Here is a 72,089-nt window from a genome sequence, read left to right on the forward strand (position 1 = left end):
TAGCGCTGACAGGTGTTTGTCACTGTTGCACTCCTGGCACAGCAGAGGCCTGTTACAATCTTTAGCAACATGAGTGGATGAAGCACAGCACTTGAAACAGATGCGTTTTTCTTTCAGATATGCTTTCCTTTCCTCAAGAGTTTTGTTTCTGAAGCCACGACATTTTCTCAATGGATGAGGCTTGTTATGTAGTGGGCACTGTTTGTCAGGATCCTCTTGTTTCTTAACTATTGTTGTAGTATCTCTGTCGCTGCCACTTGTTGAGATTTCAGTCCTCCTCACAGCAACTGATGTTCTCACGTGATGACTGGTTGGCTGATAAACACTCTTTTCTGTCTTTGATGCACACCATGCTCCTGTAATGTAGGCAAAGCTAGGATCGTTGAGTATTTTTGCCTGTTCACAAACAAAGTTGACAAAGACTCCAAAGGGAGGATATGTTACCCTGTGTTGATCTTTGTAACGTGATCCTACAGTAATCCACCTCTCTTGTAGGCTGGGAGGGAGTTTCTGGACTATTGGGCTTACTCCACGGGAGGTGTTGAGATATGAGAGACCAGGTAAGTATCCATCTGCTCGGGCTGCTTCAAGTTCCATGAGAATATCTCCCAATTCTCTTAACTTGTGGTTTTCTTTGATTGAGATCTTAGGAAATTCCTCAACTTTTCTTAGAAGAGCATTTTCAATCACCTCAGGTGAGCCATAAACATCCTCCAGTCTTTGCCATAACATCCTGAGGCCTGTGGGTGCATTGTGAATGTGTACCGCTCTGATCCTTCTAGCTTGCTCAGATGACGAGGGCCCGAGCCATTTGCACAGCAAATCAAGTTCCTCTCTAGCAGAGAGTTTCAGGTCATTAGTAGAGCTGATAAAAGATGTCTTCCAGGCCCAGTAATTCTCCGGCTTATCGTCGAACTTCAGTAGGCCAGAGCTCACTAGCTCTCGTCGCATCAGGTACTTCCCTAGGTCTGTTGCAGCACTGGGTGGGCTTGTGTTGTACGTAGGGAGTGGCTGTGTGTAGTAAAACTGGGGAGGCTTGAAATCGTCACTGGTTTGTTTCACATTGTGGGAGAGCTCACTGTATGGTTGTCTCTGTGCAGTGCTGGATATCTGATTTGGTGTCCAGATTGGTTCTCTTTTGTACGAGTGATGTTGAGTTTGCTCAAGAAACTTGTGTTCACTGATTTTACTTGGTGACGCGTTGACCTGGTTGTCCACTTCACTGCTGTCCATGAAAAGCTGGCGCACTGGTGAAGTCGCCTGTGGTCTTGTATCTGATTGTGAAACTGCAACTAAATTTACTGTATTGGCTGCTTGTGTACTCTGATAAGGTTGGTGACCTGGATGTATGATAGGAATCTGCATTGCAGCATTTCCACAATGAATTTCGACTGGAGTTAGAGGCATTGTGTTTTTTTCTATTTGCTGAAGTGGATTTAACAGTTCATATTCCTCCTCAGCAGCTGCTTCAAGGCTTTCGGCTTCAGCGTTAGCAGCAGCCGCCGCCCGTTCTAATTTCAGTTCATACAAACTAGCGTTTAGAATGGCTTGTTGTTTTATTAGCTCTGCCTCTTTCCTAGCAAATGCAAGCTCAGCACGTGCGGCTTCTGCTTTAGCCCGTGCTTTCAATGCCATAGAATTAGCCACAGATTGTCTGCTGGTTCTTGAGCAGTTAGATTGTCTGCTGGTTCTTGAGCAGTTAGATATTTGTGATCTGGTTTCTAATCCATCCAAATCTTCTTCTTCTATTCTGTGAGTCATGATGATTGCTTTGAGTGATTTTCTACTTACAGATCGACAAAACGCTGGCCGTTAGAAGAGTTATGCCTTTTTACTGTTCTGCCCCCGCTTCTGTGTGTGTATGGTGCAGTCTAGCCTTTTACATCAGCTCGGCAGATAGTTAACAGTTTCCCCAAGACAAAGAATGAAGCTCGTTTATCCTTTCCAAACTTTACTCAGGAAGCACTGTAAAACTGCAAAGAACAATACGTTTCAGTATTCCATTCAAATACAGAAGTTGTTTATGAAAAATATTGAAATTGAATCTGAAAAACATATACAAATAAATATGCCAACTTAATGCTAACTTCTATGGGAATTTACATTACGAAGCTAACATTTAGCATATGCGATCAAAATACACATTTTAAAGGAACTAAACTTAATTAACAAAGGATCTCATTACTATTATTCTCAGTGCTAGATGATGAGATAACTATATGACTTCGTACTTACAGGCAAACGTGTTTTCTGGCCAAAATAAATCAAGAGTGAAAAACATGAGATCGCCCTTCACCGAGAGACATTGAACTGACGCGAGACTGCTTGTAAATGTAAACAACATGCTAGGTTAGAAATTACCACAAGAGGTCTCTCTTTGACCAGAAAAACGTCAGAACATAACACGCGGACTGAAAGCAAGATGGCCAGAGCTGAAGGGACGAGTCCACAGATGCTTGAACTCTCTGCCGGGAGAGGCTCATCAGCCGCGCGAGTCAAACGCTGTGTCTGTGTGAATCATTCTCTGCTGCATATTTTACTAACGTTACATGCTCTAATCATGCAGGCGCCCTCGCGGCCACTCGCATTGCTCGTGAACTGGAGCGCATCTCATCCTAATTTAACGAAACTCAGCGTACGCCTCGCAGACATGAAATAGATCTTAAGAAACTTGAAATGTCTTTTAACAATTTAAAACGAAAAGAAATAGGCTACTCTCTGATTATGTAATCCATGATGTGCATTTCTCTATATAGGCGCGTTCACTACGGAGATGGCGGTCGTCAAATTAATAAGCTAAAAATAACCCCGACGCACACTATGGTTAACCGAGTATTAACCGCTAAGGGCCTCGGTTAACGGTTAATGAAAAACTTGAAAACGTGCAGCCCTACTCACCATAGCTCCGTTTAAATGAGTGCCTGCAGCTGAGCTGAGTACTCTGAGTGTGATCTCCCATCCCCCATGCGTGGGTTCAAAACATGCAGAAATGGCTCCCTCTGCTGGCTGTAGCCTTTAGCCTTTGGCCAAACATTCCTCCTATGATGCAAATATCATCAATTTGCATCATAGGAGGAATTGTTCCAGAAATAAAATGCATAAATCTCTTGTCTCAGGGGGATATGAGGGGAGAAAGCACAATCATTTGAATATACTCCAGGGTTTCTACTGATACAGAGCCATATGCTAATCGCTGAAGTAACCCTTTAAGTAAAAGTAACGCGTTACTAAGTAATAAGTTAGGCTACTTTGTTTTTTTCCAGTTGTTGACTGACAGCTCTCCTGTCCCCATTTTGAGAGAAATTGTGAGTTGTGTGCGATGTGTAAAAATGATGGTTATTTTTGTTCTAAGACTAAATGTGAGCACTCATCTCACTTGCACAAAAAAAGATTTAGTATTCCTCGAATTTAATAAAAACAGTGAACCGCAAACCTGCAATGTTTAACTTCATCAACCAATGTCTTTGCTGCAGACCTTTGATGATCAATTCAACCACGAATGAATAAGCAAAAAGGACTTTAGTTCATTTGTTTCATTTTGTTTTCAACAATTATATCCTATATTTATCCTGATCTAATGTTGACAAATCATATATCATTCGAAAGCTTACGAACTCAAGATTCATTCTGTGAAAACGGATTTTGAAATGTTGAAATCGGACCTTGCGTTACCATAGAAATGGTGCTCAAAATGCTTTTAGCGGGGTTCTCCCCTATAGTGGCGTCATCATGTTTCATATTACAACATTTAACTACTTTATAATAAAAACATTTTCTAATCTGGACAAAACATATCGTCAGAAAGGTCTGAATCTCACGGTTCTATATCTTCAGCTAACAGGTATTAGAAATCCATAAAATAGTGGTTGAGCTGATCCGTTTTGAATGGTTCGTATTTAGCAAACCATGAAATAAAATTTCATGAAAGACAAATAATTTCAGCCAATTCATGTTGAAGCCAGAGTTTATGAGTGATCAGTTAGTTCACTGACCCAGAGTTGAATTTCACCCTGAAATTTGGCTAGGAAACTGGCTGTTCCTGCTGTGTCCATAACTCCAGAGATTTTTTTTAAAACTGTGGGCCAAAGAAGCTGTAGGGTATCTCGAAAAGTTTCTAAATGCTCAAAATAAAGAACATTTTGGTTTTTAGGAAAAGGTGTCAACCTCATAAACAGGCTTCCCAGCATGCATTACTTTCTAAATCTTTTATTTATTTATTTTCTACCATCAAAACTAAATGACTTTTTGGTTCTCCTTGTATTGGATTCCTGCTGTCCATTTTCAGTGTATGCCACACTCTTAAAAATATAGAGTATTTATTGGCAGACCATGAAACATATCAGGACCCATTTGAATTCTACACAGAATGTGAGATTTTAAAGCGATATGGAGGATAAATGGTTAGAGATTAGGAGGAAACTGTGGCTTTGCCAAGCTCAATGGCTCTGGCCAAGCTATAAACAGGAAGACAGCTCCTCCCCCTTTTTAAAATAGCCAATAGCATTTCGTTAATATCTGTCACAAACTGTTGAAGATCCAGTGTGGCTTTATTGAAGGCAATCCATAACCGTAATCTATAAGGTGAAAACCACAGGCAAACCCTTACGAAACAAAAATATATTGCAATATATTTGAAAATATCATGCAATATATTCACATATATGGGATTTAATATTTATATTTTCCAATATATTGCAATATATTGAAAGCGGCAATCATTTGTATATTTTGCAATATATTGCATGAATATAAAATATATTTTACAATACCATCAATATATTATTCCATATATTAAAATATATTTCAAGAAAAGATATTGGTAAATATATTTTCCTTTCGTAAGGGAACAGTCCAAACATAAAACAAAGTCCAAGACACAGGCAAACTGAGAAATGCAGGGACACAAGGAACCAGGATAACACTCAGAAATGCAGTGTGACACTTAACAGGACTTTGCAATGAAGTGTGCAGGATTTAAATAGGCAAACATAAATGAGATAATGACAAACAGGTGGCAGTAATCAGAATATGAGTCCAGGCAGTGGGTTATGGGAAGTGTAGTTCGTTAATCTTACTGTATTTCTGTGAAATTCGACTTCTCACCTCGTAAATACGAACATCCCAGGAGGACATGAACACACCATAACAATAACACAGATCGGCCGCAGCCGTTAAGCTTGATAAAACCGCATTTGGACAGCTTATGACACATTTGGATTCAATATGGAACTGTTAAAAATGTAGTAAGTGATTTTTGAAAAACTCTGCTTAAAAGTTAGGTGGACAAACACAACCAGACACAACAACAAAAGTGTAGCCAATCAGCATTAGGGGGCGTATGACGGTGGAGGAGAGAGAATGGGCAAGAGGGGGATTTGAAGAAAGACTGTAGAAAGAGCTGGATGAGAGACATTACAAAAGAGAGACTCTTAAGAATATCACTGGGAAATGAAGGGTTATGATCAGGAAAGAGCTTTAGGACCTGCGTTAATAAGTAACGAGTAACACTGGTTTTGAATGTTGTTTGCCTGGAGCTGCTGTGCTGATGGCAAACAACAAACTCTTGTTTGTATTTACTCTTGTATGGTTCATTTTTTGAGCTTCCTCGTCGTTCGTTTACTTTTCGCTTTATTTTTCATGAAGCATTATTTTGTTGTGTTTCTGCTACGATAAATAGACATCCACTTTTGCATTGCATGTGTAACGGAGGACAGCTAGTGAGAGTTGTGCAGGCTGATGACTGATAAATGCAGTGTTTACTGTTTAGTCCATTTTAGTGCACCTTGCATGCCAGCGATTGGGTTTCAAGATTGACTTTGAGCAGGACGGTTAGGATTGGAGTGTGAGCTTTGAAGGCGGAGCAATTCATCTCCTCCATATCACTTTAAAACAGCTTTCTGCACAGAATTCAAAAAGTTACGATATGTTTTGTGGAGGTTCACATAACACTAACGTGAAACAATAACAGATTTCATTCACCGCAATGGAAAACATGTTTCCACTGTCTGAATTGTTCCCTATCCCCTATATAGTGCATTATGTGCCATTCACCACCATATTGATTATGTAGAGCATTTGATTGAACAGAAAATGTGATGAGAAGCTAAAGTGCAGAGTGATGTCATCAAAATCGTTTTTCTGGTGGAAGTGAGAGACTGTGTAAATTTTGAATGCTTACATCTTCAAAATGCAAAGTTTGTTTTGGAGCACATTATAGATAACCTTAAGGGTAACATATACATACTAAAAGCTAAAAAAAACTAAAATGTTGTTCTCATTGGGGAATTTTAAGAGTGTAGGGTCTAAACAGGAAGGAGTCCTGCCCCCCCCCCCCCCCCCCCCCACACACACACACACACACACACTCTGAACATATTCATCTTCACCAGAGTGCGTGGGCTAGATTCTTGCAATGCCAAGGCCCTAATTAAAAGAGATGAAGGCCAATCTTTTGTTTGTAATAGCAGGTTGAAAATGGAGCTTACACTATTGACCCTGAGGTCAAACATTTTTAATTAAAGATAATTATACAAGCAATGTACTGAATATTCTATCACTTTGTGCACATCATCAGTATTATAACAAATTTGAAGTTCAAACCATGCTTATTGTTAATGATAAAAGCTAAAAGGCAACAATAAAAGATTGCAAATGACTTATAAACCTAAAACCATTAACACTTGAAATAACATAAACATAAACTGACATTAAATATAGAAAACGTATACTTACTAAAACATCGAAAAGTAAAATAACACAAAAATAATAAAATAAAATAAAAATATATATCAGTGATACTAAAACAATAATTTATTATTGCTGCATTATTGAACATTTCATTAATTTATAATTACAAAGTTTATTTGCATATAGCTTACAGACTCAAAAACATGTCTCATAAAACAGATCTGCAATAATTCATTGCATAACTACATAAAGGTGTTTCTTCAACTTCACTGACTTTATTAAATTAAAACTTATTTATTAAAACTGTTATATTGTGGTCATATTAAAACTTAACTTAAATGTCTTTTTTGATGAATATTTATATATTTTATTGACTTACCTTTCCCAGGCCAAAACTTTCAATTTTAAAATAGGAAATGTTTTGTAATATAATTTAAATGTAATGTTCACATTAAAATATCTAATATAAATTAATAGTATAATACAATAATATAAATTATTTTAAATATATAACATTAACATATTTTTAAAACTCTAATTAAAGGGTGAGATAAACTACATCATTATTGTGTGATAATGGACTGTATTCCAGTTTTAGATGTGATGTAAAATATATATATAATAAATATCACTTGTCAGCATATTATAATATTGTGTATCATTACCAACCAAGCTGTATTATTGTCAAAATTAAGCAAGGTAAAAACTAAAAATAGTATATACACTCCTAGGAACACCTGTTCAATTTCTCATTACTGCAATTGTATAATCAACCAATCACATGGCAGTTGCTACAATGTATTTAGGGGTGTGGTCCTGGGCAAGACAATCTCCAAACTGAATGTCAGAATGGGAAAGAAAGGTGATTTAAGCAATTTTGAGCGTGGCATGGTTGTTGGTGCCAGATGGGCCGGTCTGAGTATTTCACAATCTGCTCAGTTACTGGGATTTTCACGCACAACCATTTCTAGGGTTTACAAAGAATGGTGTAAAAAGGGAAAAACATCCAGTATGCGGCAGTCCTGTGGGTGAAAATGCCTTGTTGATGCTAGAGGTCAGAGGAGATAAAGGCAGACTGATTCAAGCTGATAGAAGAGCAACTTTGACTGAAATAACCACTCGTTACAACCGAGGTATGCAGCAACGCATTTGTGAAGCCACAACAAGCTCAACCTTTAGGTGGATGGGCTACAACAGCAGAAGACCCCACCGGGTACCACTCATCTCCACTACAAACAGGAAAAAGAGGCTACACTTTGCTCGATTTTTCTGTTTAGACATTCAGATGGTAGAGCCATAATTTGGCGTAAACAAAATGAGAACATGGATCCATCATGCCTTGTTACCACTGTGCAGGCTGCTGGTGGTGGTGTAATGGTGTGGGGGAAGTTTTCTTGGCACACTTTAGGCTCCTTAGTGCCAACTGGGCATTGTTTAAATGCCACAGCCTACCTGAGCATTGTCTCTGACCATGTCCATCCCTTTATGACCACCATGTACCCATCCTCTGATGGCTACTTCCAACAGGAAAATGCACCATGTCACAAAGCTTGAATCATTTCAAATTGGTTTATTGAACATGGCAATAGGTTCACTGTGTCTGCATCAACTGCAAGATGCTATCCAACAATATGGGCCAACATTTCTAAAGAATGCTTTCAGCACTTTGTTGAATCAATGCCACGTAGAATTAAGGCAGTTCTGAAGGCGAAAGGGGGTCAAACACAGTATTAGTAGGTCCAATCCATTAGGTGAGTGTATATAATTCAAAAAATTGCACTAATTATTGTACAGGCATGTACAAACCTGCATATAAATACTTTGGGACATTTATAGTTAAATGAGTGATAATGTTAAAAATGTGTCTATGTAGTTAGCAGATATGGGAAGAAGGAGGTGAGAACCGGCAAACATTTAAAAGACTTCAATCCAAAATAAATAAACAAACGAAAACAGAGGCTGCCACGCACACCCATAATAAAACATAAATAAAACACAACGTAAATCCAGGCCTGGTCCTCGTTTGTCCTTTACTGGTGTCGCTTGTCCTTATACACCTCCGAGCTCCCTCATGAGAGGACTCGAGACTCGCTCCTCCCGCGTCTCTTGTTGGACAACCTCGCCACAATGTGTTTTTGTGGAATTGTCTGCATCTCATAATTCCTTGTGGACATTTTTGAAACAGTTACACCACCACCAACACCTCTATGCTGGTACCATTTTTTTCTGCTGCAAAATGTTCACAGACCATAAAACCTTAATTTACTTCAACTGTGACACACAAACCGGTTCAAAGCTTAGGTTCCTCATTTGGTCATTAGTATGAAAATTAACCTCTATGTTTGTTTGCAAAGCCCTCCAGTGGCTATCAGGGAAGTATCTTAGTACTGTGTGTGTGTGTGTGTGTGTGTGTGTGTGTGTGTGTGTGTGTGTGTGTGTGTGTGTGTGTGTGTGTGTGTGTGTGTGTGTGTGTGTGTGTGTGTGTGTGTGTGTGTGTGTGTGTACTCATCATTTCCATAGGTGAGGCTCTACGCTGCCCCCTGAAGGGTGCATTGAAACACCCTTTCTTCTCCATGAGTACCAACCACTTGTAATTCAAGTAGAGCGGGCAGCTTTGTCCCTCGGTTCACCGATTGTTCCCGGTCGACACGGATGCCCCCTAAATCAGTCTGAACGGAGCGCCCCCACCAACCCATGGGCAGAGACGTGAGAAAGAAAGGAAGGGAAAAGAAGATCCAGGAGAAGAAAGGAAAATACAGTCTCTATGTCTTGGCCTTGACATCCTGGTAGGAGAGAGGAATTCAAGGCCTTGAATGGCTGCCAAGCTTTGGGGTTGCCGTCTCAGTCTACATGGGGGGCCCTTCGGTTCATTCTGGCTGTTAAATCAAACACGGTTTACTTTCAGGGAGGGAAGTGGTCCCGGATAATGAATGTTGTTGTGGATGCGTGTCGCACCTGAGATGACACGGAGGTACCGCGGCGGAACGCAGCGCTGAAAGGAGTTCAAGTGAATGATGACGGATTAAAGAGTTATATCTCAGCACGACACACACTGTACTCACAAGGCCTCGCCGGTTAATGCAAATCTACCACAATGGCTTCCCCCGCGGAAGGGGCTTTGACCGACAGTAGTTTGGCAGGGAGCCACAAGCGAGGCAGCACCCCTGCCAACCGTCATTATCCTTGAGGTGAATTCCCCACCAGTGGGCCGCCCAACCGACCCAATGCTCTGAGCTCTCCTGGAGGAGGTAAGCTCCATCCAGAAGCACTCAGCACTCGTATTTGTTTTTCAATAGGAATGCCGACCACATGGGGAAAGCAGTCAAAGAGCTTTAGAAAGGACAGACATTTGGGAGTATTCGTACTGTTTAGAAACTCTACCAAAGAAAGGGTGTTTTCTATTCAATTAAGAGCAAGTGGAAACCACATAATCCTTTTCCTCTCCAACTCATTTTCACTTAATTGAGTTTGAATCGAGAAGTAGACACATTTTTTGTAGATTTTTTTTTTCAAGAACAACTGATTTGGTGTCATGGGAGGAGCTTTTTCATTATTAACATAAACAAACCAAACAGAAATATATGTGGTATTAAACTAAACTATGGGAGCACATGTGGTGACGTCCACATATATGTTGTAGTGTTATTTTAAATAATTATTAATATATAAATATATACTATTTATATCTATATTGGGCTATATACTGTTATATTATAACAACACAAATAGATAAGTAAAATAAAATCAAAGTAAATACATATATTTAACACACACACACACACACACACACACACACACACACCATTGTCATGTTGAAGAAACCAATTTGAAATGATTTGAGCTTTGTGACATGGTGCATTATCCTGCTGGAAGTAGCCATCAGAGGATGGGTACATGGTGGTCATAAAAGGATGGACATGGTCAGAAACAATGCTCAAGTAGGCCGTGGCATTTAAAATTCAGACGAAACCCAAATGGCACTAAGGGGCCTAAAGTGTGCAAAGAAAACATCCCCCACACCATTACACCACCACCACCAGCCTGCACAGTGGTAACAAGGCATGATGGATAAATGTTTTCATTCTGTTTACGCCAAATAATGATTCTACCATCTGAATGTCTCAACAGAAATCGAGACTCATCAGACCAGGCAAAAAATTTCCAGTCTTCAACTGGATTATTTTTAAGAATTGACAACCTTTATTCAAATATTATTAAAAGATATTGCAAGTATATTGGGTAATTATGTGTGCTTTATTTGTGAAGACACAGTGAAACAGTGAAAATTTTGCTATTTTCATTATTTATCAAATTTCTTATGTGGTTCAGATACAATAATATTTTGAGTTTCTATTTATTAAACCAATTTTCTTCATTGTATCAACTAAAAATTTTAAGGCAACCAGGTTACTTACTTTACTTACTTTATATAATTAGTATGTATATATAAATACACGCATATATATATATATATATATATATATATATATATATATATATATATATATATATATATATATATATATATATATATATATATATATTTAAGAACAATTTGTTACATTTATATTTAAAATAGTTATATTTATATATAATATGCAAATATTTCTTAAATATATATGTGTTGAAATGTGCTCAAATTTTTTAATTTAATTTTTTAATTTTTTAAATAAAAATATGACATTTTAATGCATTAGAAGAAAACATATTAGTCAAGCTTTTGATGAGATATGTGCATTCTTTCCAATTCTCTTCCATCCTAGTGCTGTTATATTGAGTTGTTCCTCTCCAAATGGGTTGTGCAAGAGATCATGTGCTATTTATCCTGGCCCAGGAGACGCCCAAAAAAATGGTGCCATCTTACAGCCATGTTTATTTATGAGTCCTTTGCTGGGTGCCAAGTTTTACGGGCCGGAACTTCTGTGCTGCAGCTGTGTTTCCTTGGCTGGCTTTCATGGCGACACGCACGGCTGTTCTCTGTGCGCCCCGACACAGAGCGTGGTTGGCAAGGCCCAGCGTATCTTTGCGCTCTGGCTCTTTGCTGGATCAGCAAGCTTTACCTAGCGAAATCTGCTGCTAGCGCTATGGGCTTTGACTGATAATCAATCTTGCGTGCCTGCTCGACAGTTGTCACTGGGACAGAGAGGCGGAGCAGGTGGCAGATGGGGCCTGTCTGCTGAGAGAGGAGACGCTAGGTGAGCCCAGGCCTGGCCCAGTGCAGAGAGGTGAACCCACGCACATATTTAGCTCTCTACTCCACAGAGGTTCGGAGGGGGGAACTGGGAACGCTAAAGGTGTTGATAACCAGGGTTTAGAGCTAGTGTAACACAAAATCCAACAGAGGGCTTGTGTGAATTATCTATTTCCATTCTGGCTTTCATAGTGGTTTCAGGACTTTTATGTAGACCAGTGCTCATGTCACACAGGGAAATTCTCACTGTAAAATCCAACACTGATTCTAAATAACAACTAACTTAGTTAACTTTGCTTAATGTCTTAACTTAATTGTAAAAATCTAGTAATATGTACTGTTCACCTTGTTTACTCAGAAAACCCAAGTTAAGATTAATTTATTGGTTTGAGTGCCCTTTTGTTTACCAAAAAACACTCACCATTATGGTGATCACTGTTCACTTTGGTTGAGTATCTGTAACATTCATGTTGCCGTCATTCTCTTCCTATTTATGCAGCAATGCAACAAGAATTCACAGTGATTTAGTGTGCGTTCACACTTGTAGTTTGGTTAGTTTGGTCCGGACCAAAAAACTAAAACAAAGCATATAGCATATAGTCCTGGTCCGCTTAGCGTTCACACTGGCATTTTTAACAGTGAACCTAGAGTTACCGAACCAAAGGCATAGGGATACGGTCACAACCTGATTGGTCGACTTATATGATGTTGGAGCTTGCTTACCGAACATTCAAAACAATGCTGTGTGCTGGATTAAACGCCATCATTTTATGCACGGACATATGGCATTATTTTTACCAGCTGAGGACTCATGAACAGCTCATAAAATGTTAAAAACATTCAAAAAAGCAGCAGGATTTCCTCCGTTGTATGCAGAAACGAAGATCTGCTGCAAAAGAGACAGCAGTTCCGTCATCTGTACAGACTAATGGGCAACAAAGGTCCTTTAATTAATAATTACATTTACATTTATATAGTGCTTTTCTAGGCACTCAAAGCACTTTACATAGAAGGGGGAATCTCCTCAACCACCACCAATGTGCACCACCCACCTGGATGATGCGACGGCAGCCATATTGCGCCAGAACGCCCACCACACACCAGCTGATTGGTGGAGATGAGACAGAGTGATTAAGCCAATCATTATATGGGGATTATTAGGAGGCCATGATGGACAGGGGCCAATGGGCATATTTGGCCAGGATGCCGGGGTTACACCCCTACTCTTTATTGAAGGACATCCTGGGATTTTTAATGACCACAGAGAGTCGGGACCTCGGTTTAATGTCTCATCTGAAAGACGGTGCTCTTTGACAGTATAGTGTCCCCATCACTATACTGGGGCGTTAGGACCCACACAGACCACAGGGAGAGCACCCCCTGCTGGCCTCACTAACACCTCTTCTAGCAGCTACCTGGTTTTCCCAGTTGGTCTCCCATCCAGGTACTGACCAGGCTCAGCCCTGCTTAGCTTCAGTGGGAAACCAATCTTGGGCTACAGGGTGATTTGGCTGCTGGTTAAGCAGGTCCTTTGATGAGAAGAACCAGGTATGCTTTTTGTGCGTTTTTTTCTAGAATTTTCGAAACATGTTTGTCGGACCAAATATTGATGAGACACTTACCTCCTTGTTGCTCCATGTTTGCCCTCTAACGTTAATGTTACTCATTTTGGATACACCGATCGATCTTTCCGCGTCGCCAAATAAGCTGACTTTTAGCGTTGCAGCTTGGGACATTACGTCCTGTTTTTTGGTTCGTTTACATGTCTTTGGTCCGTGTTGCGTTCATATATCAATCAAACCGCACCAGAGTTCGCTTGGAAGCGGACCGAGACCCTTCTTTTTAGCGGTCTCAGTCCGCTTGTCTGGTGCGCACTAGAGTTCGGATGGCAGCGTTCACATATGTTCAAATGAACTGCACTAACCGAGCAATCGTACCAGGGATCGTTTTAATCCAACCCAAACATGACAAGTGTGAACAGTTAGTATCAGTGGAAGAGAAGTAGTTGCTTTAAAAAGTTTACCTATTCTAACAAATGAACAATAGTTTATGATTTAGTCAGAAATAAAGTCCCCTTTGAAATTTAACGGTAATCTTTCACCACCATTATGTTGTATAATAATCGTTTACAATTGTATTGCTAACACTTACGTCATAAACACCTTGTGAAACTTTTAACTGTTTTGATATAATCCATGCTTGAGTCACACATAGACTTCAACATTCAACATGCAAAACAAATATGATAACAACAATGGTAGCTATATTAAGTCAGCAGTAAATCTGAAGTAAATGATTAAGTACTCTCTCCAGTTTTTTATAGTTACCAGACCTACTGTTTAAGTGAACTATACTAACTATGCATTCACAACATACTATTCTTATTTGCCTTGCTTTTTTTAAGGCATTCGGTTTGCATGCTTTGCAAGTAAGTCTAACTAATTATTATATTTAACAGTGTATAAAGTTATGAGTTAAAACTCCAATATTTAGTTTTTTATATAATATTAGGCCTATTAAATATAATATCACAAAAAAAAAAAAAATATTACAGATGTGATCTAAATCAAACCAGAGTGGCATAGGCTACATTAAATCAAAGATAAACAATTATTGAAGTAATAAGGTATGAATATATTAACCAAAAGTTTGAACTCTGTTCTCAGGACAAATCAGGTATAGGGGCAAGTTTTCAAATGAGTTTTAAAAATATAAAACAATTGTTGGCCAAAACAATGATGTGTTTAAAAATTGATTTACTTTTTAAATCTGGACGAAGACCCTTTTATAGGCTGTTTAATGAAATTATATAGTGACAATTTACCCCATATTGACATTGGTGTTACGCCAGTGGTGGTTTATTTTAACAACCAGATTTTCTCACACCATATTTACTTCTCTTTGTATCCTACTATGTACTATATGTTTTATTTTATGACATTTAAAATATTATTTAATTATTTTTTTAATTCGTTTTCGGTGTTTTACTAAACTGCCTGTAGCCAACTGTCAAAAAATACTTTGTCCTTAAAATGTCTTGTTCTACACAACGAAGCTGGTTCGCCAGCATTCTGTTTAGCGCACTAATAAAAACGCACTTCTATACTTTCTCATGAACCGTGTGGGAAGAAAACTCACGCGAGCCCGCCACAGGTGCGGGGTGTGAGAAAAGGCCGAGCTGTCAGTCCGCGTTTTCCACTGTTTGCTCACGGAGCTGATGTGTTGTGACGGGCTGTGATTGACACTGGGAGGTGTGACTGGCACGAGTCTGTTTGTTGGGCGGAAGAGGACAGGTTTACATCCGTCTAATTGTTGACTCCTCTTCACGGAGCGCGGGAAACTGAGGCGGAGACAGGTAGCGCGCTAACACTCCTCCTTGCGTCAAGCACGGGCTCGCGTGTAATTGCGCTGTCATTTTCTGTACTTCAGGACGAGTCGGGGTTGTTGTTAAATGAAGCACAGGGAAACGGGAATGTTCCCACCTGCACAGTTCGACATGCATGTTCGGTGAGAGAAAGGCGAAGCTCTCCAGTGAGGCGTGATTAAAAACACACATCCATGCACTTCACTCACACGACCCTTTTCTTTAACAGAAGGTGCTGGTAAAATAACTTATTTTCGTAGTAATTAAACAAAGATGTAGGAAATACAAAAGACACTTTACATTTTTATAGCTGACCGAATGGCTTTGGTTAATTTTCTTAAAATTGCATTTTTACCTTGTTAAAATGTTTATATATATATATATATATATATATACACACACACTGTATATATATTATTTGGGGAAAAAAGTTACCTGGTTGCCTTACAATTTTGAGTTCATTGAAATTAAAATTTTGAGTTAATACAATGAACATTTTTTGAGATTCGACAACCTTTATTAAAATATTAAAAGATTTTGTAAGCCTATTGGGTAATTGTGTGTTTTATTTCTGATGACGCAGCCAAATTGTGCTATTTTCATGATTTATCAAATTTTTTATGTGGTTCAGATACAATAATATTTTGAGTTTCTATTTATTAAACAAATTTCCTTCATTGTATCAAATCAAATTTTTAATTTCAATAAACTCAACATTTTAAGGCAACCAGGTTACTTAGTTTTTTAAATTAAACCAACAAAAATCAACTTTTTTTTTTACAGTGTGTGTGTATATATATATATATATATATATATATATATATATATATATATATATATATATATATATATATATATATATAACAGATACTTACTATTTCTGTAACCAAGTTATTGCATTATTTCATTGGCAGAAAATTCAATACTGCAGATAAATAACACAATGGCATTGGTAAGTACCTGAAAACTAGCTTTTTATGTGATATTGCTTCTGCACTGATAGGTGCAACGAACAGAAGAGAACTGAGTGCGCTTTTAAATTAGTAGCTGCATGGCATAAATCACATAGATTTTCACCTTTTTAATAACCTTTTTGATTTCACTAGTTTGTTTTAAATGGCATGACAAATGTTTTTTAGTGCAAATATTCTCTCAGTTATGTAATATAAAAACTTTGTATTGATTTTTTAAAAACAAAATGTATCCTAATTTTAAAAGAGTAGGCAAATGCTGCTGTGTGAAATAGTTTTAGATTCTAACAGGTCACACCAATGGAACTGTCAACTAAATACTGCCACTTTTTTAAAGCAGTTAAAGTCCCACTAAAGTGCTAGCCTGGTCTTACCAGACTCTTGTACATTTCATTTGTACATAGAGTCTGGCCACTCTCCATTGACAAGCGTTTACTTCCGCAAAGGCGGGTACTCTGTTGAAGTTTATAACTATTGGATCTGCCATAACCAATCGCTAACGTTTGGTCGTGATGTATGTCATGCGCCCTTCGCCTGTTTCTCACAAATCCGTCAAAATAAATGTGCACGCATGCTACCTCAGTGATAAAACCATAGGAAAAAATCTAAAACTTGTACATTCGGATTGTGATTGTGTTTTTCACGGGGGAGAGTTTTGTGACCAGGAACGCGCTGCTCACGTGGTCTGTAACATGATTGTATGCTGTAAATAAAATGTCATATGCTTAGTATGATAAGAATAAATGCTGCCATAAATAACGGCCCAATTCAAATGTTTACGTGCTTATATTTTAATTAGTTTGAGCGGTGATGAAATATATTAAAGAAAAACAAGTCTAGAACTGCATCCAAATAACAGCAAAGAGCAACCGTACAGCGCTCTGCAGTGGTCAAAAAGGATATAAAGAGTGAATTTTGAAGTGATATATTCTTGAAAACTCAGATATGTGGATTCGGACATCTATTACATCAACACATGACCTTGGTGTTTGTCAAAAGCAGTAGGTAACTCGGCTGGGAATTTTTACATGGGTGGTGGGAAACGGACGGCAATAAAAACACTAGCCCCGGTAGATAATGGCAATACCTTCCGACCTCACGAGGAACAATTACCGTCTGAATAGGGCTTCAGCCAATTCCTTCACCACTAACGGAGTGAGCTGGAAAATAAAACTTTTCCCGAATTCACCCTGTTGGGGAGGAGGGCCACAACATCATGGTCACCAACAAACCCCAGCAAAGATTGTTCTTGCTCCGGCTTTAACTTCTGGATATTTGGCAGCGGTGCCATAACAGAATGAATGGTTACGTTCGCATCTTTCTCCGCCGCCATTACTGAACTAGCGCACAACATCAACATCATCATTCCCTGCCACTCCCTCTGTTCGCTGATTGGACCGGTAAAAATTTGTTCGGAGAAAACCTAAGAATACACCGCAGTCCCAGACGTAGCACTGAAGGAAAATGACAATTGCGCGGAAGTAAGGAGGGCAGAGGGCTACTAAAGTGCCTTGAAACATACAGAATTATTCAATGTGTAGACATAATTTACAGTGAAGCTTGGAGACAGGATGGGACATATCAAAGGTTTTTTTTAAATAGCCAGTAGTATTTTGTTAGCCAGAGCCATTGAGCTTAATTAAGCTGCAGTTTCCTCCTAATCTTTAACCGTTTCTTCTCTTAATCTCCTCCATATCACTTTAAATTATTATGTAAAGAATTCAAATGGATTCGATACATTTTCTGGTCTGCGCTGACTTGCGCATATGATCCACTCTGTGCTATCGTGTCTCTGGACCGGAGCAGACAGTGTGTGTGCTGTGGCAGTACACATGACACTAACCAGACTTCACTCGACCCATTGGAAAGCAATCTGAATCGATCCCTATCCCCTATCCCTCTTTACTTTTTTCTACATGGAGAATGGCACTATGCACTATGTGCCATTCTCCATGTAGAAAATAGTAAATGTATGAACAAGTGACAGATTTTAGCAACAGTTTCAGCATCTATTTATAATGTAGGGGTGCGCTTTAGATTCTAGAGAGTTTGACTGGAGTGAAAATCTGATGTTATCAAATTCATTGATCCATATTTGTGTAAGTGAGAGACTGTAAGTTTTGAATGTTTATATTTTCTAAATGTGAATTATGTCATTGTTTTGGAGCACACAGCTTATAGATAACTGTAAGGCTAACATATTCATACCAATAGCCAAAAGACTCCCATTTTGATTTCATGTGGACTTTAAGTGAACAGCTGCTGTAGTGTTCATTACCCTAATATAACCATAATGAATTTATATCAGTGGATTTAGGGATTTAGGGTCAAGGCAGGGGAATCAATAGTAAATGTATGTAAATGAGTGTCAAGATCTTGAAAAAAGGGCTGTTTTGCATGGGACGGGTTGGGCAGAAGCTGTTTAGGAATGTGCACTCCGTGTGTGTGTGTGTGTGTGTGTGTGTGTGTGTGTGTGTGTGTGTGTGTGTGTGTGTGTGTGTGTGTGTGTGGGAAGGTTTCTCGTCTCTGTGGAGCCTTGTCTCTGAGCTCTGACAAGCTGACTGGCACAGCTAATGGACTGATCATAATGCCTATCTGAGGGCACTGTCTGTCACATGACACCAATGCCAAGTCATTAGATACAGCCTTGAGGCCATCAATAACACATAATGCATATTAAAAGTCTTGTTGAAGCATATGCAGTTTAGACATGCAGTTTTAATACTATTTTTAATATCTAATTTAATCTAAAATGCTACTTGACAGACATGATTGTAAAATTGATTGGTTTGGACTTTAGGCAAGTGACTCTGTTTAACAATACAGAAGTTTAAAGGTCCCGTTCTTTGCGATTCCATCTTTCAAACTTTAGTTAGTGTGAAATGTTGCTGTTAGAGCATAAATAATACCTGTAAAATTATAAAGCTCAAAGTTCAATACCAAGCGAGATATTTTATTTAACAGAAGTTCCCTTTCAAAGCCTACAGCGAACGGCCGGTTTGGACCACACCCCTGCACTTCCTGCTTTAATGACGTCACTAGAACCGTTTGTTGACTAACCCTCCGCCCACAAGAACACGCAAAATAGGGGGCGTGGTCTTGTTGCTCTCCCACGCGGAGAAGAGCGCGCATTCAGCGCTTGCATCTCCCCGTTATGGTAAGAGGCGGGACCTTTCCGGGCAAAGTGCGCTAAGCTGCTGTCCAATCACAACACGGGAAGCGCTGGCCCAATCAGAACTCGTTACGTGTTTCTGAAGGAGGGACTTCATAGAACAAGGAAATCATCAGGCCGTTTTTAGGACAGAGAACACAGCGCTGTACAGATAAGTAAATTGTGTGAAAAATACAGTTTTTTTTACACGCGAAACATGAACCCATGTTATATTGCACACTCTAAACATAATCAAAGTTCGAAAACACGCGAAGAACGGGACCTTTAACAAGAAAAATGTTGACTTCTAAAATTACATTTTGTATGTCTTGTCAGTGTTTTTGTCAGCCACAATAATGTAATGAAAATATGGTGCTTTATCGGCAAGTATGTGATTTAATTTGATTAATCTGTAGTTCCTGTAATTGACTAGATTGAAAAAAAAGGATTTAAAAAAGCATGATTGGCAGCCATTTTTTAAGGGATTTACAATGATATTGGATATTTCATTGTGCATGCTCATTCTTTCTATCGTACATTTAGATTACTTTTGTAATCAGCCATAAAATTTAAATAATTACCGGATTATCAATATCGGTCAGAAGTTTAATAATGGTTCATACCACTAGTAGAGCATTTCAGAAGAGCATTGAGGCTTGGAACGACACAAAAAAAACATTGCTCCAATGTTGCTTCGGAAAAGCATTTAAAAAAAAGCTGGCCTTTGAGAGAATAAATGTTAATTCTGACACTGGTCATTCAGAATGGTTTAGAAACGTTTAGGGCAGACCATGGAGAGATACATCAGGAGTCATTACACATACACAGCTTAACTCCCTACTGTGTTGTTGATCATCTGTTCATGTGATGTTAAAAGGTGGGAAGATGTGTTCATGCGAAATGTCTTGAACAAACTAGCGCAGGAAAGGTCAGCAGGGCAGATGCCGGGAGCCCCGTAAGAAGACCGATATTGAATCAGAAGGAAATAATCAGTTGATAAGTGGCAGAGCCGTGCTAAGGTGCATTTTAATTATGGCTAAATTGTGAAATTATTCCCACATGCTCTCAGCATCTGTTCCCTTCAGGAGCTCTGATTTATGGTTTCTATCAGTCCAAGCAACCTGCTCCCCATACCTGTGATACACAGGAGCAAGATGACCATTCAGTGCAGGCATAGGGCCAGTCTACTTAAGGCTTGTCTGTGGAGTATTACCTAGGCTATATTACCTATATAGATTTCCAGTTGATTGGACAACCTATATACTGCAGCTATTGGTCTATAAGCTAAACCTCATATATGGAAAATAAATCTAGTAATTATTTCCAAAGAAAATCCTCTGTACCATGATTATTACTATATATTCTTGGCGGAGAGGTATTAAAAATGTGAGGAACAGATTTTGCTCATTTTGCGGGCCTTGGTGTTTGACTTTTTCACACCATTTTCCCAACCTTCGCTAGTCAATTTTCAGGTCTTTTCTACCGCAATCCCTCAGAGAGCTTCTCCAAACACCTTTTGTGAAGAATCCCCAGCAGCATGCTTTAAAATTGAACAGAAAATCCCCCTCCAACGCTGTTCTGTTGAACCCGGCTATGTGGCATGCTACATTCCTTCTGCAAGACTAGACTGTTTTTATTCTCGTGTGATGGTTTGATGGAATGTGATGCACACGGTTAGCTATTTCACTGCTCTCGTGATATGTAATTCCCTCTTTTAACCTTATATGAATTTCAAAAGATCATTGAAGTGTTTTTTATACCCTAATGCACAGACTGAATTTAATGTTGCAATGAGTGCAAAGCTTTTTGGAAGATGAGGATACTACAGCTGATGCTAGCCTGTCACCTGCATCTCCACTGAGAAAGTTGAAACACATAGCAATTGTTATATTACAATAGAAACTCAATATTTCAGTCCTTTTCTGGTAACTGTTTGTATGGTTTCCTGTACAACTTATTCCCAACGATACAGGACAGTTGCAGAAATAATGATCATAAACTATAAAATGGTCATTTAGAGAGGGCCACTAAGACTTATTACAGACTTGATCATCATAAAATATAATTTACACAACAAGGGGGACAATAATTACAGCTAAATGGTAATTAAACTGCATAGAACTGAAACTTACATCAAGTCTGACAAGACTTGACTATTTTTTTTTTAATATTATTTTTCCATACAATGGGTAAACAGTTATCTCCAGTATCATGAGAGCCTATTTTGCAAAATGTCGTTAAAAAGGTGAAATTATAGAGCATTTACAAAAAATGTTATAAGTTCAGCACTGTGTTCATGCAATGTTAAAACGCTTTAAAGGAGCAGGATGTCATTTTGACAGCTAGCGGTTGAAATGGGTACTGCAGTACAAATTAAAAAAAAATTGTGGAGAATTGTTTCAGCTTTTCTTTTTAATAGTCAACTTATTTTCATCAGTCATCATCAAACTTGTACAGACACAATGATGTACCAATGATGTGTAGTGTCTCACACTACACCCCAAGCTCTTTGCTCACTAAAAACCCCACAGTCATGTTTTCGGGTAGCCTAGAAATCTAGACGCACCCTAGCGGCAGCAAATCTAATCTGCCGCGAGTGTCGTCTAGCAGTTCTCAATACAGTTCTGAGCTGTAAAAAACAAACTCTGATCAGGCCAATCACATCGTGTATAGATTCGGTGGGCGGGGCTTAACATAATGACGGCCGAGTTACGCTTGCGTGCTCATAGTAAAATCAGAAGCTGGCAAACGGCGGTCTTTCGAATCAGCTTTGACCGTGACTCTGGAAGACGTGGAGTTAAGCTTTTCTCTGAGAAAAGAACAAAGAACGGCACTCTTAAAAAGTGAAGATGTGTTCAGAGTTTTGCCGACCAGATAAGGCAAAAGTTTAATGTGTTAACTAGCTGCTCTTAACGTTGCTCTGGTTGGATGTAGCGCTATCCTATTGCGTGCAGGTCATTTCAGGTTAGATTTTGACATGACATAAAGTGGTGATAACTAAATGGCTGTGTTGTTTACTTACTTTTTCATTAGTCTTCCCATTAACGGCACCATTATCTTCATTCAGGCCGATACGTAAACGCGCACAAAAAGAAGAGGCTGGATTTATCTCTCTCACTGAAGGTCTAACTCCGATTCCACATGCTGAATCGGCCCAAAAAATAAAAAACAGACTATGTTCGACTACAGCCAACAGTGTGGAACACTCTGAAAAAGTCGACTGATGCTCAAAAACGACCTGACGTTACCTAATTGCTAATCGTTGGCTTGGTGTGTCCCAGAGGAGTTGATTTATACGCTATTTATAGATTATGTGCCTCTGGTCATAGAGCTTTTTAGGTGGATGCCATGGCTTTTTAAATTGGGTAGAATATACTATCTCCCAGTTTGTTTGTATGCGTTGTTAATGGCCGCGAGTGTTTTCTGTCAAGTGGCAAAATGAGTGTTTTCTGCCAACTGGCAACCCAGGGGTGTCTAAATACTATTGGGTAAATTGGCAGTGGGCGGGATCAAATAAACTAAAACAAAAAATGGCATTGTTTTTTGTAGAAACAGGTATATGAACTTACCTTGTATCTCTACAAACATATTATGTTTTTTTTTTTTTTTTTGCTTTAGTACAGTCCACTTGTTTTTTACATACAGCACTTTTTAGAGCAATAATCTTATAACTGGCCTCAGTTTTACACTTCCAGCTAACAGCATGAAACCCCAATGCACAACTTTGTCACAAATGTTGTGAATGTTTCAAATAACCACGACAATATTAGCCTTCATCAATGCATTGCATCTATCTGGGTGATCTCAGCAGGGTCCAATCAGATCTGCCCTTGTCTTGATAGGTATGTTTGTGTGATCTGGTATACTGTAGTGACAGTCAATGCAGAAGAGAAGACAGGGTAGACAGTTTCCACATGCTAACATGCTCGCCTCCCTCACTATTTCTTCCCTGCAGGGTGGCAGGCTGTGTGGGCAGCCTGCTTCCTCTCGGTGCTGGCACCTGGAGTGTAAGTGGATGCCGCTGAGGGGAATGACGGGCTTCACCCGCCGGTGCCAGGTCCTCAGAGCCACCATAATGTGACTTGGCATGTAATAACGTGAAGTGACTGACAACCCGTCATTCCTCTTTGTGTCAAAGATGTCAGTCTAATCACATAGAGATTAGTCTAAGATCTATGAATCATGTTGCAGCTTCCTAGAGGTTGTATATCACAAAAGGTACATAATGCATTATGTGCCTGTTTCGTAAAGATAATTTGAAGGTCTATGAACATGAAGATTGCGAAGAAGACAATATTGTGTCTTACAATCAATTGTAGGACTTGCTACTCCTTGTCGTTGGACCCGTTTTCTTAGAACAGTACATTTAGGTAAGATAAGAAACTATCACATGATTTCTTCTAATGCTTTAAAGGAATATTCTGGGTTTAATAAAAGTCTATATACCACTGGTAACCACAAAAGAAAAATCATTCCTCCATTTGGAAAAGCTAGCAGAAGATGTGTTGACAGTTGTGCACTTGCAGTAGAAATCCATTTAACAAGCATATAACATTTTGCCCAGATGACCTGTAACCTGTAATATTCCTTTAACAAATTCCTTTAACAAATTCTCAGTAATGCATATGCAAATTAATAATGCATATATTTCAATTTTAAACAGTGTTAAATGCTAATTTCACCACAGCGTCCTGCTAAGGGCAGGCCCCATCCTTGGTAACTCATATGCAGAAGATCTCCTCTCTGACACCTTTGCAGTGATTGCTTGGAGCACTGGGGACCAGTCTGTCGCTAACCTTTACTGTGGAGAACAACACTGTAGCCAAGTGTGATTGTGGTTACCAAACCCACACTTGTGAGCATACGCACACTTCAGCACCTCTGAACTCCTTTGACTGACACCTGCTTTGGTCCTAAGTCTAATTCAATATGTTTTCCCTTTCTTTCCAGGCATACTTGGTTCCCAAGAAGACAAGTCAAAGGACTCTAGTTTTATTGACACTTGGAAGTACAAAGCAGAGCCAAATTCTGTATTCTTATAAAGACGAAGTAGCTTCACAGGACTGATTCTGTCTCTACTGAATAATCCCATCTTGGTGGAATCAAACACAAAGCAACAAGTCACAGCATAGCTCCCTGTTTGTACAGTAGTATGCATTATTTATGAGGCAGCCTGTGCTGTGTGCATCCAAAATCAAATAAGCCTTCTTGTATTACAGCACTGTTCTGTTAACCCTCCACCCACCCTGTCACCCACCCCATTGCCAGTCAGCAGCATGCGCGTTTGAGTGGATTTGTAAAGAGTAAAGGATATAAATATGTTGGGAAAAGACCCACACATCCCATGCAATTTGGGTCCCATTGGAGTTCAGGGAGCGTGTGATCGGCGGAGTGCCTCTGAATGTCCTCCTTTAGGGCCCATGCTGCTTGGAGGCTGGGCCCCAACATGTCTTTCCCCCCTTCCCTCTATCTACACAGCAAACCTCCTTCACTCTCAATTTAACCCGAAATCTGATGAACCCTCTCTGCCTCGTCTCCCCGATGCACGCATACACAGACACTAACACCGGATTTCATGGAAGAAAGAGTAGATACAGTTGCGAGTTGATCAATCAGCAGGCGTGAACTGAGGCAGAAAGGCATTAACAATTCACATCGTTCTCAGTCCACTCGCCCAAGCAGAAGATTCCGGCAGCATATCTAATGCACAGCTACCTCACTTTATATAAGGGCAGCCATGACTCACAAGCTATTCTGTAAAAGTGTGCATTGATTTAGGGGGAGGAAAAGATGAGGAACTCTCAATTGCCTTGCCACCATCCATATTAGCTTTGCACCTTATCCAGGCAATTAAAACATCGCTCAAGGTCTTGGAAGTACCCGTCTCCAGAGCTGGGGCAGCCTCTTTTGAACAGTTTTTCATATGGCCATGGAGAAGATGTCCCATTAAGGTTCCAGGGTGCAAAATCACCATGGCGGCTTTGCCATGTAAAGACTTTGTTGGCCACCCCCTCAGGTGAGCGCTGTCAATTTAAAGCAGAGCAAAGCAACGGTGAGAGATTTTGCTTAAAGTTTGTCAGTGGTGCACTTGTCACTGTCCTCAGTACTGTGGTGAGACAAATTCAGATAGGCATCGATATTTAGAAGAAGAAGGGTTTAAATCAGGCCACTGAGGAACAGAACAAGCCTCAACAGCCAGGCCAAGTGTCAACGCTTGGAAGGACAGCTGTCACCTACTGTAGGTGTTGGGTAGGGTCCTCTTTACAACTTGTCCACAACTGAATGTAACACGCATCTTGTATGCTGTAACGTAAGTGATTCTTGTACTTACAATCTGACACTAAAGGCTGGCAGCAAAGGTTGGCGTCAGGCATACAGCCATTTCATGTCAAAACTTGCAAATTAAATGTACAGCATGTGTGACCGATGAGTGCTGCAAGTCTTCCGTTAAGAGAAACACACATCACTTTTTTTGTTTGTTTGTTGTTTTCATTTTAACACCGACAAATCCGTCGTAGATGAGCTTGGCAGGGCGCTAACTTGGCGGAAACATGCTCACTTCGCCCTATGGTTGGTTAGTGTGAAGCAACGTTGTTAAGCATCATGGTTCACTGTTACCTTTTGGGGAATCTCAATAACTTGTGAGGCTGACATAATCTTGCTTTTCACTCACATTTATTCATTACCTCTCTCTCCCTTCCTTCTCTCTTCCTCCACCTCCCTCTTTTCTTCCTCTCCACTCACCTTTCTTCCTCACCCACTCGGGGTTGACAGAAGGCCCCTTGTTCAGATGCACACCGGGCTTCACACAGTTTTTCATTCCCCAACAATGAAAGGAGCTTTCAGCAAGGCTGGTTCCAATTCATCTGTGATAAATGAGAAGATAAGGCAATCAGAGCACACCATGACACGGTGTGCAGCTAGTTAGGCACACTTCGAGCCCATTCAGGTGTGCCTGTGAGTCCTGACGTTGGGGGGGCCCTCTATATATACGTACACAGTCCTGATGGTGGCCAACACTCGGGCAGGAGCTGGATGTTGGTTCTTTAGTGTAGCTTCTTCCTGTTGACAGGTCAGGTGTTGCAACGTTAAATGGATTAGAATGCATGGAGTATGGGAGTGAGAAAATGCTCTTATCTCATGTCTCAGTATTGGACAGTTGAGGAGGTCAGTATTTTCAATGGAGGCATCTATGGAGGCCTCTGAAATGGGTGTCTATGTGAGGGTTTCACTAAGGCCCATTGGAAAGGGTCTTTTGGGACACCAGGAACACCTGAGACAGGTAAGTGGATTGTGTGGGCTGAGGGATGTTGCCACGGTTTTACTTTAGATTGACAACCAAGTAATTAAGTATTGTTTAATTACTTTAGAATGAAGTACGTCAGTTTGGATATGGTTCACTGGCATGACAGGTGTCTTTTTCTTCTTTCTTGCCTCCCTGCTATCTCACTCACTGATTATTAACGTTTTCTTCCCACACAAATAGAAAGCAGCTAAATGAATTTCCAGTTTGCAACCTAAAGGAATTCCTCAACTGTCTATTGGAATTCCTTCCTTTGACTGACATGTCTAAACTGTTATCCGCTTTCTTAAGTGCTGGGAAGGGCTAGGTTCACTCAAAGTTCAGAAGAATTTAAGATGGACCTCATGTGCAATTCTGAGATTTAAATATTATTTTGCCCAAAAGTAATTTCGGTATAATTTTGGAAATTTTGTGTATAGGTGGCTGAGAGTGAAGGTCAGCCAAGTTTGGAAAACTTTAGATGACTGTGTTCTTCCTAATATAATTTCAATGTTTATGTGTATGTTTATATACATACACATAAACATATATATATCATTGCATTATATATATATATATATATATATATATAGAGAGAGAGAGAGAGAGAGAGAGAGAGAGAGAGAGAGAGATTTATGTAGTTGTATGCAGTGGCCTTCTCTCTCTACTTGATCTTTCTGACATCTCCATTTCACTACTTTTTTTTTTTTTTTTACTGGTATGATACCTCAGTCTGTCTGTCTTACTTGCATGCCCCACATTCCTGTCAGTTTCATCACGTATCTTTTGTGTGTGTACACATGAATATTAGACATTTTCATGCATTTAGAAGGGAAGTTCAATTCAGTTACCACATCTAGTTGACTGTGTGTCCTCTCAAATTATCATTAGAATTAGAATGATGATGCCGCGTACACGTGACTGTACAACTGTGTGCATTATGGGGTGGGGTGTAAAAGGACAAAAGTGCTGTGGGGGCAGTGTTTGTAGACAGACAGGCCTGCAGTATGGTGATGTGAAAGAACAAGGGTTCTCAGACTAAATGATGGAGGCCAGTGCTACCACCTCTCTACTCAACATTAGAAAGAGGGAGTTCTTAACTTATAAATAGTTTGAACATTTGTTTTGAATTCCCAATCTTTTTTGTCAGGAATAAATAATTTCAGAAATTGTATATTTTTAATATTATTTATTTTCCATGTCAAATTATACTATTCAATCTAAAGCAACTAATCATGATATAATTCTATAGACTGTAGCTCAGAACGCACACTCATATTAATAAAACCCTGTACTTTATTTTAATGACGCAAAGCTTCCCCTTCTCTGCACTAATTAGAAAGTTTTTGAATTAACTCCTTCATTAAGTTTCAGGGTGTGAGATTGACAGCAATAGTGCATCTTAAACTTCTGACAGCTTTAAGTGCCATAACCCATAGACGTCCCCACCTTGATTAAATGAAGTGAAAATTGTATTCTCGTCTCGCTTGATATGAAAATGGAATTTGCCATCATGAAATATACACAGTTGTCACTTCTTAAAAAGGTGTCAGCAATTTGCTTCAGTGGGTAAGGTGAATATTTGCCATGACAGGAGAAGAAGAAAAGGTTTGAGAGAGAAAGACAGGGGGAAAAAGTGTGATGTCTGTGATCAATGAAAGACTTCATTGCATTGCGCTTCGTTGCTTTTTAAATAAGAGAATATAGATCTCAAGAGTTTCTCCGGTTTGTGGCATCCATATTTCGGGTGGCATAACAACACTGCCACCTAGAGACTGATGACTATTCCTGAGAAATCTGCCTTGGTGTGTGTGGTTGTGAATGTGTGTTTTTAGCGGAGACAGATGCACTCATTCCCACCTTTTTTCACCCCTCTATGGACAGCCGCACATTTGGATGATGTTCATTTTGTTGCTAAAACACGTGGTGGTCTTATTTGAATTCCGAATTGAATTCCTAACAAAAAAACTCGGTGTGCTTTTCTCTTTGCAGTTAAATTATATGTTTTTAGCCAATTGTCTCCCAGTGGTTCAACACAAAATATTCCTCTTTGACTTTGGCAATGTTAAACAAGAAAAAAAAAAAAAACACAACATGGTTGGTTAGAAGTAAATTACAGTTATTGAGCTTCAGAAGATTGAGTGAAATTTGTTTGCTAGTTTAAGTCTGAAACAGTGGTCATAATTTGCGCAAAATACCACTTTGAACCTTTTGTGTAGTTACTCAAAAGTTACTCTAACATATATTCAAAATGTCCTGTTTAGTACAGTTTAAAAAGCTTTTGACCATTTAGAAATAAATAGCCAAATTTGTGGTAGATGTTAAGTCTTTATAAAAATTCAATGAAATGTGTTTGCATTTGCCAATTACAGTTATTATGTTTCTCTCACAGTTATATGTTAAGACCCCCAAATCAAGCCAAAACTGCTGTTGATTGCAGGCAAGATGAAGTCGCCTCGCAGGGATTCACAGACCTGTCAGGTGTGCCAAACTACTAATGAGCGAGACTGCGCATCTAGCCATCCATCTGCGGAGGGCCTGCTGAACACCCTCAACCCAGCTGCTCCCTTCTCATGACCCAGGTGAGTCAGGCAGGGACAGGGGGTTGTGTGCAAGCCCATGATCCCCAGGAAACCTGGTTCCCGCATTAGGATCAAAGATCAGTTGGTCTAGTCTGGTGCTTTGAAGAGCAGGAGGGGATCTGGTTGTGTTGAAGCCAGGTTGAAGAGCAAGAGTTATAGGCAGGAAGCAGACTAGCCACAGGGATGTTGGGGTGCTGGTGGGATTGGATGGACTGAGGTGGGCGGCACAGCTGAGAGGTGTGTGTGCTTGTTTCGTATGTTCAGGCACTGACATCAGAATTCATTTAGAAGGCCAATATTTTATTCGGATTTAATTAAATTGATGTAATTCATATTCAGAACCAGCTCTAATATTGTATCTTCATTCACTGAACACTGATATCAGAAAAACAAATGATTTCCACTAAGGGTCATACTTAAACGCAGAAGAGAAGACAATGCTGAATAAAGTTGTAGTTTTTGGACCAAAATGTTTTTTCGATGCTTCAAGAGATTCTAATGAACTAACTGTTGTCACATATGGACAACTTTGATTATGTTTTTATTCCCTTTCTGGACATGGAGAGTATAGTGTGCATACACTTTCATGAGGGGACAGTAAGCTCTCAGACTAAATATAAAATATCTTAAACTGTGTTCTGAAGATGAACGGAGGTCTAACGGGTGTGGGACGACATTAGGGTGAGTCATTAATGATATAAATTTCATTTTTGGGTGAACTAACCCTTTAATCCCATACCATAATATTCTGTAAAATCTCCTTTGCGAGTGCACATTCATTTACAGTTTCTCTGACGAAATTGTATTCATTTTGTTGTTAAAGTTAGATTCTATTTCGGGTCCGATCATTCCACTATAGTTTCTTTTCATGAGATTTTGTTAGTTTTGGCACAGATGTTCTTAGTGTAACCCTGGCCTGCCCTGTCATATTGATTCACCCTCTACAACGCAGGTGCTATTACAACTGGGGTTCAATTGTGTATCTCCAGCAACACTGTGAAATGTCACTGAACATGAGGCTGACGGAGGAGCTGATTTTCATACGTCTAAAGAGATCAGAGCTGTTGCACTTGGGAATATGGTTTAAAGTGGTTGCATGTTATTGTGAGCCTACCACATGTAGGGTTGTCCCCAACAGGATAGACAATCACAGTTGGTTTCTTTATTGTGAATATCACCACCCTAATGATGTATGGAAATTTCTGCATTTGTATTGCATTGCATCAGAATGTCAAAGCTGTTTTGAGAGTGAGCTTTGTGTTGGAGATGTTAGTGGCTGTTGGACTGAATTCTTGATTAGTGCGTAGAAAAAGAAAAGGAAAAGTCTGGTACACAGAAGTCAGAAATTATGAGGAAACTGTATTCAGTATAATCTGTTTAGATGACTTTGACATATTTGGGGCGCTTGTTGTTTCTGTAAAAGACCTCAAAGGACAGAGGAAGAAACTTTACAGAATTTATGTGATTTATACAGCTCTACAGCCTTTTGTTGTCTGGAGTTATGAAGCCCCGCAGTTATGTCCAATACACCCACACACAATTCACAGACAATAACACTCTGCAACCTGGGATTGTCCAATTCCAACAGGCACCTGTCAGAATGCTGCAGTCCTGTCGCCGTGTGGAAAATTCCTATTCGATTGCTCTCTCCCAAATCAGCTTATGTACTGAGTGTACCAAGCAAATTATGTCAAAAAATAACCTTTTCTGTCGGTCAAAGATTACTTTCTGTTGTGAACTGTTATAATGGAAGCTTGAAGTTCAAAAGGAGAAATGAAGTCACCTCATGAGATATGTAGTTGCAATTATTGTCACACTTTGGATTAGAGTCCAATGCTCACTATTACCTAACTATTAACTACGACATTTGCCATAATAAACTCCCGATTTCTGCTTATTAATAGTTAGTAAGGTCGTTGTTAAGTTATTGAGTAAGATTAAGGGATATGGTCATGCAGCATGGAGCATTAATATGTGCTTTATTAGGTACTAATAAAAAGCCTGTATTATAGTAATATGCATGGTAATTAGCATCTAGTTAATAGTGAGAATTGGACCTACACTAAAGTGTTGCCACAATTAAACATTTATTGATTTTCTTAATTTCTACCATATTAAGTTTATTTTTCATTTAAACGTTTTTATAATTACCTTTTAGTCACAACATAATTGTGACTTTTTTCCCATTTATAAAGTTGCAAATGACAAAATATAAAGTTTCAATTGTCCCAACGATATGTTTATTTGTTTTATAAATTTATTAAGGTAAAAATGGCCATATTAGACAGCTGCTATTTTAAAAAAAGTATATAGAGAGAGTACATTTTGTGAAAGAAGCACCATTTTTAGAACTGTTATTTTGGAACCAATTAAAGTAATTAAACCAAAAATAAATCAAAAGAAGAAGAAGAAAAAAAGCGTAGAAACATTTTACATGTCAGAAACTTTCCATAAAAGCTACCTTTTTTTGGAGACCAATGTTTTATCTCCGCAGTCCCTTCCCTCAAATATTTTTCACATGATTAAAAATCACTGGGGAACATACTTAATACAATAATGAAAAATGTATACTTTCTTTATATTTCCTACACCAGGATCGTTATTTTAACATCTTGAATGGTAGCCTGTAGTTTACCTCCTTGGTGTCAGCAAGACATGTATAAAAAAGGCATAAAGCAGTTGTGGTGTGGGGTTTTAATTGAAGCTCCCATGCACAACGAGCTGCTCTATAGGATCAATGTCAGGACCTGCGGAGGCTGGGGCACTGAGCAGTGCTCCTTCACAGGCGCAGGATGGCTGGAGCGGTGACGAGCTTCTAATTGTGCTCCACAGAGAGCGAACACCCCTGTGGACGAAAATGAAAGAGCGCCCAGCCTGGCTGCATCTCTATTGTGTGAAAATAAATACATACAGTCGCCGCCCAGGGTGTGAAATAACACACCAGCCGTCGGATTTCACTGGTCATTTCACCCCCAGCTGCAGGGCCCAAAACAAAACGATATTGTCTTAAACGGTGAGAAAAGAGGGACTAGTGTTTTTTTTTTTTAAGTGGGGGCCTCGATAAGTTTTACAATGCGGTTTGTCCATGTCAGAAAGCAGAATCGGAAACGATCTGGAAATTGATAATACCATCTTTCTCTGTCATTGTTATGTGGAGTTCCTTCATATAAGTTTTAAAACGCTAAACTTAAAGGTGCACTATGTAGGATTTTTGCAGTAAAATATCCAAAAACCACCAGGCCAGTGTTATATATTTTGTTCAGTTGAATTCTTACAATATCCCAAATGTTTCCAACTATTTGTAAATTTTGAGAAAATTGCTATTTTAGCCATGAACCAGGACGTCTGATGGAGTCGCCTGGCAATTGCGTCATATCTGCATTAGCCTTGGTTTCCGGTTTTATTGTTTTATTCTACAGAAACGCTTTACTCTTAGCAGTCTGAACAAGTGTCCCTTGCTGCTGAGCGAACGCACAGAGTAACGTCATAACATAATTTCAAACACACTTAAATGTATCTAATACGATAAACAGAGCTGCGTTACCTCATACTCATGACCGGAAAAGCGGAAATGGTGTCGCGACTGTGTCCCTTCATAATAAAAGTCCCGCTGCTTGCGAGCCGTGTGTTGCTTAACAATTGCTCCAGCGGCCTTGCTTAGCTCCCTCAATCCTCGGCCCTGCTCTGCTTCATACTACAGTAACGTTAATAACTGCGTCCATGAACATGATTTCTGCCCGTGTCCTGGCCCGATTCTTTTTCACCGGCTGAAGACCACATGTCCCAAGATTCTGCGCTCAAACCTGGTGTCATTAAGCTACGCCTGTGCAGCTTTAATTTAGGGTAAATCATGACATTTTTATAATACCAAGTGAATTAGAATGGGATGTACCACATTAGAAGCCACACACATTCTACTGTAGGTAAAAATGCCCAGATGGGCAACAATAAACAGCTTTCCTTTAGGAACTAGATTACTTGGCGAAAAAAAAAAAAATCCAATAACTGTCAATAATAAATTTAAGTCTGTTTGTCAATGTGTTTGTTACACCAGTTTGTGAGAAGTCATCATTTGAGTCTAGATTAATAAGGTTTTATAGGAAAACCCGTTTCCTGTGGTAACTGCTGTAAAACAATGTATTTTGGCTTATTGCTTTAATAGAACCAAATTGATTTGCAACAGTGACCATTTCTATTGCCTTTTTTACTGAAATGGTGAAGGTGTCGTTAGCATGGCAGCCAAATGCCTTTCTTGTGATTTAATAGACAAGTAAAAATATGACATTTCAGATCGATTTGCTCTTTTAGTGCTAGCAGAGACATATTCTGCCCCTCGCAAACCACATCTCAGCCTTCTCTAAATAACTAGCTTGTCACCCAAACAGGATTGTTAATGTAGGTCCTTCGACAACTGTCTGATTTATTGTCCGATTCGCTCAAGACGACGACAACAAAAGGCTGATGTTTCTTTTTTTCCCTTACACCCAATTTAGCAGCCACCCGTTTAAGTGGCATTGTCCTGAACAGCATGGCAAGCAAAGAGATGTGGGCCGTCTGCTTCTTGTCACTTCCTATTATTAAGAAGGCGCTCCGTGGCACCTGGGGGAATGCCAGTCTCCGCTGCTCCCATCAGAAATCTGCATAACGCTGCCTGATGGCTGTGGCCGTCCAAACGTCCAAACACAACCTGTCATGTTCTCAATGTTACCCAGTATGCCATGAGCAACGCTGGGCCTGGGGACGCTTTCCAGCGCCGTAACACTCGATGTCTCCGTCAACCACACTAATCCAGCTCTACAAATCAGAGAAGTCACCAGGCATATTTTCACTGCCAGGCCAAGCACAACAGCCTCTCGCCACTACCGCCAGTCTAAACAGAAAACTGTTTGTGGTTTCAGAAGTGGTCCATTTGTCACATTATATGGGGTAAGTTGTCACAGTTTCAGCTTTGCAGCTGAATTTGAAGGCAAAATATGTAAGATTTTTGCATTAAAATATACAACAACAAAAAAACTATAACAATGTTATACATTTTGTTGACTTGTGTACTTGCCAAGAATGTTTAAATCCAGAGAAATTATTAATTTTGACCAGGAAATGGACTGTGTCCGTGCGTCGCCCATCAGTGACATCATATACACTTTTACTTTCAATTTCCATGGAAACACCAATGTGGCTTTTAATATATTGTGTGTTTTATTAGACCAGTGAGCAATTGTTTGGAGAGATTCATCGACAGAAACCTAATCATTGTTCTTAACATATTTATTCTTATTGTATAAATATAGTTTTCTTGATTTACTGCATGTTTTGCCATGCCTAATATCAATATAGCTCACTGCAGTGTGCAACAAGTGTCTTATCAGTAGCCACATTCTAACACAACTTTCACACACTCAGATGTATCTAAATTTTTTTTTAAAGCGCTGCGTAACCCCACATACACGATTGGAAGAAGCAGAAGCAGTCGTCTGAGGCATTATAAAAGCCCTGTTGCTCTCGAGCCGTGTGTAACGCTCTTGTCTTTGTAGCGATCTCATTGGCCTCATTTCGCTCCAACGTTACATTAGCATATTTATGAATATGATTTCTGCCCAAATCCCGTTGGATACTTTTCCAGCCGCTGAAGAGCTGAAGACAACAACACCCATGATTCCATGAAATCAAGGCTTTATCAAGCTACACCTTTTTTTTTTAATAATCGACCTCTGGAGGCAAAAATTACATATTGTGCCTTTAAAAGGTTAACAACTAAAGTAAATTATATATTCGATTCTGGTATAAATGTATGCAAGTGTGACATTAAATGCTACAACAACAACAACAACAACAAACATTTGTCAGTCAGTTGATGTTACTGAAAAAATGTCATGGGAAAAGATTTAGATTATCATACATGAAAAGTGGAAGATTACCTGTCAAATAGGTTATAAGTTAATGTTTAGTAAGCTTTTTGAATTATTTGAATTCTATCCTGTCTGCATTGTTCTTTTCGATATTTCACTGGCCTTGTCTCTGACATTTTAATTCCTCTCCCCTTATACATTTCACAGTAAAGCATAGTTTCGGGCAGAAGTGTTCCATACCACAGTTCACACAGAAAGTATTCTCTGGTTTGTAGATTACATCCTGCCAGACTTTTTACAATCCATTAGATCCTGGAGGTACATCAGAGAGAAATGGAGCTGGAGTGGAATCCCAGGCAGACGCAGGTGTCAGGATCAAAAGTTGAAAACATTCTCTGAGCAGCAGGAGGGGGTGGCATGCTTGTTAGACTTGACAAATAACAATTAGCATCCACCATGTGACATGGCTCATCATAACTTTGCCATAGTTGTCTTGAAAGTTCCAACAGTATGTTCTTTAAGAGCGCTTGCTGGTAAGTTCTGGCTAACTTTTCATCGTCCTACTAATTCGTAGGAGTTTGTGATATGAACTGTTTGTCATGTTGTATAACACGTGCTTTCTCTTTTGACCAGATGGCTGGTCGTGGCCCTGGGTACTTGAGGTCTGGCCGTCGACCAAGTGGGTCATCGATAGGAACAGAAGAGTTTAAGCACAGTTCATCTGGTAAGGTCAGATGAACCATTTCTGGTGTGTTTTACATATGTCCACTCCATCAACTGTCCACCGAGATCAGTGCCACCCTTTTTATCCTTGTCCAAACCTAACTATAGTGTCTTTTAACCAAGCCCCCTGGTAATAAGATTGATGTTCATTTAACCATCAAACGCTTGGCTAAATACTCTGATGAAGAGGTAACCTTTTGATGTCAGTGCGTTATTTTAAAAGGATAGTTCACCCAAAAAAATTACATTTTGTCACCATTTACTCACCCTGAAGTTGCTCCAAACCTGTATGAATTTCTTTCTTCTGCTGAACACAAAAAAAGATATTTTAAAGAATATGGCCAACCAAAAATTTGACTTCCATAGTATGGAAGAAAAATTTGGTTACTGACATTCTTCAAAATGCTTTTGTGTGTGTGCGTGTGTGTGTGTGTGCGTGTGTGTGTGTGTGTGTGTGTGTGTGTGTGTGTGTGTGTGTGTGTGTGTGTGTGTGTGTGTGTGTGTGTGTGTGTGTGTGTGTGTGTGTGTGTGTGTGTGTGTGTGTGTGTGTGTGTGTGTGTGTGTGTTCAGCAAAAGAATGTATTTCATATAGGTCTGGAACAACATGAGTGTTTAATTGATGACATAATTAAACATTTTGGGTGAACTATCCCTTTATTTCCTTATAAGAGATCAGATTTAAACTAGTTACCTCTATTGTCACTGAAAGTCTAGTCTTCGAATTAATACCAAGGGATCCATTTGCCTTTCGAACACCACAGCTTTTGTGAGCAATCATTTCTCGCAGATAGGATACTACGCATTACGAGTAAATGATATCGAAGAACAGGGGTGTAAAACAACCCGAATGGCACGGCAGTGTAAACACAGGTTGTCTTTGTGTGAGAGGTGAAGGTGTGGCTTTTCTAATAATATACTGAGATGTCATGCCAAGAGGTCACAATCTAGTTCCACTATTGCCTGACCTGCACAGTGTTGGGCTAACAGTGGCTTTTTTGTGTATACAATAGCGAGACTTCCAAGTGTGAGGAAGGAACGTGAATATTTGCTCAGCAAGGGGCGCGAATTAAAGGGGGCGTCGCATTGGTCACACCACTTTCTTCCTTTCAGTATACTCAAAAGTAATGCCTTACTTTTAAATCCAAATGCAGCCAAACGAGTGTTTTAATTGGTTCCTGTTCGGCATCCAAATGAATTAAGAACATTTCAAATGGTGAGGACGTTTGAAGTATGGTCAATTGTTTCTGTTGTAGTCGAACATGTGTCGTTTCTTTGGGACCTTGATGTGTGTTTTGTGACATTCGTCAGTGGAAGATTGGCAGGTTATGATGATGGTGCTGCGGCAGACGTGGAGGGTTTAATTAATACGAGAGGGGTTGCTTGCTTCTCTGGAGCTCAGCAGGGTTTTGCAGAGAACATGAATATGACTGCAACATGCGGCTCCCTGAATTGAATGTTATAATAGAGTTAAACAGGTAATCATGGAACATACTGTGCAAGGCGATTTGTGGGATTTTTTTCTTAATACACTTGGCTAAATGTACTTAAAGCACTTTATTTGCAATCTGTGCATTTTTAGTAGTTTTATTTATTTATTTATTTTTTGGGGGGGGGGGGCAGTTTTTTTATTGCCATGACGATCAAAAACTGCGCCGACTGTGGTGTCAATGACCCTAATTCCTTACCCTATATTTATCTAATTGAACAAAGGGGGATAAAAAGAACAAAGCGGGTCTGGGAACCCACACTGAAGCCAGCGGAGGTGTCTTGCGACTCGGTTGCACCTGCCCCTCACGTCGGTCAGGCGCAAGGACTGTGGTTTGTGGGCTGGATATCAAAGCCTAGTGCCACTGTCCTAGGTGGGAAGGGATGGGGGGGGGGGGGGGGGGGCTTGGGGGTGAGGCTGGAGCCAGGCCTCCTGAAGGGGATTAGTGTCTCCCAGGGAGAGGAGAGAGGATGTGGAACGAACACCTGCTACGTTGTCAATAGAGTGCCGGAGAATCACGGCAATCATACACAGCACGGCCTTACTCAATGCATGCTAGTGGCGGCTGGTGGGGGGTACGGAGGAAAGAAAGCATTGAGCAATGAGCAAACGAGTGCAAACCAATATCACAGGCACTCAAACACAATAGCTCAAAAAGTTGCATGCTAGCAAATTCAGTAACTTGCTATGCTTGAGTATGAATTCACACACAAATGTTGATAGAAGTAGAATTCAGATGATTTCTGTATTGTGAAAAGTAGGCATTACATACCAGAATGAATCCATAGCCAATTTAAAGGACAACTCCGGTGAGAAATGAACCTAGGGGTAATTAACAGATGGTTACCGAGTAGATCGTTCTCTGGGATGCGTTTTCTTGAAAATCGAATGTAAAGAGTTTTATCTCTAAAAACAGATTAGCTTATAACGCTAGTCTATGGGGCACAGGGTAGACACAGTGTGGTAAAATTAAATGGCTAGTTAATACCACTAACAAGGCTCAAAATAGCCTCACACTAACACGGCAGCATAATGAGGGTCCCTACATGCAAACCGAAGCATTGAGAACTTTGTAAGAGTACAAACAGTTTAATAAGAAGATACGTTGTAAACATAGTGCCTTACGCGTTCACGGACAGGCACCATCTCGAAAAACAGTCTCGATGAATCGATCTACGAAAATCGCTGTTCTAAGTGAGCTGGTCGATAGGAATTAAGTTTGTGAAATGTAATAACATGGACATTTTTATTTTTATTTATTTATTTTCTCTGTTGTGTTCAGTGTTTTCTGCCGGAAACAACAGACCATATGAGATTCCAAGTCACAGTTCATCACTTAGCAGAGCTCTCGTCGCTCGATCAGTTTTCCTGGACTGTTTTCCAAGATGGTGTCTGTCCGTGAACGCGTAATGCACTATGTTTATAACGTGTCTTCTTATTAAACTGTTTGTACTCTTACAAAGTTCTCAATGCTTCGGTTTGCATGTAGGGACCCTCATTATGCTACTGTGTTAGTGTGAGGCTATTTTTAGCCTTGTTAGTGGTATTAACTAGCGATTTAATTTCACTACTCTGTGCCCCATAGACTAGTGTTATAAGCTAATCTGTTTTTAAAGATAAAACTCTTTACATTCGGTTTTCATGAAAACGCATCCCAGAGAACGATCTACTCTGTAACCATCTGTTAATTACCCCTAGGTTCATTTCTCACCGGAGTTGTCCTTTAAGTTGTCTAGATGGCTTTTTGGCTTTTGTTTAAATAGATAATTCATCTATTATTAACAAGGTGCTCTGTGGCACCTGGGGGAATGCCAGTCTCCGTTGCTCCCAAAATTAAAATGATGTCATACTCACCATAATGTCGCCTCAAACCAGCCACAAACGTCCCATTGCATTTCTTTCTGCTGTGAAGCTTAAAAAGATATATTGAATGTTATTTGTCCAACACTGTAAAAAAAAAAAGGGTCCAATTGAAAATGTTCTAGTGACTGATTTTGTGAATTGATGCAATTTAATTCACAGAAATTCAATACGGCCAACTAAAAAATTTAGATGTAATCAGTCACTAGAACATTTTCAATTGGAGACCTGATTTTTTTTTACAGTGAATAGAAGTGTGGTCCAAAACAAAGTGACTTTCATTAAACTGACCAAAGAGGATTAAAAAAAAAAACGTTCCACAGAAGTACTTTTTAAGAATAATGACTTTTTTTCAATAATGTGGAAGTAAACTGCCCATTTGCACTTATTGAACAGACACTTCAAGTTCATCAAAAGCATGATTTATCTGTTTACTTTCATTTAACTTCTTCAAAGTCCTAAATATGGCTTAACATTACTATTGTAAATGTTTTCAATAAGTCTGCGCTTCGTGTATAGCTGCTTCTTTTTAATTTTCTATTCAAAATGACAAGAATCGGAGCGTTTCCTTTCATCCCTTTCAATTTCATTGTACGAGCATTGTATGAGCCTGTCTGTTTTTGTCTGCACCAGCACAATATCGCCCCATTATTTGGGAGTTTCAATTGTTAGCTCGGATAATGACCCAATGATGCTAAAAAGGGATCATATCCCCCAATTTAAAAATGGTGTGACCTCCGCACAAATTCTCCAACTGCTGTCATTACGTTAAGTTTCTCCAACACAATAATTCTAAAGACAACAGTTTGTCTTCTCGGGAAAGGTTCACCACACCCTTGTAGAGGCCTATCTTCCAATTCTCTTTTCTTTGTCAAGCTCTGCACCTGAGCAGCCATTTCAGAGAGCCCTGCCTTTCATAAAAAAGCCTGAGCTGTCATTCACCCTCTTCTCCACGGTGACCTGTGTTCCTCATGCACTTCTCCTCACCCTGCTTTAAGTGTTAAGTTGAAGTAGGCGATTAAGAGCCCTTAGCACAGTCTGAGAAAATGGAGGAATTGTCACCCTCTAGATTTTGCCAAATTGAGAGGGAAAATGAAAGCGTCGAGAAGTGGTCCTTCTAGATGATGACTGCTTTGTTAAACTTGACACAAACATCTCTCACGGCTGGCCTCAATTACAGCCAGTCACCATTAATTATAGCACTGGGTAGTTTAAGCTTGAGTCAACTAGAAGTGGCTGTACTTTCCTTCATATACATGCAATCTTAATTTCTTCTATAAAGATGTGTTAAATAGAAGTTTAATGCAAGTTTAGCTCAAACAACAGCATTTGTGGCATAATAACCACAAACAATTATTGTAATTCGGCCTTCATTTTCTTTAAAAACAGCAAAGGTTTTGGTTACGGAGAGTGTCAAATATGTTAAAATATATTTGTTTATTATTTGCATTGATCTGTAATCTTGTTCTCATATTTTTTAACCATGGCAATGGAATTGAATATAACTCAGATATGGACAGTACATTTTGTCTCACTTAAATCATGTTAAAACAGTACATGTACTTACAGTGTACTTGCCTAAGAAAGTACTGGTTAATATAAGGTAACTAGGTGGGTTAAGCTTAGGTTTAGGGGTAGGTTCAGGGTTAGTACCTAGTTATTACCCAGTTATTGTAATAACTATAATAAGTACATGGGAACAGAACTGTAAAATAAAGTATTATTTTCATTTATTTACAGATGGACCCCACTCTTTTGCATTATAAGTGGCACGTTGTAACCCATTTTTATCTCTTTAAATTCTAGTTCAAGCTTTTGCTAACACTATGGGGGCAGATTCACTAAATAATTAGCACATAATGTATTTCAGTACCTTGTTTCTATGTTCATATATTCACAAAACTCACCCTTATATATATCCAAAAATAACGAAGGCAGTTGTTCTGTGCAAATTATGTCTATAATACCTTCTAATGAGTGAATCATGTACAAAAACAGGGCAGACGGATTTCCCCCATGCCGTATTGAATGCCTCTCACTGAAAAAAACAAATGAACCTGGAATTTATTTAAATGAATGACAGACCTGTTTATTACCATCATCAATGTGACATTTGCAGACTTTTTGAACATCGACAACCATTTCTTTCAGAAAACTTTTTTCAGTCGAAGAGATTGGATTGAGTTCCACTGTCAACAGACTCGTCTGAGGCGTCTGAAACGTATACATTGTAGGAGTTACGGGCAGGTGATCGAAAGTCTATGACAGAGCGATCCTAATTGCTGTCTTGGCAGAGAGTACACTGCTTTTCTTAACAGCATAATTAAGTTTCCCATTAGCCGGTGCAGCCCTCTGTAATGTTTTGACAGAGGTTGTTAGACTTCTTATCGTTATCGTCACCTGGCGAGCACTTCTTATTTCTGAGCTGAACCTTAGTGCCTGGCTTTCTCTTGTAATCGATCTGTTTGCCTCCCTTTCGCCGTTTAGCTCATCTATATTTTTATTTATTTACTAAATTTGGCCACTTCATTTTGGCAGCCCTCAACAGCCATATCGTTAACCATAATACTCCATCTTAAAGACGTTACATCTAGAATTTGGCTAATAAGGGGAGTATTGACATAGCGCTAAATATGCCAGAGGGTCATTGTAAACCAAGTAGGCACGGTGGTAGCTCTCCTTCCATTCGTTTCTGAATGGCGGTGCCAATACAGTGAAGAGAGTATTAGGATCAGAGGGCGCAAGTCAGAGTTCACTGATTGAGCCTTGTGCAGAAAGCCTCAGTGACAGTGCAATCAATGCAGCGTTGGGTATCGATTCGGCAATATCACAGCTGTCTCTTAATGAAAGGGTAGCGGAGAACGAGGCAGCGGCGGAGTGAGGGGAGAAGGGCCGAATCATCGCGCGGGCTGGAATTACCTTTCGATTGGCCCGAGTCCACTGTGTTGTGACTCTCATTTTGCTGCGGCACCTTTCTCGGCTGATCAATACGACATCAGCCAGTGAGGCGGTAATTACCATCCCTCCGGCTCCACACAAAGCCCTGCAGCAAGGGCCGGGGGGAACGGAGAGGTCATGCAAAAAGCAGCCGGCCACGCTGAAGGTGACGGGAGGTGGGGGGGGAGAAAGGATCCCCTTGCGCTCAGCGGAGTACTTAGCTGCCTTTTTAATTACTGTAATTTTCCACACAAGTCAGGAGAGCGAGCTGATGAAGTCAGACACTCTCCTCCCTGCTGTTCCTGATGAGGCTTGATGGGCCTTCAAATTACGCATTGACTTTGCTGTTTCATTTCCCAGTGTTTAGTGCTAATAACCTGTAGAGCCCCCTTTTTTCTCCTTCTCTTTGCTCCCCCCCACCACCGCTACACTTTCTACAGTCGCTTATATACACACACACACACTCTCTTTCTCTCTCTACCTCTGAGTCCTTGGTGTCAGTGCGGTAATTACACTGTGTGAAATCTCTACCGCAATCACAGCTGTCTGGCCCTCTTCTCGCGCCCAGGTCAACCGGGCCACAGCTAATCTGCAACGCCATCAGTGACAAGATGGTAGACCGCTCTCTTTCTCTGTGGACTTTGGGTGTTTTTTCGACGGCTGCCTTTGGCCCTGTGGACTTTTATAATAAAGTATCTTAAACACTTTTTTCACACTCACTAGTTTAATTGATTTGTCTGCTAAAAATGTCCAGCAGTGCGCATCCATACTTTTCTTTTTCTTTTTCACCAGTCTCATTTCTGTCACATATCAAATGATTAAAGACTGTTTGTCTATATTTGCAGCTAGCACATGGGTCTTTAATGCATACAATTAAAAGCCTATTTAACTGTTTTTCATTTTGTTGAAAAATTTGATGCCGTCAAGTCTTTGAGAGAGAGAGAGAGAGAGAGAGAGAGAGAGAGAGAAAGAGAGAGAGAGAGAGAGAGAGAGAGAGAGAGAGAGAGAGAGAGAGAGAGAGAGAGAAAGAGATTTTTTTTCTCTTTTTTCTCTTTTTAATAATGTAAAGAACCCTTTTTTCCAGTAAAATAATCTTTTGTGGAATGGAAAAGTTCTATGGGTGTTAAAGATTATTTATAGAACTATTGATGCCATTATAGAACCTTAACTTTTAAGAGTGTAGTTTTAATGTGTCTGAAATTAGTCTGAAAACTATTCAAATTGTATAAATACCCACATGCACTTTTCCATGTTAAAAATTTTAGTTTTATTTCCATCACAATTCAAATTATATGTGTTTGATAATATTAGGTGAAGGAAATTATATTTTTAACATTTTTGGAAAGAAGCGGCGTGTTGTTTTGTCTTTCGGGGTAATTTACTTCCTTTATGTATCTTGAATAGATAATTAAATGCTAGTTTCACATATAAGTAACACTATACAGATTTGAAATTTGATGTTTAATGTACAGTTTCGCCGAGCAGGTTTTTTTGGACCAATGAGGTATCACTCATGAAGTGGGGCAACCCAGAGCAAAACAAAATAGAAACCTTTGTTCATTGCTCAGATGTACATGGAAGCTTTTATCGCTTATCAGTGCTTGACAGACTTCTGCCTGTCAGCAGAAACAAGGCACCATCAAATCTTTATAAAAAATGCATTGCCATTCTTTTTGTAATGCAAACTGACTACATGGCACTACCCCACCTCGCTTCAGCCCTGGGTCTTTCACAAAGACCGTGAAGTCACACCCTCAGTTTAGCAGGTTACTTGCCGCTCCCCAGGCCTCGACACTCACTGCAGAGAAAACAGTTGGAGTTCGAGTGTGACCACTGATGCATAACATTCCAATTTCAGTGCCATCCCATACTGGAAGACTGCAAATGAGACGAGGGGGAGAGATGAATCCTCTGCTCTCGGCGAGATTTGGGCCTGCCGTGTGTTGTGAAATTCCGCTAAAGAACTAAAGACAACTGTGGATGGGGTGTGTTAGATTTATCGCATGCCAATTATCACAGAGTGTTCATTTCATATTCAATGGAATAATAGAGTGTGCTTGGGTTTCTTTTTAACATACTTTGGTTGCAAACATATGAATAGTCTAGTTTTAGGGTGTGTTCACACTTGGCATGTTTGGTTAAATTAAAACGAACCCTGGTGCGATTTGCTCTGTTAATGCATTTCATTTGAGTAAGTGTGAATGCTGCCATCTGAAACCTGGTGTGAACTAAACAAGCGAACCGAGACTGCTGAAAAGATGGGGTTGTGAATGTATGCCTTTAGGTTCGGTTGAGGCCAACGCTAAGTGGACTAGGACTAAATGGGATTTTTTTTGGTCCGGACCAAACAAACCAAGCAAACCGAACTCACAGTTAAACTCACATAACTTCATATGTAAAAGAATTAAGTGTGCTTGGATTTCTTTTTAACATTCTTTGGTTGTAAACATATCTGCCCGATCTTACGAAAATGCGAATAAATAGTATGTGTGCAATCTCCTGGAATGTATACACCAAAATGAGTTTGGGCATGCATACGGTACGCGGTTTTTCACGTGCATATGATACGCACTTTATGGCGTATTATACATACGAACCACCCAACCTACCCTAGAGCCTGTCATATGCACGCCATAAAGTGTGTATCATATGCGCGCAAAAAACACTTTGGCGTAAACATTCCATGAGATTGCACACTCGTACTATTGATTTACATTTACATTTATGCATTCAGCAGACGCTTTTATCCAAAGCGACTTACATTGCAATAAAGGTACACATTTTTTACATTATTGTAAGTTCTTGCTTTCCCTGGGAATCGAACCCATGACCTTGGCGTTGAGCTATCAAGCTTATTGATATGCATTACCATGTGATCGTGTTGAAACATATTGACAATCTTCTAGTTTTAGGGTGTGTTCACACTTGGCTTGTTTGGTTTTGATTAAAACAAACCCTGGTGCGATTGCTCTGTTCATTTGAGTAAGTGTGAATGCTGCCATCTGAACCCTGGTGCAAACCAAACAAGCGGACAGAGAACCCTAAAAAAGATGGGTCTCGGTCTGCTTCCAAACTAACTCTGGTGCGGTTCGAATGATATATGAACGCAACCACATTAACCAAGCGAACCAAACTACAAGTGTGAACTTACAATTTTGACTTTCAGCATGAATCAGAGAAAAGTTATACACAGTCACAATCACTTTAGTAGTATCCGTTATATTATATTTGATTCATTTGCACATGGTTTTGTTCTAATTTAATAAGATATTTAATAATTCTCTTATCAGTTTAACCCACTGTTGTTTACAACACTTCATAGTGTAACCTTCAATGCAACTTTGCCTTTTGAGCTTCAGAAGTTAAAGGGTTTGCTCACCCAAAAATTAATATTATTTCATTAATTACTCACCCTCATGTCGTTGGACACCCGTAACACCTTCGTTCATCTTTGGAACACAAATGAAGATACGATTGTTGAAAGCTGATGGCTGAGAGGCTTCAGAAAGGCCTCCATTGGCATTCAGTATATTTCCACTGACCCACTCACAAGACCCATTAAAGGCACTAAAGACTTCGTTACAACGCCCATTTCACTACAGTGTCTGTACAACAATTTTACCAAGTGACGAGAATAGTTTTTGTGCGCAAAAAAAATCAAAATAATGACTTTATCCCCCAAGTTATTGTCTTCCGTGTAGGTCTCGGACGTGAACTTACCTGGAACTCACGTGATAGCGGTGCTCCTCCTCTTCCGGGTCATGTATTCGAACGGTGGAGCTGCGTCATATTCTCGCGCATACGTTGAGTTCACGTCAATAACTTGGTGGACAAAGTTGTTATTTTGATTTTTGTGCGCACAATAACTATTTTCGCCGCAGTGTAAAATTATTGTACAGCCACTGTAGTGGGATGGACTTTGTAACAATGTCTTTAGTGCCTTTTATGGGTCTTGTGAGTGGGTCGGGGGGAATGTACTGAATGCCAATGGAGGCCTTTCTGAAGCCTCTCAGCCATCAGCTCTCAACAAAAATATCTTCATTTGTGTTCCGAAGATGAACAAAATTGTTACAGGTGTCCAACGACATGAGGGTGAGTAATTAATGAAATACTTTTTGAGCGAACTAACCCTTTAATACACTGTTGAACACAATCAATGTGTTATTTTTGTCTATATGGTATGAACAGAAGCCTGAGGGACCTGTAGAGAAGCATTGTCGTACTCTGGAGATGTGGCATTTCTACAGTCTTCTCTCCATTAAAAACAATGGACCTTTGGTTGCTTATTGACTTGTATACATCACCCTTTTTAGCACTCCGGCTTCACTCCAATCCTAAGAATGAATAATTGATTTGTCATGGCACAAGAAAAAAGGTGAATGATTGGAAAAGTAGGGAATAGAATGAAGGGAAAGAAAGTGTATTGATCTCAGATGAGAGCGCAATCAAAGACCTCTCAAATACAGTAGCCCAATGATACAAAACCACTCAAAGAACTGTTTTGGAGGCCTTTTGATGCTGTTGGGCTTTGTCCAGATATGAGGACCACACTTATGCATACCATGTTTGATTCCGACAGTTCTGTTGTGTTGGTGGCTGAGTGAACTTGAGGGGGAAATGAGGAGGCTTTGAGCAGTGGGGCCCTGTTGGTCCTGCTTTGCTTGTCCATGAAAGCAATGCTGTTCATTAGCTCGGCCAGTTCTGTCTGCCTCACTGAGCCCAAACACATACACACACACACAACAGCACACCCTCTAGACAGAGCAATTGGACCTTGCACGTAAGCCACCCAAAGACCCGCCACACAATGAGCTTATTTATCTTAGTGAGTTGCGATCCGTTCTCAGGGTGAAGCGCGCTGGGCTGAAATGGTCAAGGTGAACGCTAATTACTTCTGTTGCAAAAAGCGGTTGAGAAAGGCGTTGAATAGTTAAATATGTTATTCTGTCTACTGTCTGTTTATTGTTCACATTATCTGTCGATAGTTTGTATAATCTGTCTGTCCATCTATTATTCGCATTGTTTGTATATCTAACAATTTATCCATATTTATCCAGTATATCCAACATTTGTTAAATCTGAATGTATTCTGTATTGTTTGCATAATCTATCTATCTATCTATCTATCTATCTATCTATCTATCTATCTATCTATCTATCTATCTATCTATCTATCTATCTATCTATCTATCTATCTATCTATCTAGGTGGCCTAATATCTTATGGCAGATTAAAAGGCTTGGAGTATAGCACATCAATTCTGTGCTCTCTATCCATTTTCATGTGTAAAGAGAGCAGCATAAACATTCTTCAGAACTTCTCCTTTTGTGTTCCACAGAAGAAAGCAACTCATGCTGGTTTGGAATGACATAACAGTGAGTAAATGATGAACTATTGCCTAAAATGTATTGTATTTAGGTTGTAACATAACTGATAAAAATGAATACTTCATACACCTTTGAGGCCAATTTCATCTCAGGGCTTCACTGACCTCTATAACCTAAGTCATATCTTGAAGCTGTCCAACATCTGAATGCTTTTGTATCTCTCCTCTCTGGCTCCAGATGTCAGGGTGAGCGCTCATGACAACAACAACTGGAGGAGAACGAACCTTTCAGGCAACCGCTGGTGTCTTAAGCTGCGGTAGAAATAAACCATGAGCATATTGGACAACAGCAAGACCGTCATGCTGTGCAATGCCATTTTCCTGCAGGCTCCTTCTCCTACTGTCTTCAAACACTGCTGGAGTGGTGTGTACATATGTCGGTGTGTGTGTATGGACAGAGCACTCAACTTTAGAGTTGATCAAAGCTAGCAGGCCTCATGCTCGCACTGGGGCATCACCGAATTGCTAGTGCCGAGTTTGTCAGCCACAAGTGGCCCAGCAGATCTACGTACCCCGACCGTGACAGAGAGTGGATTAAAGAAAGTACACAGAGAAGGGCAGGCATATAAATCAACTACCACGCTGCTCAAAAAAAACATAAAATGTGAGATTGTAAAACACCTTATATACAAAATATCATGGTATTCCTGTGGCCATGTGTACAAATCACTATCCATTTAATGTTAAATATTTAAATTAGGTACTTAACTGTTTATTTTATTAATTAATAATCTAAAATTAAAATAAATTAAAAAGTTGACTAACTTTGTAAATTACGGTTGCAATCTGGATTTGTCATTTCTTTTAATTTTTCAAATAATTTTTTTACTAACAAAATGATCAAAGAAACTTTTAAAAAACGTCATCGATCTTATCTTACATTTAAAAACAAGTTGGAGGAAATAACTGAAACTTCATTAAGCATTATTAGGTTAAATGTAAAAATGTTCATCAATATTTAATTTTATTTCTATTTAAATTTTATTTTATTCACAAATTTTAATTCCACATCTGTATGAAATTAAATACTGTATTAAATTACTTCATTTTTGTTTAAAAGTGAGTAATTTCTGTTAAGGTATTCTAAAAGTATTTAAAACATGATCCAGGTGTGGTGTTAGCCCTTCCCGTTTCTCTCTGGCACCGTAAAGGCAATCAAACACCCATAATCCCTTGAAACACCAATGTGATAGAAGCTTAGTCACTAGTGTAACAGAAAAACAGAACCGAAGTGAAAGATGGTCAAGCAAGTTCGCAGAGGGTGTCATACTGTCCCTGGTGGTCTGCAAACACCCCGGCAACCCACAACCTCTCCTGCACACCCTTATGTGCTCTGACAGTCGATAAGAGCAGCCAGCTGGGCGGGCGGCTTGGGTGTGACCCAAACTCCCACATTCATACCCATGCCAGGCAAAATTCTCCATCTTTTTCTCATTCTCCCTCTCTTCTTCTGGGCTCAGAGGGTGTGAAGTAGGCGTTGACCTGTGCCGCTGGGTCTCCAGGGAGAGAGCTGTATGTCCGGCTTCATTTGCCACTCACCTCTCAATTAGAAGCAGAGCGGGGACGATTCCCGTCGCCTGTGTGTGGGAAGCGGAGCCCTGTCTCTTTCTGCCTTCGTGCGGTTTGATGAGTGCCGTGAGGGCTTGTATTAGTTTCACTCACTGTCTCCGTGGGCAGCTGGAGATTTCAGATGCTGCTTTGTGTTGAGCACCGAGATGGTGCAGTGATGAGGGCCATACAGTTTCCACACAAAAAACAGCCCTCTTTCAAACTGCATTTAACAGTATTTCATGACCAGATAACAGTAATTCTACCACTGCAATTGGTTATTAATCTCAGCAAGCAGGTCTTCTTTTTTAGGAGTATTATGGGGTCAAAAATGAGCAGTTTTTTTTTTTTTTAAAAAGCACTTGTAATAATTCTTCCATACAAAAATGTACTTTATTCAAGCTGTAAAGTTGCCCATTTAAGGCTTTTTCCAAATTGCCGTCCTGGTGCAATTTAAAATCGCTGAGTTCTATGAAAATTCCTGATTTCATGAAGTAATCAGTGACAATTCACTATAAAACTGGCTTCACGGCAAGGTTATCATTTATCTGTGTGTGTGTACACTCCAAAAATAAGGTTCTTTATTGACATATTCCATTAAGAATTTATTGCACAAAAAATCCTTTAAATATGGAGAAAATAAGTTGTTGTTGATAACACTTTATTTTACATTTGTTCTTGTTGGAGATGTTACATGTACTTACCATAGTAATAACAGTAAATTATGCATAATTACATGCAACTAACCGCTCAACCAAACCCTAATCCCACCCTAACCCTATAAGTGCATGTGGTTACTAAATATTACTCAGTACTTAAATACATGTAACAATGGCATCTTAAAAACAAAGTCTAAAATATGTTCTGTCAGTAAAACATTCAGTTATTATAAAAAAGTATTTTCAAAAATTCCATGTACATTTTGGATTGTTGATGTATAAATATAAATAAGATAATTACAAAGCATGCCATATAGAAGAGGTCTTTGGTTTAAAAAAAAACAAGTTAGAGAAACCCTGGTCGAAAATGTCTTGTTGGGAGAAGAACTACTTTTATAGAATTAACTTCTGGTTATGAGTTACCAATTTAATGGATTTAAACAGGCCCTTTCTGGTAAATTTGCTATGATAATAGTTTAAAATTGTATATATACAATATATACAAACTATATTAAATAAACTGGTCAAATATGTTAATTAAATGGCCATCTGAGAGCTATTGCAAAAAAGCTTAGCCAAAATAAAGTTATAGCTGTCGGTTGTCTGTAAAATTCAATTTTTGCAGCTTTTTGTGTTATTAGACACCACAGGCTCAAAAAATGTCTTATGAGGTCAGAGCCTCGCTGAGCCCAATACTAATCCTCTATGGCCCCCTACTGGTCAGATGCATTCAATTCGTGTAGTACGGGTTTGTCACAGTGCCTGTTTATCTGTCGCTGTCTCTGAGATGATAATTCTCTGTGTCTGTCTCCTATAGGTTCAAGAGCTCTTCCTGGAGCTGGAGTTGAATGACTTCTCCCTATGCTTATGAAAAGTCTATTTCCTCTATCGGATGAGTCATGTGGTCCTCCCAGCTTCCACTGATAATCCTTCAGAGTCTGGGGTCACAGGCAGGCCACAGTTCAACGGGCCCCACACTATTTGTTTGATGAGTGGCCCTTGGCCCCCCTCGGAAAGGGTACAAGGTTTATGCAACTTAGAAGAAGGCATGGATCGACCATTTTTGTAATATTGCTGAATAATCGCTCATTGATGGGAGTCCTACTGTCCATGTACCGGCGTTTCTCCAGCAGGCACAGAGCACTGCTCTGCAATAATACTTTGATAATGGATGGTTTGGGGCAAGGCCCACAGAGTGGCATATGAAATCATAGTGGCATCTTCCTATCTCTCTGTCTGTCTCTGCTGTCCTGCCTGACGGCTGTGTGACAGAGAGAGTGGAGAGTGGGCTTTTTCCTTCATGTCTGACTAGTCACTGTAATGACTGCAGATGGGAGAGCTGCAGGGGGCCCGAGGCTCCGGGGCCCTGTCATTGTTTTGGGGCCGCCCTGACCCACTCCTCTCATCCTCTTTTGCCTTCTGACGCTAAGCAGTAATTGAAAAGTATGCTAAAGCAAATTGCTTATATCCGAGGATGCAATTTGTCCGAGCCGGCATGTATTTATTCTCAAATAAATAAGAGAAAGCACTTCCAGAAGTTGCGATGGATCTCCACAGCATTTCTGTATTTGATTGTTTATAATTTGACAGCAACACTGAAATAATTTGTCCACGGTGATGGTCTTCCCCTGGGACGTTAGAAGGAATAATGATGATCTGTTTATTGACTTGAATTAATGTCGCACTTCGACATTATGATTGACATTGCAAAACACCTGCTATTTTGACTATCAACAAAAAGTCTTTGATCCTCCTGTTTTTAAAGTTTAGATGTTGTTTTATTACGCTCCAGACATAACACTGTTTTGTTTAGTCTGGAGATTATTTTTGTTGCGTTCTTAAAACATCACATTGCTTTTATCTGATGACTTCAGACGTAGACACTGCTACTCTTTTAGTTGCTAATTTGAATGACGGCCGGAAGTGGGCCACAGGATGGCAGGAATTGGTCTCAGGGGACCCTCGGGCTTTGCTTATGGCCCCCGAGATGAGGGTTAGTGTTCCCAAGTGAGGGGCCACAGGGAGCAGCAAGCAGCTGTGTGGAGTCTGGCCTCCCTCTTGCCTGGTACATCACCTTAGGTTGAGCTGAGCATCCAACCAGAAACAATTTGGTTTTGTCCCCTAATGCTGTTGCTCAAGCCTGGACTCTGTTCACTTTCTTCTGACTGTACATCTTTGTTTTGAATATGATGGGAAATGAGTGAGAGAGATTTTACCCATTATAAGTAGCCTACCATAATAATTATATATTTCAAGGTGTTGCTTCAACTGTGGGCTCTTTTGACCTTGTGTGGGTCACGACTATTTGGTGAAACTATCACTATTGTCCCTAAGTGGGTGCACATTTAACAGAGGTAGGCCTATTCAAGTGATATTTATCTTTTTATACCCATAGAAGAAGAAACACCTACTGTATGCATATTATTAGTCTAGTGATGTTTTTATGTATTTATGCTATTTATATAGTGTTTATCTTTCATTAATACATATCTGATTTTACATGCATTTATTGTGATATGGATTTATACTATTTATACTACCGGGCCATTGAATGCTTAAATTTGATTGGCTGGTGAACATTCTGAGGTGTGCAATTATTTTCTGGGAAACACACAGCGAACGTAGTTCCAGGCAGCTCTCTTGACCGCATTACAGTTCTATATCACTTCACATAGTTAACTGTAATAATGGAAATTACAGGACTAAAAAAACAACAATAAAGCAACTTAAATCTACACATGACATTTATTTCACTAGCGAGGTAATAACAGCTCTGTTAGAGACGCACAGAGGTAGCCTAATTCACACAAGCTCTCTCTCTCTGAGTGTTTTCAGTCGCATTGCTGGCGCGTTGCTAACCATTGACTTTAGACCAGGTTTCAGTTGGTAAATGGCGCAATATAGATTTTTTGTGTTATTTACAGGGCGCATTAGTAATATGAGCCTATAGGTGGGTCCACCACATGCGTACACTTTGCTTATTATACACACAGGCATGCGCAGCAGCACACAAACATTTAAAAAAAAAAAATATTACAAATTAAAGGATTCTTCTCTGGAGAAATGTTCAGTCTTTCTGCTCACTAATTCCGCCATGTACATAGCGAATTTGCCATGGCGTGAGCACCACTGGCTTTTAAAGGGAATGGGAGATGAGACTCTGATTGCACATTATGCCCAACACACACCCATGACTCACACCCATCACACCCATGTGCTGAGCGCGGCAACCCTTTTTCTTATCGTTAACTAACAAAAGTAGATTCCGGCAAACCCTAAGTGCACCTGAGCCATGCGCTTTAGACCATGCGCTTAGATTGTTAAAATAGGGCCCCTCGAGTTACTAGCAACAAGTTTAATCCATTGATAGCAGTGAAACTACAATAATTACAACATAACAAACCTTATATGAAAGAAGAATGTAAAGGGTAATGTTGAGTTTAGAAGATATTTCTGTTTAAACATGATGAGTTGTTGGACTGTGACATTTAACAGCTTTTTGTGCCCTAAATGTTTAAACTTTACTCTAGACCTTCACTGATATTAGCCCTGATCTCTATAACCTTTATTGTGCTAGCACAAGCTTAACAGACCCCTCAGATTGGATTCATGAGGTCAGATTAATTTCTCTGCAAAAAATGATCTGCATTAAGTCAGGATCAATAAGTTTGTGGATGATCCATGTCGTAACATTAAATTCAATGTATGCAGTCACTAACGCTTCAGCATTTGTTTTAAATTGGCAAGTTAATACATTTAATTTTTAGGCCAAATGAAGCCTGTAACTCATGAATTAAGCGGTTGCAACAATTGTGAAGTTGTCATTGAAGTCCGCTTGGACTACGAATGAAAAGAGAGTTTGTAAAGTGGAATTATCTTTAAAATAACAGTAATTCGCTGCACTCCGAGATTACTTCACTCTTGCTCTAAGCTCTGAAAGACTTGATCAAATGTTGGAAATTTCAAGGTTGACTGCTTTGAAATCAAAGCTAATTTAGGACAGATGTTGAGTGTCTTTTCAAGCAGTTAATTGATCTGATGTTTTGTCTAAATCTGAGAAGAAAACGTGGCATTAATCAAATTAGTCTCGTAAGAGAGTGTGAATGTCTTAACATTTGCTAATTAGTCTATTTCTGCTTTGGGTTTGTTAATTTGATTAATTATCTTTCTAGGAGAACACTTGTCCAATTGATAATTAGATGAAAATATTATCTCATGTACTTGATACATATGCTATTGTGTGTCATTTCAAAATTATAGATGGTTTACATGAAAAATAATACAAGTATTGTTTTGATTTAAAAACATCTATGTTCTTAGTAGTGTTTCACATGTAATATTTGCAAAATTCTGTATTTTTGTATTAATATCCAAATATTACAGCCATAATCTTGTAGTTGTGTACTAGGCCTACTGAACCAAATGTTCAAAAGATAGGGTTATACTTTCTTCAAAAGCTGGTTCTAAACATCCTCAATCTAATGCATGTTCTCATCTCCTTTACCCCGTAGGCCTCTGTTTCAAGCTAAGCACACAACAGTCATGGAGAGAACTACCACAGCTGGAAAGAAAGGAATTACTAGACCCGAACGAGGGACACCTCTCCGACAGGACAGGGCTCAGTGTTTGTGGGACTTAATAAGCTGCCAGCCCTGATCTCAGTTTGAGGTGACCCCTGTCACTGTCTCTTTCCCCTTCACATCAGCGCCAAAGGGGGAGAAGATGCTCTCATCACAAGAGGATTAGCCGGGACACGAGGGACCCAGCGTGCAGTAATGCCCTGACCAGGGATCCTTCTTTGCACTGGCTTAAAGTATTGCAAGTTGTTTTGCTCACTGTGAGAGTATAAACAATCATGGCACATTTTGTTTAAAAACTTTTATATTTCAACATTTCAGTTTACTTTATTTACTTTTTTAAATTATTCATCAATTCATGCTATTCCAAATATTTTGACTAGTATATTATGTACAAATTTTCACATAGGCTGCATTCGAAATCGCATAATCTGCACTTCATGTTGTTGATAAAGAATGTAATATATTTTCTTTCTCTTTGTATTTTTATATTAATATGGTACAAAAATATTCTACTCAAATCAATGTGTTAAACAAGTTTGGTCAAAAGTAATCTAAAAGTAATCCAAAAGTAGTCCAAAGTGGTAAAAGTGATTATATTGCGTTACATATGTAATGTAATGGATTACGTTACTAACTACAATTTTTGTCATGTCATTTGTAACCAGTAACCGATTACTATTTGTAAGTAATCTACTAGCTTTGTTTATGAGTATACTGTGAATTTGGACATACTTCTTTTGTCACATACAGTTTTTTGCCGATGCATGCAATTTTGGATGCAGCCTTATTCTTCGTAATCTTCCTCTAAACAACTTCTTAAAAATGGCTTCCTTTTCCGCTGACATCATTCAGGCCACACGGGCTATTGGATAATGTTAACGAATATGCGAATAACTGCATTCGTTTCTCATAAAAAAACATCCTGTTTCACTCGTAATTTAGTAAAATGAACTGCGAATTGGGATTCAAGCTGACTAAATAAATTTCATTGCACACCCAAATGACTTCTGGGAAACTTCCTTTGACATTTGAAAGTAGAAATTTAAACTGTAAAATTGAAATCTGATAAAATGAGAGTTCTCTCTTTGTTTAAGTTTAGCGAAGCGAATAAACTTGAAGGCTTCAAATGCATGCGAAAATATACAAGTGAACCTAAGCTAATAATTGCAGTGTATTCAAACGAAACTTTATCTTTCTTTGAAAGATGATATGTCTTCCCACACATTATGCATTAATTAGATAGGTGCAATTCTGTCTGAGGTGGCGATGCACTCACAGAGGGCAAGTCTTTTCATTACTCAACGGAAAGGTGCTGTTTAAAAGTAGCATCTACATAACATATAATTAGACATGCTTCAACTCCAAGAAACTTAAGTTATTGTAGGGGAGGCGTACAGAGGCTTATATTATACATGTAATATCTGTTTGTCAGGGTGGTTTGTGTTGTGTTTGTTCTTAGTATCTCAGAACAGAATGGTTTTAGTGTCCAGAATAGTTCTGAACATAGATTCCAAATTAGATTAATTTGTCACTGCAAACTGAATTCAGAGAGTCGTACCAGGTCTTCATTTTTGACAACAATACTTTTCCCAACCACATCTGCTTTCTGTTCCTAGGACATTTGTTGTAGTTGGGTTTTCAGGTGATTTCTGGTTCAGCGAACCTGGTGAGGATCAGTGAGTCGAGCTACGGTCTGTTCTCTGTCCGTGTTCAAATCGGCATGTGACTGGAATTGATTTAGACTCATCTGGATTTCACACTTTCTCACCCTGATGTTCCAGAATTATGTGGTTTAAAACGTATAAAATGAATAAAAAAGACAAATTCCTTCAGCCTATCAGTGCAGATCTTTCCAATTACATTTGTCTCATTATGCTACATGACTCACAAAAAATCTTTGCCTGAAGAAATGGGCTTTACTATATATGATTTAAAATTAGCCAATAGGGTTCTTACAGCCCAATGCCTCACACACGTAAAGGAAAGGGAGTTGTTTGTGGTAAAAGGAGTGTGAAATCAATGAAGTGTGTGAGTTAGTCTAAGGCCGATACATAACAGATAGCACAGGTCAGCTCTAAGCTCTACTGATTTGCTTCGCTTTACTCTAATACGTGTCAAGCGCAACAATCTTCTCCCTCGCTGCCTCCCCTCCAGGGCCGGAGATCCGGAGATCCGGAGAAGGGATTGTCCTCTGAAGCCTAATCGCAGAAGATGACACCATCTCAATCGCCGGATCACTGTTGAGTAATCTAATCTGTACCAATGAACTCGGAAACTCAGAAAGGCATAATGCTCCATGAGTCTATTCACTAAATTTATCTAATGAGGAAAATTATGTCACACGGAAATAGACATGGATGGGGGCTGAGGTGGCTTTCATTTTGGTCTGCGGTTTAGCATCTGGGCATTAGGTTAGCCGATAATACACAGGCACTGAGCACTGCAGTAGTGGCATTAGTTGAGCAAATGCCAGCGTGCTTAAACAGTAGGGTTGGAAATACTGTAGCCTATACTGTAACGATTCCAGTTCCATTTCCTCTTAATTATTCTGGTTCTTTAATGGTTAGCCATAGTACGTTGTAGCCTACATATTTCTTTTAATGAAGAAATATTTGGAAAAAGGCAATTATAATACCAATATGTTATTACTTTGATGATACATTTTATGAAAAATAACTATATAAAAACAAATAATGTAATCTATTTAATTTACTCACTCATTTTTATAAAATAGTAAGCCTATACTTTAAAAAAAAACGAATGTATCTTTAACTAGACTGCCCTGCAATTTGTTGTTTTAACAACTAGTCATTAACGTACATACTGTGTTTTATTGACTCACAAATAGAGTTATTCGTTCGGGAATTGGAAAATACTGGTCGCAGTTTACGTTATTTTATTGATTCACTATAGATAACTGAACATTACAGTCAAGAAATAAAAACAAAATCAGTACTTTTTTAATTTACTCTAAACAACTGATTCACAAGAGTCATTCATTCGGGATTCGGACAACACCGATCGCGCTGTTCGAATGTTGTTGTTGTTGTTTGTTTGTTTTCCCCCCTTCAAATTAAAGAAATGATTCACAATTAAGAGACATCAATTTGGGCATTGGGCGACACAATTTGTTGGGCAACACAGTTCTTTATCTGCTTTAAAGAATCGATTCAAAAGAGTAATTTGTTCGGGAATCGGATTACATTTGTTTTGCATAGTGCAACGTGTTCTTTCTAATAACGCGCAAACTCGTCATGGGTTCGAAACATTTTCTATGGTAAAAGTTCTAAAAAAAAAAAAAAAAAAAAAAAAAAGAACCTCGTTTCCCAAAACTAAAACAGAGCAACGGATAAGGGGAGTTTACATGGACCATTAAGCAGGCAAAAAAGTATTAAAAAGTAAGTATTACAAAACATGCAATTTACCTTTATAAAACTTTTGCTACTCTTCGTGCATACCGCATTCGTGGATGCTGTTATTGAGTCCTGCGTTGTTCCTCTTCCCTCAGGCACCAGCTCTACCCTGTAGGCCTTCTTTTTGGATGGGCTCACCCCGAGGTAACCGCAAAGTACCAGTGGCCATTATAGACTACACAGCTCAGCTGGACATAGACGGCAGCAGAAACAAGAGTAGGTCGCCACTAAATCTACTGAACTGAACTTTCCCCCACTAACAACACTTTGCTAACGTTCCCATCAAGTTATGAAATAGTTAATGTTGTATGTTCTCTGAATGTCCTTGTTTTCTTCAATTTTCTAAACCGTTTTTTCATGGTTGTGCAAACGTTAAAGGGATAGTTCACCCAAAACTGAAAATTACCCCATGATTTAGCTACTCGCCCTCAAGCCATCCTATATGGCATTCTTTTTCTGACGAATACAACCAGAGTTATATTTTTAAAAGTCCTGGCTAATCCAAGCATTATAATGGCAATACATGACAGCCCAAAATTTGAAGCCCAAAAATGTACATCCATCCATTAAAAAAGTAATCCACTGTTCCGGGGGGTTAATAAAGACCTTCTGAAGCAAATCAATTGGTTTTTGCAAGAAAAATATAAATTTTTAACATGTTAGAAATGAAAATACCTGGCTTCCGGCACACCACATTCCATATTCCAAATAACTCAGATTGTCTGAAAGAAGAATGTCATTATATACACCTAGAATGGCTTTAGGGTGAGTACATTTTGGGTGAACTATCTGGGAACATTCTAGTTCCCTGAGAGAGAGGTTCCTCGTATTACGTATGGGAAAAACTCCTTTTCTCGAGAATGTGAAGCAAAACTTTTAATAAAGGTATCTATGTAAAGCGCAGTGAGCTGCACGGCCATAGCCCAGCGCGAGGAGCGCTCTGATTGGCCGGGCCGCGGCAACTGCAGGAACCTATCGTGAGGCGGCTGAGAGGAACGAACCAATGGGGGGCGTTCCAGAAGCCCGCCGAAAAAGGTGCTTATATTTGCATACAGGAGGCTATATAAGACCCTAATTCGCCATAGGTGTCAGATTTTATCTCCTTCAGCGATACCTTCGCTGGTCTCCGGAAGAAGCACCGCCGTTGAAAAGGCACCAGCGGAACCTGCAGCTGAGGACGACGGACTCCCTCTCCGCCTTCTCTGCCGTTCCAGCTATGCCATCCGGCGTTATATATCCTTTAAACTGTGTCTATGTTGAGTGTTATATGTGTTTGTGTGTGTGTTGCCGCTGCAACGCCACTTCTAGAGCTTACAGGCTTGTTCTACTCGAGGACTCTCTCGTTCCGCCGCGTCGTTAAGCGCCGCGGAAAGACGGAGCTCTTCTCACTCTCCCTCTGCTCTCGTCCCGTCGCGCTGAATAGCGCCGCGGAAAGAGAGAATGTTAGAGGACATGAGCACACTCAAGCCGAAGCTCTCTTCACTCTGCCGCCGCCGCGGCTCTTCTTCCGCCGCTGCCACAGAGTTGTTCTCACTCTTCTCTCATTCCGTCGCGCTACAGCCGCGGACAGAGAATACTAGAGTGAATAGGCGAACTCGAGCCTAAGCTCTCGTCACTATACCGTTGCGCTGAGGAGGCGCCGCGGACAGACGGAGTTTTTCCTCTTCTCTAGTTCAGTCGCGATATCGCCGCGGACAGAGAATACTAGAGTGAATAAACTAACTCGAGCCGAAGCTCCCGCCGTGCTAGAAGCGCCGCGGACAGAGTTTTTCCTCACGCTTCCAATTCTCGTTCTGTCGCTCTATCGCCGCGGACAGAGAATAATAGAGTGAATAAACAAACTCGAGCCGAAGCTCTCGCCGTGCTAGAAGCGCCGCGGACAGAGTTTTTCCTCACGCTTCCAATTCTCGTTCTGTCGCTCTATCGCCGCGGACAGAGAATACTAGAGTGAATAAACTAACTCGAGCCGAAGCTCTCGCCGTGCTAGAAGCGCCGCAGACAGAGTTTTACCTCACGCTTCCAATTCTCTCGTTCTGTCGCTCTATCGCCGCGGACAGAGAATAATAGAGTGAATAAACAAACTCGAGCCGAAGCTCTCGCCGTGCTAGAAGCGCCGCAGACAGAGTTTTACCTCACGCTTCCAATTCTCTCGTTCTGTCGCTCTATCGCCGCGGACAGAGAATAATAGAGTGAATAAACAAACTCGAGCCGAAGCTCTCGCCGTGCTAGAAGCGCCGCGGACAGAGTTTTTCCTCACGCTTCCAATTCTCGTTCTGTCGCTCTATCACCGCGGACAGAGAATACTAGAGTGAATAAACAAACTCGAGCCGAAGCTCTCGCCGTGCTAGAAGCGCCGCGGACAGAGTTTTACCTCACGCTTCCAATTCTCTCATTCTGTCGCTCTATCGCCGCGGACAGAGAATACTAGAGTGAATAAACTAACTCGAGCCGAAGCTCTCGCCGTGCTAGAAGCGCTGCGGACAGAGTTTTTCCTCACACTTCCAATTCTCTCGTTCAGTCGCGCTGTCGCCGCGGACAGAGAATACTAGAGTGAATAAACAAACTCGAGCCGAAGCTCTCGCCGTGCTCATTCTACCACCGCCGTGCTGAAGCGCCGCGGACAGAGAATACTAGAGTAAGTTAGACGAGCGAGCTCGGGCTGTTGGGTATGTCAAGAACAATGTCGCTGCAGCGACTGCCAAGGAAGTTGTAATGGCTGCCTTGTCATGATAGCGCGCGCCCCTTCCACAGCGCGTTGCTGACTAGAGCGCGGCTTACGTCATAGCACGCGCTCACTGTCAGAGCATAAGGGCGTCGGAAAATGGCTGCCAAGCTAAGCCCTTTTTTCACTCTATCACTTCCAGTCCCCTTTATTCAGGCGGCTGGAAAGGTTTTTACACTGTAGACAAAGTGTCCACTAAACAGTGTGCACCCCTACATAAGCACTGTTAATTCAGCCTCACAAAATCACAAATAAATCCCGCCGCGGCCGGATTACACCATATAAAGTCAACTAGCCTGATTGCAGTCAACTAGCCTGTGGTCAAACACGCTTGTCTGCATGCGTGCTTTCAGTCTAGACTAGAGCATAACGGCATTGTGGAATGGCTCACATACCACCCGCACTTCCTTACATTCTCCCAGTTCCCTTAAGTTAAGTGACTGGAGATGAAATATTGCAGTCAGCTAGCCTGTGTTAAACACGCTCGTCTGCACACTAATGCTGTGTGCGTTTACCCCTGTGGATTTGCTCACTGGTTTGCACCGTGGGTATTCTACGTAGGTTGTGCGCCACTGCACATTGTTTACACTACACACAAAAGAGCTTTCTATGTAGGAAATGTGCCCACTTTACAGTCTGCACTCCTGCACCCAAGCACTTTTCACAAAGTTCACTCTCGCACACACGATATAAATGTGAGGCGTGCGCCCACTGCAAAGCCTGCACCGCCAAAACTAACACTATCCCCACAGTGTTACAAGCAGTGTTACAGCACAAGCAACCCGGCTAACAGGCCCCTATTACTAAGCGGCCAGCCCCCGAATCTAATTCAACCCCTGGCTTTACGAGCCCAGGCCTGGCAGGCCATTCCTGGTATATAATATTGGGTGTTGAACATATAAAACGAGGTTCTCGCTACAGTTTTGCTCGCAGACCCCGCGATTCTAGCCGTGGTCGAGCCCTCTGTAAGAAGCAGTGTCAGTCACGTGCTTCTCGCTGAGGCATTGAAACTGTTAAAGGAGAGAGCGGCGGAAACAGTACACCCGACGCTAGCGAGTCAGGTTTTTACTGTCGCTAATTCCTCATGCCGAAAATGGGTGGCGGTCTCAGGCCCATTTTCCAGGCATCTGAACAAAGCACTTATGACACGCTCGTTTCAAGGTGCTGACGGTGAAACAAATCCTCGCGCACATTCGCCCCGGGGATTGGGTTTTCTCAATAGATCTGAAAAACGCATACTTCACGTTACGATAACCCCCCACCCCCACTACAGGCCATTCTTGAGATTCGCCTTCGAGGGGCAGGCTTATCAGTACAGTCATTGTCATAGACTCAAGACTCAACGAGCGTCTTACGGCATAAGAACCACCACGTCTTGATAATGTACATAAAATCGCTAGGGCAGCCGAGATCAGACTCTCTTCACTGCATGGCTAAGCATCTCCTTTTATGGGCAGAGCACAATCTGAGCTCCCTAAGGGCGGCTTACGTGCCAGGTATTCTGAATCAGGGTCCGGACATGTTATCCAGAGGACCCATGTCCCCAGGGGGATGGTCCCTTTACCCGCAAACGAGTCAGCTCGCACAGCACACGCTGCCCAATATTTTTTCTGCAAACGCAGGGATGCCCTGGCCCATGTTGGCCCAGACTCCCTCTATATGTTCCCTCCGATCGCGATCCAGCTGCAAGCCTGTGCTTTTTAATAGCCCCACTTTGGAAGAACCGCACATGGTTCTCCAAACTGTTTCAGCTGTCAGACACAGCCCCATGGCCTATTCTGCCAATGAAAGGGAAGGTCTGGCATCCCAATCCCGAGCTGTGGGCCCTCCACGTATGGCCCATCAACGGTATCCGGGAACCTCTCTGACAAGTTATGAACACTATTTCGGAAGCTAGAGCCCCTGCTATCTGGCAGCTCTGCTTTGAAGTGGTCAGTGGTTTTCTAACCAACGTGCTACGCGAAACATCGACGCACACTCATGCGAACTGGCGGAACTGCTCGCTTTCTCCAAGAGCTAATGGATGCGGGTCGTCCCCCCTCCATACTCGGGGTGTGTGTCTCCGCCATAGCAGCTAGCCACGCTCCGATCGCGGCACATTCACTAGGGAAAAGTGATCTTATTGTGTGTTTTCTTAAAGGGGCCAGGAGATTCAGCCCGCCTTGCCCCTACCTCGGTCCCTATTTGGGACCTCGCCATGGTTTTGGAGGCCTTGAAGGGTTCCCCCTCCTAACCACTTCAGAACACGAGCTTGAAGCACATATCACTCAAAACCGTTTTTCTGCTGGCTGTGGCCTCGGTTAACCGAGTGGGTGGCTTACCTGCACTCTCCGTGAGCCCTTCCTGTCTTGAGTTTGGGTCCAACAACTTCAAGGTTGTGCTCAAACCGAGGCATGGTTTTATGCTGAAAGTGCTATCAACCCCTTCAGTATGCAGGTCTTTGCACTGCTTAACCCGCGTCTCAGAGAGAATAAGACGCAAACCTATTCTGCCCAGTCAGAGCATTGAGATTGTATCTAGAGCGCTCCGCCCCCTTCAGGCAGTCGGATCAGCTCTTCATTGCTTCGGTGGCCGCACTAAAGTTTGTGCTGTCATGAAACAGTCTCTCACACTGGATAGTGGATGCAGTCCCACTAGCATATAAGTCTAGGACCTAACCTGTCCTACAGGCATTTAAGCCCACTCCTCTAGAGGCATGGCCTCATCTTGGGCTTGGTCGTGTGTCATTTCTTTGGAAGATATCTGTGCGGCGGCAGGCTGGGCCTCTCCGTCCACTTTTATCAGATTCTACAAGTTGGAGGTTCCAGCTCTACAAGCAGGGCTTCTCTCCATCTAGGCTCTATCTTGACCCTGGCAAACAGATTGCCTTACGTTTTGGCCTGTACACATTAGTCCTTAAGCACTATTCATTCATCATAAGATCCGACTATGTCCGATCAGCTGTTCAAACGAACCGACTCTTCCGGTTCTTCATTCCCCTTATAAGCCGCCTCTGTCGGTGTCTCGGGGGTTTATAACATGTGCTTTGGGTATACTGGGTCAGTCAGCACACACGGCGCTTTACATTGTGTTCCCATACGTAATACGAGGAACCTCTCTCGAAAGGGAACGTACTCGGTTACTTTCGTAACCTCGGTTCCCTGAGAGAGAGGAACGAGTATTACGTTCCGTGCCGTGTTTATGCTTCTCAGGTATCGCTTCAGTCGATCTTAAAACCTGACACCTATGGCGAATTAGGGTCTTATATAGCCTCCTGTATGCAAATATAAGCACCTTTTTCGGCGGGCTTCTGAAACGCACCCCATTGGTTCGTTCCTCTCAGCCGCCTCACCATAGGTTCCTGCAGTTGCCGCGGCCCGGCCAATCAGAGCGCTCCTCGCGCTGGGCTATGGCCGTGCAGCTCACTGCGCTTTACATAGATACCTTTATTAAAAGTTTTGCTTCACATTCTCGAGAAAAGGAGTTTTTCCCATACGTAATACTCGTTCCTCTCTCTCAGGGAACCGAGGTTACGAAAGTAACCGAGTACGTTTTGCAGTTCTTTGAAACAAGTTAGAAGAAAAAATGGATAAAGAAAAAAACGGTCCATGAACAATGTTTTTGTCCTATCGTTTGGATAATTTTATTAAAAAGAACTTTCAATGAATATCTGTTAACATTACTAGAAAAAAAACATTTGTTCATAACTTTGAGCGAACTAGAATATTTCTTATATTTCCTGTCAGCTATAGGTTTCTCTTTTTTGCATATTTATTTTATTGTCAAGTAAAACAATATAAAAATGTATACTGCTTTAGTGATATTTACCACAAAAAAAAGACAATTTAACATTAGCATAGTTGCTAGTAAGTGTAATAGCAATTTAAAACCTATAAGACAATAAACGCAAGTTAAAACCCCCACAGTTACTTTAAGGTTTAAAAGGCTTGGATAATCACTGAACTGTAACTTTACATATTCAAGGCATTTTTACTGCTTCATAAGCTAGTGTTATTGTTTCACTCTGATTTCATATTCATAGAAATTATGTGAGGAACCTGATATGGTCTGTTACCCCTTACATCTTAAATGAAATCTGCATTCAAATGTGTGAGCATTTTACTAATAGCAGATTCACATAAAGGGACATTATTATAATAGTATTCAAATGTCAAGTCAAGTCATGCTTCATTGTCATTCAACCACATAGGGGACTGTTCCTCCATACAATAATACGGTACAATCAAATATAAGACAGATGCGTACATAACATACATAGGACAGTGTATCATGTGGTGCGTGTTGTTGACTCATTTCAGCCCCTGTAATGCAATTTAACAATGTTGCATTTGCCACCTCATTTTTCATAACAACAGTATGTTCAATCACAGCAAGCTCCCTCAACAAGTAGCCTTCGCTGATGGGCCCAGATGTGTTAAAGGCACAGAACAATACTTCCACCATGTTTAATAGGTGTGTAACCTTCCAGACTCATCTTCCCATCACCATAGTTTCAGCATTAGAGCGAGCAGTGTCCCCTTCTGCATTTGAAGCCTGATGCATTGTTTTTGATTTGCTTATTGGCAAGCTTATGCCCCACTTGGCACCACTGATGCTAAACAGAGAAACAACACACCCATAATAAATGACATAAATATTTGCCTTGTACATAAATAAATATCCTTGCACGCTTTGAGTTGGAGCATGATATTTTAACTTTCATTTAAAGGAATCTTCTGCATAGTGATAAAGGACAAACAGAAGTACGCAACGAAGGTGAAAGTGATGTTTAGGGATGAGAAATGTAATGTGAAATTATTGTTTAATCCCAAACTAAATTATAAAAGAGAATTAGATACATTATTAAAAAGAGCTGTTTTAATGATTTCAAATTCATGAAAAATGATCACCCAGTTATAACAGTATTGTATGCCCTTCCAAAAATTATATTTAAAGTCTAGTTTCTAGGACGTGCTGTGTTGCATGATGTTAAATAAAAAAATACGATTATTTTTTTTTCTTGAAAAAAACTTCAGTTTTTAGAGATCTAAACACCCAAAGTAAATAGAGCACAGTGATTTCATCCTTTTAAAAAAACGAATAAAACTGCCAAAAGGACAAAAAAATATACACACTAAACAATAATAATAAAAAAATTGCTGCAACAATTGACAACTTTGAGTGAATTTACATTCAACCAACAAGCTACATTGAGTTAGACGAACTTAATTATTTGTAGCATAAACACATATTTTTAAGTTGATTACTCAGAATGAAAACTAAATAATAATTTAAAAGAGTTAAGTATTCAAAATATGATTAAATGCTGAAGAAGAAGAAAAAACACAGCAACAAAGTTGTACAATTGGATATTGACTAACTACACCGGAAAGGTTATAGTAAGTTATCTTTTCACCTTAAAATCATGGTGACATATTGTGTACGTCTTGGGATTACCCCATTGATACGGTGAGTATTTTAACATTTACGTATTGGCCCCATCCAATACCCTTGAAATACTTAACTGTAAGATTACTTGCGTCTTCTTTTTTTTTTAAAAGGAGGGACATGTGGAAATTATCCCCAACTGCTGTCGAGCTTATTCCTTTAATGACTTAATGTTACAGTGTTTTTTTTATAATAATGCGGAGCTTTATCAATTAGATTAGTAGAGATATGAAATTATCAAGCAATTGCGTTTTGTGAAATATTTTATTAAGAAAAATGCCTTAAAGATATTCATTGGAGGAGATAGCAGTCTTCTAGCTGCTAGCACATATTAGATCAGATAAGATTGTTGTAAAAAACAAACTTTCTCAATGCTTTTGTTGGCTCTTTTGGATGGATAACTCAAATCATGCGTAATTACATTATAGCCAAGCTAGTTTGAACTAAGACTGACATATGCCTCAAACACATTAGAGGTTCATTAATGTGTACCATGATCACCTCCCTAACACTACATGGCCTCGTTGAAAAGGGCACATCTTCATTAGACTTCATGTGAGGGTAACACTTAATTAGAAACATGGATTTGGAACCCGGGGAGCGCTGCAAATGGAGTTGTTGCTACAAGCCAATCAGATGAGGTGGCGAACACCTTTTCCCAGTATGCCGATGGTCGCTTATGACTGTGTGTGTGCGTGTTGGGGAGGGGGCTGTTCAGTCGAGCATGACGGCCCCTCCTGTCACCCACTGACCTGTGAGGGGGCCCCAACGAGCGGCGAGTGGTTGTCAACCTAAGCGCTAGTGACAGGCCCCACTCCGGGCACAGCTGTGCAGGACCCCGCTGTTGTTTTCCCACTGCCTGCTGGGCAGCTGCACTGCTGAGGGGGCGACGCTCTCGTCCTCTCCCCCCTTTTCCCTCTCTCTATCCCTTTCCATGTCTCTTCCTCTTCTACCCTCGCTCGTTTTGTCTCTTTTTCGTAATGTATTAAAAAAAAGGTCTTTTTGTTACATTTGATACATTTTTTACAGCAAAACTGAATACCGAAACAAAATTAAAGTTTTCATTTAGCCAAAACTGAAACCGGAAAGAACGTTTTGGTCGTGGAGAGTGTGTTCTTAGGTGATTAATAAAACCAGTCTTTGGAATCAGACACAATCCATTAAACATCACTATTGCGGATTTTTGAACAATTGCCAAAATTTCTGTTCATCACTTCTTTTTTAAGTTTTCAAGCAACATGATTTTGCAGGAACTCTGTCCTAACCTCTTAGAAGAAAAGGTTCTATATAGAAGCATAAAGGGTTCTGTCAGGTGCATCGTATATAAAGAACCTTTTGGGGTTCTTATTTTATGGATTCATTTTTATTGAATTAAACAGCTCATAAACATATTTATCACTAGAAAAAAATTAAATAACCTAATAAACCTGACAATATTATGCAATCATTTAAGAACCTTTTTGGCATAAAATGTTCTTTAAAATTCAGCTCAACACCCTAGGGTCCTATAGTGTCATTTGCGTCTGTCAGGATTGGTCTGCCCCGTAACCAGGCTGTGAAAATGGCAGTTAGGGTTGCCATGACAACCCCCTGCTCTTACCCCAGGGTGGGCGACAGGCTTGTAGCCCTTGGGGAGCCACTAATCCCTTAGTCTGTCCTCGGTACTCAGTTACTAGTTCAGGGTCATGTAAGACCTCAATAGTTCATTAAACTCTGACATGAACAGGTCAAAGGACCTGTTTTGCTATCCCTGGTTCACCCAGTTGCCCCATTTAAAGCTATTTGAAAGAATCTGTCTGTGTATTATGCTATTTTTTTTTCTTTTTTTTTACATATTAGAGATACAAATAAAAAACTATGTTATCACCTATTGGATATGTTTGATAAATTGAATAATGAAAATTTGCATCAAATGCCCATATCTTGTTCTTAGCAAGGGGCATTTTGGTCTGTCTTGACCATCTTGACTGGCAATAATCTCATAATGTTGATATATGATGATTATAAATTCAGTTCATTGTACTGTAGTAAAGTCGTTTTTAGTTTAAACTAAATTTAAATTTAGCTGTGTCTAAATGTTCGGCTAGAAAGGATATTTAAAACAAAACTATTTTACATCCAGCTTGATATATTGTACTGTGATGATTTGATTAAATTCATTTATTCGTTCATTGAATCATTTAAAAATATTTTAAATCTGATTTAGTTTTTTCGTTTTTATTTTTTATTTAATTGTAATTCATAATTCAGTGTGTCAGGATCATGTTTTGTTTGTCTGTGTTTTAGGGTACGTTTACATGACAACGATGTGCTAAAAATGGAAACATTTTTCCTTTGCGGTTTTCATGTACAGGCAACAACGTTGTCAAAAAATGATCCCCGTTCACACGGATCCATGAAAACGACTAAAAACGTTGTATTATTCATGGCAGGCCAGTAGCTGGCGATTTAGTAAAGAAACACTATGCCCCTAATAGACTGAGCATGTACCGGTAATCCTCATTCACATGACATCACTGTTTTCACAAACTGGCATTTTTATAATCATATTGTTTTCAAAAACTTGCACTTTGTGTCCCGTTTTCAAAAGCTGGTGTTTTCAGACCCCAGCAAAGCCGTTGTCATGTAAACAAACCAAGGAGGCAGTTTTGTAACCCTCTGCCCATGCTACCTAGTTCCTCTATCCTGTCTTTGTTAGCTTAGTTCATCCCTTTGGCTCCTCTTGAGCCAACTGCACCTGGTATCCTGGCTCATCCCTGGAGTGTTGAGCCTCGGCTCCACCTCAGACCATCATCCCTATGTCTCCACCGGGCTTCCTCATTACTCCAGCTAGCCCTGGTCAGTTGTCACTCTGCCTTTGCTATGAACTTCCAGGCCTTAATTTTGCGGCTCGTCCCTCCAACCCATTCCATTGACTCCATTGGGTATTTTGTTATTAAATAGTCACATCAGTCTTGCCTTTTGATGCCTTTTGCAAAACATGCCTTTTGCAGTATTTAAAAGGCACCTTTGACATCTCTTCTAAAGATATTGTCACTGTTCTTATTACTGACTGAATATACTTTACATTGTTTTTCATCTCTGACAGAGAGCCTAAGATAGAGTTAAATTGTTTAATTATTGTATTGATTGGCTGTCATGAGTTTTGATTGATTTTAGAGAACTGTTTATGCCTTTAATGTCCTCTGCCTTTACTTCTAGTTTACCTGGCAGCTGTTACAGTACGCCATGGTATGTAATGCAGTAAATGGCCATATTAGGCCAAAATGGGTTTTAACTATCAGACAAAATGTTGTGTAATATTTATTTATATTAATTTTTTTATTGACCTCAAAACGTCTTCCTAAAAATGAAAAGAGAATGGAAAACCTTTGGCACATGAAATATGTCTGCCAAACTGATAAATATTCTAAATTACGCCCTTATTACATTCAGATTCTGAAATCAACTCAAGTCATAATTCAATAAATAATTGCGCACCATTACTGTTGCCGTCGCTGCCAAGTTTGTTACTGTCAGATTGGTTAACAACCACTCTACCAAAATCTGGTTTTTGGCACTTGTGTTGTTGATGCCCTTCTCTCCTGCTCTAAATAGCTTTGTATTCTCACAGCAGCTCTGAGATTATCCGTCTGCGCTCCATTCACTCCGAGATTACAAAATGAAAAAGAAACAATGTCTGATTGTCTTTGTACATGAGCTCTGGGCTCTTGGGAGACTGACTCATTCTGCTTCAGGCGGAAACATCGTCCTCAGTACAGATGTAGGTCTTAGTGACAGACAATTTAACACTGCCTCAAAATACGCACACACACACTAGTTCGGTTTTCCAATTGGTACGTTTATTGCCATGTAAATACAAATTGTCTGTAAACAAAGCAAAGCTCCGATAATGAAATTATAATCATCCCAATAATGCTTGCTGTGCCGTGGATGTAATAATTATGATGGGTTTTTTGTTTGTTACTGTCCTCAGTTATCATTAAGGGAACATTTTAAATGTTACGTTTAAGCATTTTGCATACACTTATCCGGAGCTTTTTCCATTGCCTTTAAGGTACACATTTTATCTCTTCTTGCATTCCCTGCGGAAATCGTACCTGACCTTGGTCTTGCTTGAACCGTGCACTACTGTTTGAGGAACAGTACCATGTAGGAGTTTAAAATGTCGAAACGTTTGGGTGTATAACCACCGGTAAAAAAAGAAAAATCATAAATGAGATTACTTTAATATGATTCTTGCTTCTCAGATTTGTCTCCTGAGAAATAGAACCCATTCAGATTTGCTGAGATGCAAAAGTGATTATTTGTTACGGAACAGAGAATCAAAACAAGGATGATATTAATAAAAGACTGGATGATATCTGATTAGATTTAAAGCAGATAAATGGAGAATAGTAATACTGACAGTCTTTATCGTTGCAGATGGATGTGGAGTACATGGAGGGCGAAGAAGATGGAAGCTGGAGCGCACACCTCGGTTAAGGGACTAATAGATGGAGACTTGGAAATGGAGAAGAACTGCAGACACGGACGACCAGGAAGACGATGGAGACACGGCGAATCAGGAGAGAAAATCGAGATAAGTAACAACATTCACTGGCAACAGGTAAGTGGAACCAGGAGTCCTTACTCAAACAAGACCAGACAAAGGCTGAATACAAAATCGTCCCATTAACCCTCAATAACTATTCCTGCTTTAGTCCACTAATACAGTTCACTTGAAGGAGCAAATGAAAACAAGTGAGCGCATTCGGACAGCCTCTGTGTACATCAGTTGTACACTTGTTATTGCAGTGCAATGCGGGATAGAATGAGTGCACTCAATAACGTCCACTATGGTTTCGGACATCACTAAAGTGACTGTATGAGGTGTGTGAAACTGAGGGTAACTCAAATATGACGCAATTGACAGGCGACTCCCAGACATCTCGAATCCTTGATTAAAATAGCAATTTTCTCACAATTTGGAAATAGTTGGAAACATTTGGGATATTGTTAGAACTCAACTGAAAAAGTGCAGCTTTAATTGCAATTAAATTAAATGTTTTATAGTTTAAAATATATTAAATCCATTTAGTTGAACATTGCTTTTTTGACGCACTTAAGTACTGTACATCTGTATATGTAATTTCATAATACTATTTTCTTTGAAATATAGTTAGTTAATATAGTTAAAGAGACTCGGCTATTATTAACTATAAAATCTACATTGATTACCTGTTTACCATTCCAAATGACAAGATTATTCTGTAATTGTGTACATACATCAGTGTTGTGTAGATGAACGCTAGTGTCATCAGGGTTGCGCCCTCTACTGTGTGTCTGCTAGGCACTGCCAGAGGTTACATTGTGCTAAGCTAATTAAGAGCTTGCCTTGGCGCTAGCCCAGAGCAAGCATAACGCCCAGATCGAGCGTGTGCTTGCCATGAGTGTACAGGCCACGGCCGAAGTTATGTAGAGCTTTTCAGAGTTGGATTGAGATGTCAACCGTCAGACAATGAAAACAACACACACACAGTTGAACCACATTCACTCCATTGATCCATTTTCTACAAGAGTACACAAATCATCAAAGCGAAGATCCGTGCCACAAGGTGGGTGGTGTAGCCGTGGCAGATTTGCGCACATCTGAGATTTAAAGTGTAACAGGCCACTGTGGATGTTTGTATCCATGCATTTGTGTTTCCCTGTGTGAACCTGTATATGTGACAGCAAGCGTGTCGCCGCCGTATAAGGGGGAGGGCGGCGTTCTGCACCCTTTCTCACACTATCCCCAGTGGTGCGTGGCTCTGTGAGGCTGCGCTTAGTCAAGCAAGCCGCCCATGCTCACTGGCATTTCCTAAATGCGGCCCAGCTGGAGGCCGACTTTCTCGCCCGCCTGAGTGGCACACACACACTCTCTTAGCAGGAGAGGGAGGGACGGCAAAGAAGGAGGGAGACGTGCGGCGGCTGATGGAGTTCTGCCCCTCGTTCGCCATCACCGGTGCCGCTACGGCTATTAGCCACTGCAGCGACGCATTTGATGCACATTTCCTGTCACAGTGGTCTAGCTCCATTTCGAATGCGCACGAGGCGCTTAATTTTCATCATCCGACTGTGTGATGCCCTTTCTCTTAAGTAATGTCAGTGTCTTTTTTTTAATGGTATTTCTGTCAAAAGTCTCTAAAGGTAATAAATGAAGCTTACGGGGGTAGATAGCTAGTGGGCGGGAGGGGCAGAGAGAGATAATTGACTTTCTAGAAAGCTTCTGAAATTATCTCCCGATTTCAAT

At 40.1% G+C, this 72,089-nt stretch overlaps 1 long non-coding RNA gene across 1 annotated transcript; it reads left to right on the top strand.

Annotated features, from left to right (window-relative positions):
- The first annotated feature begins 11,679 nt into the window (after positions 1-11,679).
- On the top strand, positions 11,680-55,248 carry LOC137064964 (uncharacterized). The gene is made up of 7 exons (XR_010901584.1): positions 11,680-11,912; positions 29,087-29,228; positions 33,722-34,154; positions 35,708-35,798; positions 47,419-47,455; positions 47,645-47,846; positions 54,185-55,248. It is a non-coding gene; the product is annotated as an uncharacterized lncRNA (long non-coding RNA).
- The last annotated feature ends 16,841 nt before the right edge of the window (positions 55,249-72,089 follow it).

This window comes from Pseudorasbora parva, chromosome 25 (genome assembly GCF_024679245.1).
Source record: "Pseudorasbora parva isolate DD20220531a chromosome 25, ASM2467924v1, whole genome shotgun sequence".
Taxonomy (NCBI): domain Eukaryota; kingdom Metazoa; phylum Chordata; class Actinopteri; order Cypriniformes; family Gobionidae; genus Pseudorasbora; species Pseudorasbora parva.